General features: G+C 38.4%; 1 long non-coding RNA gene and 1 other non-coding gene across 2 annotated transcripts; both read right to left on the bottom strand.

Annotated features, from left to right (window-relative positions):
* Positions 1-40,243: 40,243 nt before the first annotated feature.
* On the bottom strand, positions 40,244-40,349 carry LOC145577188 (small nucleolar RNA R71). The gene has a single exon (XR_014098663.1). It is a non-coding gene; the product is annotated as a small nucleolar RNA R71 (small nucleolar RNA).
* A 27,933-nt stretch (positions 40,350-68,282) lies between these two features.
* Positions 68,283-69,910, bottom strand: LOC145576594 (uncharacterized). The gene is made up of 2 exons (XR_014098473.1): positions 69,051-69,910; positions 68,283-68,629 (listed from the first exon to the last, which is right to left on the bottom strand). It is a non-coding gene; the product is annotated as an uncharacterized LOC145576594 (long non-coding RNA).
* Positions 69,911-72,089: the final 2,179 nt, after the last annotated feature.

Raw genomic sequence — 72,089 nt, 5'->3', positions numbered from 1 at the left:
GGACAGGTTCAATCTCTTTTAGGTTGGATTTGTACCTTCATCCCCGAACTTCCAGTCATGGTTCCAGACCTATTGGAGTTAACGATCTCCTGGATCGTTAAGGGTGTAACCTTCACCCTATGAACGGTTTACAAGTTCCTAAAACTTTTTGGTGACTATTTTGCTCTAGCTTCCTTCCCTTTGGACGCCACCATGCTTAAGTGTATGATCAAAGTGGGGCTCAAGTGTGGGATGCTTGAAATATTCCCTATAGTTTTTTGGCGACTCCATTGGGGAGGATTTCTATTTTAATTCCTAAAATTTATTTTGGCAATGATTTAGAATGAGTGGATGAGACTCAAAAAGTTCTAAGTATTTCATGTGCAAATGCGTCAAAAACATAGGATTTTAACACGTAGGAAATTAGGGAAATATCTTTCACAACTAAAGTCGAAATAACGCTACGAAAAAACTGGAAAATTCAAGAACAGAAAGCTGCCGAGGCATGTAGGAATTAGCGCCGAGAAAACAGCGTCAGCGCGAAACGATGGCGCTGTCGCCTGGGGATAGTTTTGTCGTCTGGCGACAGACGCTATTTTCTCATGCCGAATTCTTCCAATACCGAGCCTGAAATCTACCTTCTTGTTTTAACTAGTTTTCTAGTACTATTTGCTCAGTTTTACTTCCTGATTGAGTTTTTCCCTTTTTTCTGAAACCCATATGTGTTCTACATATGGCCATAACCCTCTGGGTATTCACGCTCCATCTACCCAATCGAACGCTCCTGGCAACGAAGGGTACATCCGAGTTTGTTGAATTCACCAAACCGTGGAAGCGAGTTTAACTCCCGGGGTCCCATCCACTCGCGCCAACCCTTCCAATAGTAAGGCTTCTGCGCGGTGCATCTGGACTCATAACCATGGACCCTTTTTGACTAACACATATCCTGAACTTTAGAGAACTAGAGCCATGGTTAGGTTTCAAACTCGTTGCATCATATCGTGACTATATGACTACTTGTGCATTATTTGTTGTACATATCTCATATGTGTTTTCCCCTAACCGTTTGTTTAACTTGTGAATGAGTTAAATAAATTAGTTAATGACTAAAGGACTTTGCTAATTTTATTAATTAATCAACAAACGATTAAAGTCTAATTAAATTGATCAAACTTGACTTAGTATGGCTTTTAGGCTTGTCCCTTTAGAGTAAAATACTGGAAACAGTCTTAGATCGATGTTCCAATAATAGCGCAGAGAACTGGAATGTGGCGCCATGCGCTAGTGATTAGCGCTAGGCGACAATATTGTCGCCTAGCGCTAACCTTTAGCGTGTGGTGCTAGTCCTATCGTCTGACGATAGCCCGTATTTTTCTCGAGTCTTCGTGACGAGTCTGACTAATTAATTTGCTAAAAAAGTTTAATCGGTTTATTAATGACAGTAATCATGTTCAGTCCTTAATTGAAACAAGGCACATAGTCTCATGGCCTCACACAAGAGTCAAAGTATGTCCCTCACATTCACTAGTAAAGCACACTTAATATGTCACATTTTGACCATGTATAGAGAATCTTGTATGTGCGTATTTTCCGTCATTTTTTTTTGGGGGTAAGTCGGATATTAATCCTCCAATTAAACCATACATGTTTAAACCCTTACTTGATCCTCAAAAATACAACCTACTTTTGCTTTTTTGTTTTTTAAAATCAATAAAGTCAAAGTCAAATTTGAGTCAAGTTATTAAAATAAATAAATGGTTTAATTTACAGCGCTTGGTTAAGAAAGGAAGGGCGGTTAATCAAAGACGATACAACTGTTTAAATACTTCTTTGGACAAACCCATCAGTCAGAAAAGAAAAGCCAAGAAGATAATGGCGTCTCAAGAAGAAGTTAATGAACTCAAGAAGGACGTGGCCAACCTAACTGAATTGATGAAGAGTATTGCTCTTCAAGTCAATGACCCTGTGAGGCAACAACAAATAGAGCTCATGCAAGAAAGCTTGAGCAAAATATCCAATGACTATAGATTCCAGGGCATTAGCTCATAAGGGGTCTCAATGGACAAGGAACTTTTTCCGCAGAAGTTCAATGCCAATGACATCTCTAGGTTCAAGGCAATAGATAATCCTTACTTCCACTTAAGAGCGTTCGAGACAATAGTGAACATTAAGGGGATAGATAGGAAAATTTTTCATACACTGTTTTCTTTATCACTCGAAACCGTTTGTCAACAATGGTTCTTTTCCCTTGACAAAGAGAAAACCTCTACTTGAGATGCTATTGTAAATGCTTTTATTGATAGGTACAAGTGTAATATTCAAGTTGAAACTGATCATAGGGAACTTGAGATACTTAAACAAAAAGAGAATGAAGGTTTTACTTCTTTCTTTAATAAGTGAAGGGAAACCTCTGCTTAGATGATTGAAGTACCTACTGAAAAGGAATCTGTGAGATTGTTCATAAAGAATCTCCAGGAAAAATATTCTAAACATCTCAAGTATCAAAGCAACTTGAATACTTTCAAGGTCGTCTATGACATTGGAATTAATATTGAAGACGACCTTGCGAAGCAAAAAGCTGCTAACACTAACTCCAACAGTGGCTGGAAAGGAAAGAAGAACGACAATCCTTCTTCTTCCAAAACCACCCACTCAAATAATTTTAGCACCTTTAATCTGAATGAAGTCCTCGCCATGAGTAGTCAAGGACAAAAGAAATCATTTAGGAGAAACTTTACTCCTATTGGTATGAGTTATGACACCGCATTTAACCGTCTTTATGCAAAAGGTCTTATAACTCCTATTGGACCATTCGGGGATCCACCGGTCGAAAAGAGAACATCTAATTGGAACCCCAATGCACACTGCAAGTACCATCAAGGTAGGGGCCATCTTAGTGAGAATTGCTGGAAGTTAAAGGAAGCTATCCAGGAATTGATTGACAATAATAAACTCCCAGTGCCTCCTGCAAGCAAGAAGCCAAGCATCAGCAGTGCACCACTTTCTGTCTCCTTAGCCATTTCCGATGAGGAAAGTTGTGTTGATCCCTCATCTTTAATCAAACAAGTCGAAGAAACTCATGCCCTTGAATAAGAAGATAAAGTATTCTTTGACGCCATGAGTGAATTGTCCCCAATGCAATGATCGCCCACTAAAGAAGATATGTTGCTCCTCGTATATTCGGTAGAGAGAATGATAGGCATGTGTAGAAGAGTTCTAGAACGCACAGATTAAGAACAAAATAAACATGTCAATAAAGAAGTAACACCTATAAAGACTACTATGAAGAAACCATTCTCTCTTCAAGTAGTCAAAACACCCAAAAGAAGCCATAAGTCCTATACTCCAATTGGGACCACCTATGCGAATATGTTCAAAATTCTCTCCGAGAGTGGCAAGATTAAACCTCTCAAACCGAGACCATTTGAATCACTAAAAAGGATGGATAGGTTCTACTGTCCATATCATCACTCATGAGGACATACAATAGAACATTGTTTTAAATTTAAGGATTTAATTCAGAAACTAATTGATGATAAAAAGATAGTCCAAATTCAACAAGAGAAAGATGCTACTATTAATGGAGTTTGGGACAATGACAATGAGGATGTCTACCTTAAGGATATGGAAGAGACCCCACTCTCCACAATATATCCAGTGGAAGACATTTGGGATGAAGAAGATTCGCCCATAGATGTCCTCACAAGATCCGGGAGAATGCAACCTCCCATTACTGTGCAACAACCTATTCCTACCACTCATCAAGTTCCAATACCCATAATAGAAGACAACGATGTTGTCAAGAAATTAAATAAGACTAAATTTGATATGAACGTATGGAAACTCTTAGCAACATCCCATCAACATAGATTGGCAGTGATGAATGCTTTGGACAAAATAGGAATAAATTATGAAACCACTCTTGAGGGGTGGGCTAACTTTCTCATAAGTGATCTTCCTAGTCCCATCAATTTGATCACCTTTTCTGACAAGGACCTACCTCCAGAGGGTGATAAACATAACAAAGAATTAAACCTCACAGTAATCTACAAGAGGATGAATGTCCCAATGACTCTTGTAGATAATGGATCAGCAATTAACGTCTGTCCACTCCGAACTGCAAGAATGTTAGGGATAAAAGATGAAGATTTGTCTCCATCTACACAAGGAATAAGAGCCCATGACAATACTCGCCGCCATGCTCTTGGAACTATCACCATGAATGTAACGGCAGGATTCATAGAACATGCTACTACTTTTTGAGTGATAAACATTAAAGCATCTTTCAACCTATTTTTGGGACGCCCTTGGCTTCACGACCTAAAGGCCGTCCCTTCATCCCTTCATCAGCAAGTGAAGGCTATAGTTGGAGGAATCCCTATCACAATGATGGTTCACCAATGACAATCAAGGCTATCGAGAATCCCATCGTAAATGTGGAGCACGATGAAGATGACGAAGACTTGTGGGGCTTTAACGAAGAGGTCTCCTTAATTGAGGAGGATGAAAGGACCCCTCTTCACTACGACCTCCACTCTAACATGACGGTAAATGCTATCCTCAAGAAAATGGGACACTTTCCTGGAATGACCCTCGGAAAGAAGAAAGGGATAGCAAAGCAAATGGGACTACCTAGCCTCCCTAAATTAGACACTTTTAGACTTGGTTTTGAACCGAATCCGGAAGATCTTAAGCGAGCCCGGGAAAAAGCAAATGCGCGTAGGAATGCTCGTACCCAAAAGAAAGCAATCCCAATGGATCATTATCTTCTTAACCTAAATGGACAATTCATAAAAGAGGGAGAGGATTATCCATGCTATGAATTTCCTGAACCCTTTTTCAAGAATGGGATAAGACAACTAGGGTTTGAAATATTTTTGGATTGCAACATTCTAGATGATGTCCCAACTCCTATCCATAAGGAGAAAGCACCCCCATGCTTTGACTTCAATGTCATGGGACTTCTCTTTAGGTATGAAAAGAATGAGCCAACTTATATTGAGGACAATTCTTTTCTCATTCAAACAGTACTATAGAGTGATAACTTTGATCCTTCCAAACTTATCACTCCAGAAGAGTGTCTAGTTCAAGGATAGCAAAAGACCGTGAAGGTGACTCCTCCAAGTGGAAGAAAGATCTCCATAACAACTGGACAAGGACCAATGTTTGAAGAATCTTCTGAGTCAGAGTCCTTAGTTATAGCACCTTCTCCTAGTTCTACTATTTTAGCACCTTCTCCTAGAAATAGTTAGTAATCAAGTCCTAACGGACATAGCTTTATTTGATGTAATGGTTTCTGAGTTTAATAATATGTCTTCATTTGCTTACTCCTCGTGTCATTCTTTAACCCAATTAAGATGATGAGCATTGCTTGACTAACAATGAAAGTGACAAAGAAATAATTAAAGCAATGGAAACACTTGAAAACAAAACACCCGTAATTGAAGATACTAAAATGGTTGATATTTCAAAAGATCCAACCATTAAAAGAGAAGTAAAAAATCGGACTAACACTTAATAAAGATGAAAGAACCGATTTAATTAATCTATTAAAAGAATTTATCGATGTATTTTCTTGGTCATATGAAGATATGCTAGGTATTAATAGAGAAATAGCTCAACACACAACTCCACTAATTCCAGGAATGAAACCTGTAAAACAAAAGTTGCGTCGAATGAAACCCGACGTAGCCCTTAAAATAAAAGAAGAAGTACAAAAACAGATAACAGCAGGTTTTATCAGGGTTTCTAAATACCCCGAATGGGTCGCAAATGTAGTCCTAGTTCCGAAGAAGGATGGAAGGGTACGAATGTGTGTCGACTATCGAGATCTAAATAAGGTAAGTCCAAAGGACGACTTCCCTTTACCACACATCGATATTCTAGAAGATAATACAACAAACCACGCACTTCTCTCATTTATGGATGCGCAGGGTATAATCAGATTTTCATGGCAGAAGAAGACATGGAGAAAACAACATTCATCACACCTTGGGGCACTTGCTGTTACACGGTGATGTCATTCGGGTTGAAAAACGCGGGTGCCACTTACCAACGAGCAATAACCGCTTTACTCCATGACATGATGCAGAAGGAAGTCGAAGTCTATGTAGATGACATGATTATGAAATCAAAGGATCGCCCAGGGCATTTGGTAGCCCTAAGAAAATTCTTTGAAAGGTTAAGAAAATACAACATGAGGTTCAACCCATCCAAGTGTGCTTTTGTAGTCACCTCAGGAAAACTTTTGGGATATGTCATTAGCTCTAGAGGAAAAGAGATAGACCCAACCAAGATCAAAGCAATCATATCAATGCCACCGCCCAAAATCGAAAAGCGAATTCGGGGATTCATTGGCGGGTTGCAATACATAAGTAGGTTCATATCTAAATTGACAACAATATGTGAACCAATATTCAAGAAGCTTAAAAAGAGCGTACTAGTAATATGGGACGATGAGTGTCAAAAAGCCTTTGAGAAGATCAAAGCCTACATCGCTAATCCTCCCGTATTAGCACCAGCACTCCTAGGAATCCCTCTTAGTTGTACTTAACAATCACCAAAGAGACAATGGGGGCTATGCTCGCACAAGAAGTAGAAGGAAAGGAGAACGCCATCTACTATCTAAGTAAAAATATTCTTGAGTATGAAATACGCTATACACCATTTGAGAAATTGTGCCTCGCATTAGTGTGGCCCACAACCAAGCTGAGACATTACATGCTCGTTCATACGGTCTTTGTAGTATCTCGAATGGATCCACTGAAGCATCTTTTTGAGAAATCTACACTAAATGGGCGAATATCAAGATGGATAGTCAACTTAGCCCAATTCGATGTAAGATTCATGCCCCAAAAGGCTATTAAAGGATCCGTGGTTTTAGATTTCTTAGCAGATTTCCCAATAGAAGATTCCACGCCTATACACGAGAATGATTTTCCAGACGAAGACTTGATGGTCACAGAAGATGATACTTGGACTCTCTACTTCGATGAAGCCTCAAACCAAAAGGGATGTGGTGTAGGAGTACTATTGGTATCACTTAAAGAAGAACATGTTCCAATCTCCACAAAGCTAGATTTCGACGTTACCAACAACGCTGCAGAATATGAAGCATGCGTGGTAGTCCTCGAAACAGCATTAGCGTTGGGAGTAAAGAGACTTCGAATTTTCGGGGATTCTTCGTTGATCATCAATCAAATTTCCAAGGGATGGAAATTAAGGAGTGAAAGCTTGGCCCCTTACCAAATCTACCTGGAAACCCTCACAAATTAACTGGAAAAGGTAGAATACACATATCTACCTAGAGAGGAAAATCAATTTGTTGATGCCTTGGCAAGACTAGCCTCAATGGTTAGGATTCCTACGAAAATTGAGCAAATGCCTTTAATAATAGAAAAAAGGCATAAACCAGCTTATATCCAAGCAATAGAGGATGATGAAGTAACCCAAGAAGAAGAAGAATAGGAAGAACCTTGGTATACATACATCCTCAACTATGTCACAAAGGGAGAATATCCACCCCATGCTGACAAAACAGCAAAACGAGCTTTAAGACTTTTGGCTTCCGATTATGTGCTCATCAACGACGAGTTACACAAAAGGGTACCTAAAGGTCGATCTCTTCTATGCGTAGGCAAAAAGGAAGCCCAAAGGGCTATGAGAATAGTCCATGAAGGAGTATGTGGAACACATGTAAATGGCAAAATGCTAGTCCAAAAGATAATGCGCGAAGGATATTATTGGAATACCATGAATAGGGACTGTCATCAATATGTCAAAAGATGCCCTAGATGCCAAATATACGCTAACTTACAACATGTTCCTTCATCTCTCCTCTACACCTATACATCAACATGGCCATTCTCAACATGGGGAATAGATATTATTAGCAAAATCACTCCTCCAAGAACAGGAGGCCATGAATACGTTTTAGTAGCAATTGATTACTTCACTAAATGGGTCGAAGCAGTATCATATGCAATACTCACTGCAAAACATGTAGCATTCTTTATCAAAAGAAACATTATTTGTCGATTTGGAGTCCCACATGAAATGATAAGTGACAATGAAACTCACTTTCAAGCAGAATGTGAAGAATTGTTACAAAAGTATGGCATTCAACACCATCACTCTTCACCATATAGACCTCAGGAAAATGGTGTAGTTGAGGCAGCTAATAAAAATTTAAAGACGATCATCGAGAAGATGACAGAAAATTACAAAGATTGGCCTGAAAAAATCCACTTCTCTTTGTGGGGTTATCGCACGTCAATCCGCTCATCAACAGGAAATACGCCATTTTCCTTAGTCTGTGGAATGGATGCCATACAACCTGTAGAGCTAGAAATACCTTCCTTACGCATTGCATTGGAAAGTAAACTCGATGAATTAGAATGGACTAGAGCAAGATATGAAGAGCTAATCCTACTTGATGAAAAGCGACTAGAGGCTCTACATCATACTCAATGTTATTAAACTCGCATGGCAAGACACTTCAACAAGAAAGTCAAGACAAGAAATATTAAAGTACGAGACTTGGTGTTAAAAGTATTAAGGAAAATTGTTTTGGATCCAAAAGGCAAGTTTAGACCTAATTGGTCTGGACCATATATTGTCAAAACTATCCTATCAGGAGGTGCTACAAAACTAACTGATATGGATGGCAATGAATTCTCAAACATGACAAATCTTGACTAGCTTAAGAAGTACTACCCATAATTACTTGATTAAGATAACTCAAGAGAGCTACGTTTGGCCTGTTTCCTTAGGAAAGGATACGTAGGCAACCTTTATAGGGTGCGGCCACTTTAATTTTTACAAGTCTCGCATCCCAGCGTCTATAAATCAACTCAGAGCAATTGGTGCGAAAATTTTCAAACGCATCCCAGAAAAGTTGTCGCCTGACGACAGACGTCAGCGTCGGCCGACAGCAACAACTTCTGGCGACAAGGACAGCACCATACGACGAACATCAGCGTCTGGCGACATACCTAAATTGCCACGCCAATTTTTCCGCAAATTTCGGTTTATTTCGGAAATTTTAGACTTCTGTACTCGAATATTTTTTCAGAAAAAATAATTAAGTGTTTTCATTGCTTTAATGGAAATTATAATGTAAATGTTGATTTAATTTAGAAAGCTGAAAATTGCATTAATAAAATAAAGTAAAATTACATTATTGATGGAATTTAAATGAAAGCTTAAAAACAAAATTAACTTAAAAATTAAAATTATCTAATAAATTGAAAGTAAAGCAATGCTCTAATCTTTCTTCTCTTGCTTTGCTCTGTTCCAATTTTTGTCAGCTTCTTCTTCTTCATCCATTACTTTTGCTAGCAAGCATTCTTTAGAGGATCTGCATTCAATTCTGGTCTCAATAGTTTCTCCTTTATCCATTACACCATGTTTCTTCTCTACCCATACTTTCTTTTCTGTAGAGTCAGCTTTTCTTTTTTCTTTGCCTTTAGTAGTGCTCTTCTTCTTAGGCATCATAGGAGTTTTAGATTCAACTTTTTCACCTAGGCATTCCTTAACAGGAGCTTTCTTGTCTCCAAGACGATTCTTCACATTGGTCTTACTTTGAACTTTATTCTGGTTCTTTTTAGATCTACCAAGTATCCATTGCTTCACATTTTTAGACAAAGAAGGAGGAACCTTTAGGGTAATGACTTCCCATAAAGGCCTAGCTCTCCAATAATTATCAAACCTCTCCATGTCTTGTGAAACAGGATATTCATAAGGGCGATGAAGATCACCAGAAGGAATGGTTTGAGCAAGGCCATACTGTCTTTAAACCCTACAGGGGTAATAAAAGGTCAACTTTGATAAGATAGGAAGACGATAGAAGGGTTCCTTGTTGACACCAACCATCTTCTCAATTTTCCACCATGGGATGATCCATTTGATAGCAAAATCACAAGAAGCGGATATTTTACTCCACTCCCGGCGGCCCATCTTTACAGAAAAACGTTTCTTTCGCCTAACAAAGCAGTTTGGTGTATATTTTTCAATGTTGTCAGGAGGACTAATTAATTCTAGCCTCTCCATTAGCCACATCTGCAAAAAAAAATTCAATGCAAATAATTAGTATTACTAATTAAAAATATATGTTTTTGATTTCGGTATTTAAAAATATTATTTTTCTACCTGTAATAAAATTGGAGAGCCTCGAAAAGGTGCTTTTGGATTTTTCTTTAATTCATCCAAACTAAGCATAGTTTCTCCAACAATTAATGGCATTGGATTCCTCCCTGATTCAATTTGTTCCATGACAAACACTAAAATTGCTTGACCCTCACGATTATTTCCACTAGTGAGGAGATATTCGCTAAACATACAAAAGAGGAAAGCTCTCCTCCTATAAACATGAAAAGACACGAAATATGGTCTATCGAAATAATGGCGTGCAAATTCTTTCGGATTAACTACATTTCCTTCTAGAATAGTTGTTAGATCCCTGTCTTTAAGATTAAAGAAACGCTCAAAGTCTTTATAATAATATTCACTCACATTAGGAATTACCGCAAGATCTAAAGAGGGGAAGCCTAGAATGGCACCAAATTCTTCCGGTAAAGGACTAATTTCATCATAGACTAATTTCTAAGGCGGTATGAATAAAATCTATATCTATGTCTAGCCCCTTAATACCATAAATACCTCCCAAGTAAAAAAGTCAAGCTCTTTTCTCTCCTTAACAGTCAAAGACCGGCACCACTCACGAGTAAAATCGCTAAAACTCTTAGACATGATTGCTTGATAAGAATAAAACTATAACTTTTTGATCTGTTCTTAATATACAAAATCGGCAGATTTGGGAGCTATTTGGACAAAATTGCTACAATTCGAATCCCGAAAGAATTCGGAAAAAAAGAGATTAGCGCCAAGCGACAGGTGCATCGCCTAGCGACAAGGTCTGTCTCCTGGCGACAAAGGTCAGCGCCTGGCGAGAGAAAGCCGACACAACGCCAGCTTACCAAGCTATGTAAATCATGTTTTTTCCGACTATGACTCGATTTTTTACGTTGACTTTATGGTTTTTTGACCTCTTGTCTCAAAGCCTTATCCAACATTATCTCAAACACTCTTTTCGATTAAATTGAGCTTAATTAACTTTAGGCTTATTTTAGTCAAAGCTTATTTTATTTTTCATTTTTTCTTTTAGGGGAGAAATTCGGATACCCTCCATTGATAATAAGAATGAGGGAAATTTTTGCACAAAATCGTCAAAATTAGTCACAATTTTTCACACAGTCACATGCACATAAAATGAAAAATAAAAATGCAAAGATAAAATAAACATAATAAGTTTGTATATACAATGTGTCTAACATAGAAGTCGTATAATACAAGTTAGCAAAGTCCTACAAGTCAAATAAAATAAATATAGGTACAGCTACGGTGCCGGAGGATGCAAATGAGGAGGAACTCCTAAAGCATCAAAGAACAATGTAGATCGCGGGGTATGCTCCTTACTACCTCCAAGATCACCCTGATGCTAAATAGCTAATGACTCAGGCTACCGTGGCTGCTGCGACGACGTGCCAACCTCATACGTCCCACCACCCCCTATAGGAGCCGATGTCACGCCTCCTTGGCCTGTCGGCCTAACATGTGCACCCTCAGACGAAGAGCCCGAACCCTCCGATCTCTTAGTAGGAGCCGTCACCGACCGGCCACCCTCGCCCGTGGAAGAGGTACGACGACGTCTCGAGCCTGACCCAGATCTCTCTCTACTAGCCTCGGGTCTCGTTCGAGTATGAGGCGGAGGAATAGGCTGCCCCTGCAAAAGTAAATCAAGAAAACATGTGATAAGGATAAGAGAAATACCTCTGTAGCAGTGTCGTCACGACAAAAGGAGGCTCGGTCCCTCAATCTCACCAGATGGTAGCGAAAGGCATCCATATCCTTTGCCATCCTCGTTACCACCTCGCGAGTAAACTATCAAGAGACAAAGTCAGTGACAATCAAAGATATATAAGTACACAATGAACAAATGACTCACCCAAGTCTGATGCCGAGGTATAGACTGCTCGATGAAACGATGTTCTGGAGGAGCCAGTGGAATCATCTCCTCGACTGGACCATACATCACCTGATAGGTAATGGATACCGGTGGAGGAACGAACTCTACACGCGTATCCTGGCAAAACAAATCCAAATTATTAGTATGTACTTGGGGGCTATCTAAAGGAAAAACACGGGAAACGAGGAATACCTCACCTCCCTCTGGAAAAATAGGTGGTGGAGCCAGAAGTGGCAACATCATCTCCCCAAAACCCTGCTCCACTCGGGCGTGAGCTCGCCACGGAGTACCCGCTGGTAACCTACACGCCAAAGTCCTCAATCTAGTCTGGTTAAACTTGTGCCGAGGAAGGCGAGCATGAACGACGAAAACCTCTAAGGAGTGCTGAATAGCCACTCTCTCACCTGAGTACACTACCGCATCGTAAGTCCCTGAAAGTACCGACGCTGAGCAGTGTACTGCGCAGCAAGCGCAGGAATCTCCAGATTGGCCCACGGTCGAAACTCTACAGCAGGCTCCTACAAAACGCATATTCATAAGATGAAATCCTACTAAAAGGTACTAAGAGACAAGTATTCAAGGAACATAACGAGAGGATCAACTCTCGAACACGAGCGGTAGTAGCCTGGTCATTGAGATGACCTCCCCAACAGGCAGCAACGGGAAGCTCACGAGGCGTAGGTCTCGCCGGCACAAGAGACGGAAAGTACTCGTAGAACCAGATCTACGGGGATAAAGAAGTGTCAATAAATGCTAATGCAAATCTAGAGATAACTTTAATAAAATAAAGTATACCTCTACGAGTCTCCAAAAGCTGGAGAGCGCGATATCTCCCTCGAAGGAATCATGACGACTGGAAACTCGCAATCCGACTAGAAAGTCCGCATAGGCCAAGCTGGCCCAATCATACGACCCGACCATGGGAAGGTCGCGAAGAGCAGGCAGGAAGTAGAGTAGCACTCGACTACCTCTATTAGGCGAAAAGGTCCCTGACAACAAGATAAGAGTGAATATGCGCACCCGCTGCTCATGGGTGGTCTCCACGAGCGTGGACCGGCGGATATATCGAGAGCTGAGATGCATCGGCTCAACCTCACTACGAGCCCGAATGGTGATAGGGCCCAACAGCTCCACCACCTCTGGAGAAAAGACAGAGATCTCGCTATTAAAAGGGAACGCGACTGAAGTAAACTTCAATCCCGTGATGAGACTGAAGTCAGTAGGGGTAACGGTCATCTCACCCCAAGGAAAATGGAAGGTGTTGGTGGTGTCCCAGAAGAACTCCACCAAAGCTCAAACCACGTAACGGATCGATCCGAAAGAATACAAAACCCGAGTGGCTCAGAGCAGAGAAGTCAAGTCACAAGACTCCCACAGGCGACGCAAACCGTCATGGTCGCGAAAGTAAGTATCGTACAAAAAACCAATAGCGTCATTGCCAGAACCATGGCTACGAACTCTCCCACTGTGAATCCCACGCCGAACGTGCTCCGAGATATGGAACTCGAGCGCAAAGTACAGAGTGTACTCGTCCCACTCTGGGAAATCCCCTAGAGAAGAAGAGGTCCCTACGCCGGCATCGTGATGTGTGCCATTTATGGCACTCTCAGGCTAGGTTTTCTTCTTATTTTTATACTCATTTTTTGTCTTTTATGTCGTGTTTTTAGGGAATAATTCTTGATTTGCGTGTTTGTGTGTTAGTTTAGAGAAATGTGTGCTTTTAATGGTTTTCTTATTATTTTATTCATTTCTCGGCTATTTCTCTCGCTTCTCCGTTTCTTTTACTAGTTTTGTAGGTGTGCCGAGTTTTCCCGGGATTTAATTATTGAGGAGGAGGCTCAAGTGCATTCAATGAAGTCAATGGAGCTAAGTTCGAGAATCCAAGCATGCAACTCAAGCAAACCAAGCTAGCTCCGCAAGCACAAGAACCTTGGAAGCAATGTTTTGGTTCGTAGTGTGCAAGTGCTTGAAGAATAAAAGGCTACCCTCCTCGCGGGCATCGCCTCGAGTGCACCAATGATAGGGATGCTCGGAAGCACAGAGATTGATCGAGCAAGCAAAGGAAGCAAGTCCACGAACACCAAGTAGGGGTGCGCGCGCGCGGATGGTGGTGCGCGCGCGTAGACCTAGCTGTGTGCGCGCGCAGCATAATGGTGCATGCGCGCAGACCCAGCTGTGCGTGCGCGCGAAATGGTGCGTGCGCGCAGACCCTGCTGTGCGCGCGCGCGGCCTGGGTGGTGTGAGCGCACAGATCTTCTGTGACCTGCTGTGCGTGCGCACGGAAAGGTGGTGCGTGCGCACGGTCCGCCCTGTTTCCCCTCGCTCGTGTTATTATAAATTAGCCTTGTCATTTCTAATTTGCAGGACGATTTTTAAATTAGCCTTAGCTTAGGTTAAGAGCTTCTCTCTCTAGTTTTAGGGATAGTTTATGAGTAGTTTTAGAGAGAGAAAGTAAGGGATTTCAATGGTGGTTTGAGAGATTGAAGATTCAATGGTGACAATTGTATTGAAGATCTTCTTAATCAATCAATGAGCATTTCTCACTCTATCTCATCTTATTGATTTGTTTAATTTCATGATTGTTTGGTTTAATTTTGATGTTTGATTCTTGATAATGGAATTATTCTATTTATTTTGTGGATTCTTGATTTCTTAGTTGTTTGTTGATAGATAATGATTCTTAAGTAGTCGTTTGGCTAGGATTTGGGTGAAACTTGTATGATTGATTGATTGTGATTAAATCGGTAATTATGTTGATTGATTTTTGAGATTAAAGTGATTAATGAAGGTTTGCATGTGTGTAATTCGATTAGGCCTTGAGAATTATGCTAGATTGCATTATAATTGCTAATGACAAGAATAATTGATTTAGGAATTGCAATTATCGATTGGTTTGGATTGTGAATCTCTTAGTTTGTTATTCATAGTGAACCCTAGCTTAACAATTAGGAGATAGTTCTTTGATTCCAATTGATAGTGCTTATCATTAGTCTTCACAACCTTTGATTGGCATGATCTTCCCAAGTTGTTGCAATTGTCATGATTACTTGTTGATCCCCATTCCTAGTGTTTCATTCGTTTGGTTGTTTGTTTTGTTAGTTGTTAGTTTTACCTCTTACCTTCGATTTTGACCTAGCTTAGGCGCATAATTGAGAGTGCTTGAACAATACCGTTCCTTTGGGTTCGACCCTTGACTTACCTCTATACTCGTATTTAGGTTTGTTAAGTGTTTATAAACTTGTTTGGCTCTAGAGAAGATTAGATAACGACCTACTTTTCCCTACGTCACATCGACGGGATCGTCCTCCCGATGAGCCTCCCTAGAACGAGAACTGGAACCTCATCGTCTAGCCATGCTATGTTATGCAAAATAACAAAAAATTAAGGTTCTATAGTATCTAAGGTTCACCTAGCCGCATGATACTGTGTTCGCAAAAAAAAAAAAAAAAAAAAAAATAAATAAAAAAAAAAACAGAGTACGTACTACTAAAACAGAGCATGATTTCAACTCAAGAATAAATGGCAATTTTCAACAATCAAACAATTTCTTGCAATATTATGACAAATATTGTGACAAGAATGGCTAGCAAAAACATGAGAAACAAGTCACATTGTTCTCACGAACTTAAGGGGTTCAACATTGGCAATTTGCTTATTTCTTCCCCAAATTGAGTCAAACAAGTCTCAAAATGCTCTAAAGATAATATATAAACATGATCAAGCAATTTCAAGGCATAGGACTCAACAAACGAAACGAATTAAGCACAATTGGGTTCGAATTAATTTGAAAACCCGCGCATGAATATCTTCGAATTCAGCAAAAACCGAAGTGAGTTTGAAGAAAACTTACATGGATCGAAAAACTAGATGAAATAAGCTTTGATTTGCAACAAATTTGAGCGAATCTGGTTGAGAAACGGAGGAGAACGAGCAAGTTGAACTTCTGAGCGAAATCGCAAGCAAACAGCAACAACAACGGCAAAATGAAGAAGAAAGGGGTTTTATTCGAAAAACCCGACGTCAGCGCCAGACGACAATCTTGTCGCCAGGCGCTAATGCTTGTTGCCTCGCGACAGAGCTGAATCCTAGCGACAGCAAGTAGCAGGGTGCGCTGGTGCGGCGAAAGGATGTGTGGCCCCCATAAATGATTATGCGGACCTTATACAACAATTTCGGGTTCCTTGGTACGCCAGTTAGAGCCTATAAGTAATTTGACATGATTAAGTAATCGGCTCGATTACAATCACAGTAAGTGATTGACCTGATAAAAGATCGTCTCACTTAGATTAAAGCGCCTAAACATTGGCTCATCGCAAGCACCGACGTAATGGTTCACAAGTAGCAAAGTGCCCCGATGTACTGGCACCACGATAATTTCAGCAAATATCACAGTAGCAAAGTTCAAGCAAGCTTTGAGGATCAACAAGCGTTGGTCTTCGGTAATTTTCTTCGGAATATCATCACAATAACTAAGGATGACTTCAAGCAGAGTTATCTTCGACGGCGTTCCCTAGGATGAGGAAGGTTGTCAGACAAGTGAGGATGGCTTCAAGAAAAGTTATCTTCGACGGTGTTCCCTAGGATGAGGAAGATTGTCAGAAAACTGGAGGTGACTTCAAGCGAAGTTATCTTCGATCGTGTGGAAGATGGTCATAAAACAGCTGAAATTGAAGCCAGCTGCAAGAGTAGCAGTCTTCAGGCGATATCCCCTACCTTGAGGAAGATCGTCAAACAAAATCGATTACTCCAGAGACGTGTGCTCGATGGTGCAAGATACGCGTTTCTTAACTCTTTTATCTGTTTAACTAAGGCTAGTTTGCAGTTATGGGCGTTATAAGAATGATTTAGGATCGTAGAACATTCTGAATCATTCTTCGTCCCTATCGCTACTTTGACTTTCGTTTTCAAAACTTGCGTTTCTCAAAACTCAGTCAAAGTGGGGGCTTATGTAGACACGAAATGTGTCTCCCCAAAACTAAAACCAGTGATGAATAATTTTCACGTCATTAGATTATCGAACCAAGTGAAAGTGTGAAAAGTCTAGTGATGTGGTTGTTTTTATTAAAATATCTCTCTTTCTGTTTTTCAAAACATTTCTTCTCTTACTCTATTTATGAAATAGCCAATACAATTTTGTTTGGCCCATGATAAGGGTCTTATAATAGTGTAGTTGGTTTAAGCTTTCCACCGATATATTATAAGCCCAATTCCGATGAATAATGAGGAAGTTATGGATTAAATTAATTAGGCCCAATGATTTAGAGGAGGGCCTATTAATTATTATTCCTAAAGTTATTAGGATTGATTTTAATCTACTAGAATATTTAGAAGGTTCTTTTTTAATTCTAATGAGATTAGGATTGATAATTATATTTTAAAGAGTTTTATTTTGAATAAAATATGTGATTTGGCACAAATATGATTTTAATCTGCTTAACGCGGAATTAGCTGCTTAATTATATTAAGAAGATGATTCCGCGTACAAAGCGCGTTTTAATTTTGACTTAGCGCGAGACGACAAGTTTGTCGCCTGGCGCTAATAGTTGTTGCCTGGCGCTGACAGCTATCGCCTGGCGCTGCTCTTATCGCCCAGCGCTAACTCCTGTCATTGGCGACATGAGGTATTTTATTCCAAATGGGACTAGATTTGATTCCGAGCTATTTTTTCTATAAATAGGGGTCGTATCTCCTTTGTTTTTCTATCATTCACAATCATTAACATTAATCATCTCTCTCTATTCTCTCTCTAAAAGTTAGAAGCTTTCCTTCTCTATCTATTCTTTTTCTAAACCTTCCCTCTCACAAAATTCCACATTCACAAGTTCTAGACACACCTAGCTAAGTTCGAAGTTGCCTTCGCCCTAAACGTGAATGGTTTAATACTTCTGAGGGTTTGGTCCCAAATCCTATTTCAATTCTTTGATTAGATTTACTGTTTTATTACTTTTCCATGAAGTTAATAACGTGTGTATTTTGTTATTAGAAAGAGGTACGAGGCATCGAAGTAAGTAATTTAATTTCTTTATTGCTCTTTTGATATAGAAATAATGCTTAGAGTATTTTGTTGGTTCCTAGTATCATGTTAGGATGTTATATTGCTTCCTAGTATCATGTTTAGGGGTAACTAATATTTCTGATATTATTATGATTCTTCCTATTTCTTTCCTAATATCATTTAAGTATCATGTTACGAATAAAGCTTTGATCTTTATTGTTTAGTGACATACTAGGGTTTGTTATTAATCTTGTTAGTATCATGCCTAGGATCTTGCTATTATTATTAAGCTTTGATTATGATGATGATTGTGATTATTTTATGTTGCTTGATATATATATTATTATTGTTATTACTTGATCACGCCTTTTATGCAGGATTAAAGGGAATTTGTACTTGTAATCACGCTTAATAAGATAATTAATAATCTTGTTTAGACTAATATGATTGTAATTCAAGTGATCGCCAAATAATAGTTTTGTTTGTGCATTAAATTCAACCAACATAGATAAACAGGTTTAGGGTAAACCTATTGATTGCATGTTAGTCAGAAATCGCACATGAATACGAGAAGAATAAAGTAGAGTCCTATTTAGGGCAGGTTCAATCTCTTTTAGGTTGGATTTGTAACTTTATCCCTGAACTTCCAGTCATGGTTCAAGAGCTATTGGAGTTAACGATCTCCTGGATCGTTAAGGGGTGTAACCTTCACCCTGTGAACGGTTTACAAGTTCCTAAAACTTGTTGGCTACTCTTTTACTCTAGCTTCCTTCCCTTTGGACGCGCCACCATGCTTAAGTGTATGATCACAGTGGGGCTCAAGTGTAGGATGTTTGAAATATTTCCTATAGTTATAATGCTAGAACTACTAGCAGCGTGGCACGCAGGGGCCTCGGCCACCAATGTGTGGCATGCTGGGCCGAGGCAGCAGCACTGCCGCACAAAGCAGCAGGCCCTGCCACGGTTACCAAGCGCCAGCAAGGCTACTTGGGTGCCAAGGCTTGGCTTGCCACGTGGAAACAGCTCATTGGAGCTAAGGGTGATGGGAGTCGATTTGGGGAAGCCTTGGGGATCAAGTATTGGTCCACCCTTTTCCCTTGTGGTCCTTACCTAACCTCTCCTCTTAAAATGCCACTTGTTGATTAATTAGTTGTTTGCTATTTTCTTTTATTTTTGATTTAAAAATAAAAAGGGAAAATTGATTTTACCAACTCTCCCACATTGATGGGAGAGTGGATTTCTCACTTGAGTTTCCCCATAAATATCCCACTTGGGAATTGGGAAAACTCACTTAAGTAAGAGCTAAAAAAGTCCTCTCCACTTGAGAGAAAACCTTTAAGCTCATTAATTACTCGAGTAATGTTTTGGTCCGACTTGGCTAACCTCCATGTAAGAAATCCATCGCAGTCATATTGTGGGTGGATATCATCGGAGGTCGTTGCGCTTGTGAGGCTTAGCTTTCTCAAGTAAGAGCTCCATTGGTCGAGCGAAGCGTGCTACAAGGGTAATTTAGTCTTTTCTCTAATCTTGTTATTTATGCATTTTGTTTATATTAATTGTGAGTTTTTCCTTGGGCTCAGGTTTTATTTTTGCGGTGAGTTAGACTCATCGACACCAACAGTTTGAAGGTGATAAGTAATGTGGAGATGGCAAAGTTTTCTTTGAACGCCTCTTAGACCTAAGATGTTGTTACGGTAATGACTCTAATCGTATTAATCTACCCCTGCTCCTTGACTAAGTACTGTGAAATAAAATAAATTCACTTAATGGTTTGACTCATTGCTCAAGATAGGAAAGGGAGGGGAAAAAATAAACATTTGAAATCATGTAAGAAAAAACTCCAATCATTTTTTATTATGACGAAAAAAGGGGTGCATGAACCTAGTATACGATCATAAACGACATGGTGCACGACTCGAATCGAAAAATAGAGGAAGTATGTGGACTATACTTGACTCGTCAGTGATTAAGTCATGTTATAAGACTCGTGGTATGATCATATGGCTAGACATGTGAACAGTAACCAAAATAACTGACGCGAGGACCGAATTAGCACGGAAGACTAAAAAAAAACCTTACTGGAATTATTCCTTAGGCACTGTGAAACGGAAAACTGTACCGTGTCGCGGTACAAGCTGTCGTGACATGGTACTGATTGCCATAACTCGCCATTTCTGTTGTGGCGTGGTGATCAGTTCCAGGTGTTTTTACGTGTTTTTTCCTGTTTTTTATTTTATTTTAATGTTTGCGCTAATTACTAAGTGAGTACGGTCCATTGGCATTAGTAAGTCATAAAATAAACCACCATAGAAAAAGAAAACTCGTTAAGGTTAAGATAAAAACGATCACACATAGGGCACGTAAGCACAATGATGCAAAGAAGAGTTCGCAACCTAAGGTCAAGTTCTATGTTCCACTATGGTAAAGTTTATTTGGTGTCAAAATGGTACCATGGTTAAGAGTTTGAACACGTTACCAAGGCAGCCTCCATTGAGGGTGTATGCCAACGGGCGGCCCGCAAGTTGGTGATTAAATTAAAGTCGACTCCATGATTTGGGTGAATTTAATAACTCGGATGAACCCTTATTGTCGTGAGCGTTTTTGGGTCGATAGAGCTTAAATTCCCCGAGGCTAAGACGTATGTAGAACACACACGTCTTTTTCAGAAAAATCGAAGGACGTTTACTATGATAAAAAAATAAAGCCAGTGAAAAGATTTCAGGACTGTCGCGACACGGCAGGAAGCACCGTGTCATGGTACAGAACGCTGCGTCACTGCATTTTGCACCGTGACACGGCATTCATGTTTTGACGCGGCAGTCAGGAAATCTGGCTGGTGCCTCTGTTTTCTTCGTTCGCAATCAAGTTATTCAATGTTTCCTACGGGCGAACTTAAAAACGACGTTAAAATATCTATGAAAATGCAAAAATGCAAATTTAATAACAGGAATACGATTCAAGAATCTTTCAAGTCTCATCCACTCATCTTAATTAAATACCGATCACTCAAATCATTAAATAACCAAGAATCCTCCCCGGTGGAGTAGCCAAATTGTAGGCGTCGTGTGAAGTGCGCCTACAGTAGCATGCTGTGAATATGCTTGCCACTCTTAGGAAGTGGGAATTGACATATACGATTAGGGACAAGGAAAGTAGGCAGCCAACAAGTTTTTAAGGAACTTGTAAACCGTTCACAGATCATTTAAGACAATCACGATAAGGGACAATGAAAGGCAACAACGATTGACCCGTGAAGGTTACACCCCATTCATAATCCATGAGATTACTAACTCCATATGGATCGGAACCACGAAAGGAGGATCGGGGATGATGGTACGAAGTGAGTCATGGAGTCATATTCGCCCGTATTGGCCTCTACTCGATTCTTATAGTGAAAAGTGATTCCTGCAATCTCAAAGGCATACAAATAAAATATTCAATTTGCTCCAGACTATTATTAAGCTAAATTGGTTGAATATTAATGCAACATATAATTCTAGAATATATGTGATCACTTCAATTAACAACAAGATTAAAAAGGAACCTAAACCGGTCGTCCAAATTATCTTAATAGGCGTGATTTTCAATTACATATTCCCTTTCAACATGCAATATGGTGATCAATAATAATAACAGAATAAACGTTAATGTTGGAAGCAATTTAACCACAATAACGTTAGTCAAATCAAATAATAATAAACCTAATCATGATATTAGCAATAATAAAATAAATAATTAATTTAATTACTCACATTCCGCACGCTCCTTTAAATTGTTACATCATGAATAAATTGTTAGTAACTTCAATAAAAATATAAATCAAATTGAAATAATTAAATAAAAGTAGAGTTGATTTGGTCCAAACCCTCAGTAAATTCTACCTTTCACGCCTTGGTTTAAGGATGGAACCTCGGGTGTTGTATGGACTCCTTGGAGTGATTAAGGAAGGAATGATGTAATTAGGAATATATATTTAAGGCTTAGAATATGAGACTAAGAGAAAAGAATGATTTTTGGTGTAGAAGAGAGGAAGAGAGAATGATTTGGTGCCCCGAATTGCAGATAGGAGGCTCGTATTTATACAGGAAATGAGTACAGGAATAACATGGAACCCTAAAAATGATCCGTAGCACGGAATAATATATATAATATATCATTGAAAATATTATCAAGTCTACTTTCCAACCCAATTAGAATCAGGTCAAAATCATTTGTAGATTTTAAGATATGGCCGTTTTAGTGAAAGAGTGTCGGTTTTGGGCCGAGTTTAGTATTTTGCTCATATCTTCTTTGTTGTAAATCGGAATTGGACTTATGATATATCGTTGGAAAGCCTATTAAAAGGCCTATCCAATTAAATAATAATTGGATTAAAATTATAGGGCCACAAAATCAGTTTCTCTCGGTTTTGTGATGTGGACACGAAAAGTGGAAAGTAAGTTATGGTTTAGGGAAATGAGCTAGGAATTGGATTGGTTTATGAAATTTATTGGGAATGAATATTAATTTAAGCACTCCAAAGATTAAATACTCAACCCGACTAATAATGGCGGTGAAAGGTTGTTCATCATCGGGTTTGGTTTTGGGGAGACAATTTTAGGTGTCTACACATGTACACCTTGTAAAAAAAGTTTAATTTGTTCCAACCCTTCCTAAAATTTAATGCAGCAATAAGAATCCATGACTCGAGCTCACAATGTGAATCCATAAAAACTCCATGCAAAATCGATAATGATTGTTGGGATCCATGTGGAGGAAAAAGATATCCTTCTGTCATTTATAGATGTGTTCTTTATGGTGATAAGCTACAATGTTGCTGTTTAGCGACAATCAATTAGTGACAATTAGTACAAATTAAAATCATTTTATAAAATAATGCATTATTACACCTAATAAAATTGTAATTCTCCCATTTTTACTATTGTTCAGGTTATAATGATGAATATGATAATTGATTATTATAATCACGATTATCATATATCTTTAGCTCACTATCATCTTGTAATATTTTGTATACCCTTTTTAATTCCTTCGCATGGCTATTTATAGGTAAACTTAGTAAACTAATAGTTATGATTTTCCACATCAATCGCATAATAGTTAAGTTGAGCAAATATGTTTCTCAAATCAACACTGAAATGAAAAATGGCTCTTTTAGAAAAAATGAAATTAAAAAAAAAATGTCAAACCATATTGTTTACTCAAATAATTAAACAAACTCATATACATACAAAAATGTAGTATACATAAACAAGAGTAACTAATAAATTCCATTCCACCCACAACATATCATTAGTGTCGCTTGCCACTTAACGCTATTGATACATTAACTAGTAAGTAGGATATTATTTAGGGGTTTTTGGTTGCGTTCTACAGCAGAGTTACAACTCCAAGACTAATCTATCGCACGCCCGGTACCTGCACAAACAGAAGCTCTGATTGTCCAGAGGTTAAGTTAGTACTGGATAAAAGAGAAGGCTGAAAGTGAAAGTGATGTTCTCGGATCCCGAGATAAGAGCAGTAAATACTTTTGTAATAATTGATAAATAGTGAAATCTGATTCTGCTCCCATTGTATGTAATAAATGTCACTATTTATAGGTGTGTGGGAGTGCGTGCCCTCCTTAGGTCATTGGACCTAGGTAGATGGTCGCGCCGTTTTTACGGCACCTCGAGAGTTGGTCCTGAAAGTCGCCATTTTCCTCATGATGGGGCCGCTAGTTGTCTTATCCTGGTTGGCTTAGTGAGCGTTTCCTAGGGTAACACGTGCCACGTTCTAATCGGTCCACGTGTCTGATGAGTGTCATTTATGGCACTCATTTAGCATCTTTTAGGATGAATTTTAATCACTTTTATAACTCTTTATCCCTTTTCTTTAGTTTTATATGAATTTTCTCTAGTTTATGCTTTCTAAATTGTTTTTCCCGTTTTCTTGCATTTCATAGGTTTATTTCGCTTTTTCTCTTTTATTTGTTTGCTTTTCTTTGATTTTAGGAGATTGGTTATGTTCAAGGAGTTCAATGGCTTTTTCTTGGGATTTGTAAGGCTCAAGATGCAAGCTGGTCTCTCACTTTGACGCTCAAATGTTAAGGGGTGCAAAGTCCTAGTCTTCTAGGCCGCGTTCTCAAGCTGCGTGGGCATCAAAAATGGTGTTGAACCTACCGTGGAGGCCCTTGGAAACTGCCACCCACAATGTTCATCAAGTGGAGCGCACGGAGGCATCAATAGACGCACGAGGGGAGTTGCTATGCTCCCAGGTCTGGACGCGCGCGATTATGGCGCGGGCAAGCAGAGTAGGGGCGTGGCCGCGCAAGTGTTAGTGTGGTCACGTAGCTTCGCCTTCCCTGTTCCATACCCATTTCTCCGCGACCGCGCATATTGAGGAGAGGGCGCGCCAATATGGGTTCTTTTTGGACGTCTAACTAACTTCTCCTTTGTTAGTTTTACTATATATAGTTTTTCTTCCTTTTAGAGAGAGAATTAGACTAGAAATTATTTTAGATTGGATTTTTAGAGAGAGAAGCTCAAATTGGGGAAACTTTTGTTCTTAGATTCTAGAGAGAGAAACTTGGTGATTTGATGATTGCTACTTCTAATCTTCTTTCTCTTTGATATTAATCAAAGTTTTGTAAGAATTCCTTTCTTTTTAATGCAATTTTAGTTTCTTCATATTTGGTTGAATTCCTAGTTGAATGTTTGATTTGATTTTTGATAATTTGAATACAATGTTGATGATGAAATTGGTAATTAGTTTAGTTTTTCTATTCAATTTTGCAATGTGTAGTAAGTAGATTGCTTGCTAGATGTGGTGAAGCATGTATGAGTGATAATTTATAGCTAAGTTGGGGATTTTGATTGATTGATATTGTGATTAAATTGGTTGGTATAATTTGTGCATGTGTTTGATGTCTTAAGGAGTGATCAACCATAACTATCAAGCTAGATTGCATTATAGTTTTCATTAATACGACACATTGATTTGGAAGCTACTCTTATCGATTGAACTTGTCTTGTGATTTTCCTTTGATAGTCACTCATAGAGACCACTAGTTTGACCCTAGGAAATAGCTTTACAAGTGATTTTGATTGCATTTTCTACCTTCCCTTGCATTATTCGATTGATTGATTTCCTATCCAATTAGCATGATTTTCGTGAATGCATCTGGATCCTAATTCCCTAGTACCCTTGATATAGTTCTTCATTTTCAATTAGTCGCGTTGATTAGCTTGTTTAGACCAAACTGTTTAACTAGACTTCAGAATAGCTTAACTTGAGACCATGGCTTATACCTCATTCCCTTGGGTTCAACCTAAACTTACCCCTATACTAGGGTTGGGTTTGGTTATAAATTTGGTTTGATCGGGGGGAGTTTTAGAACTCAACGACTTAGGATTTCCTCCCGTCAGTGTCTAGGGTAATTTTTATCCTAAACATTTGCCCCTCATAGGGGTGACGTGGCATGCTACGTGGCGCCTGCAACACATGTTAGACGTGTGGTGGGTGACGGTTATTTTAATAGTTCACCTTCCTCTTGAATTTACAGGGATACCTCTAGTTTTATCCCTTTATAAATAAGGATTTATCCCTCTTATTTTTAACGTTACTGAAAAATTCTTGAGAGAGAAAGTTGAGAGATTTAAGAGAGAGAATTAACTATGCAACCGTCTGATATTGCTGTTTGTTTACAGCCAGTTGTAGACACCAAATTTTGTCTCCCCAAAACCAAACCCTATGATGAATATCTTTCACGTCATTGATTATTTAACAAAGTGAAATGTGAAAGAGTCTCGTGATCCTCCTGTTTTTAATGAAAATATTTCTTTCTGTTTTCGAAAATATTTCTTTTCGTGCTCTATTTATGAATAATGTCCAGTCCATTTTAGTTTTATCAATGATATCGGTCCAATAATAGGGTAGTTGGATGGGGCTCTAAAAGAGTTTTCCAACGATATATTATAAGCCTAATTCCGATGAATAATGAGGAAGTTCTGGCCCAAATAATAAATTGGATATTAAATGAGTTTTATGGGTGACCCAATGATTAAGTGGAGGGTCTATTAAATATCATTCCTAAAGTCATTAGAAATTACTCTAATTTTCTAGAATAATCTAGAAGGTTATTTTAAGTTCTAAAGAGATTAGGATTAATAATTATATTTTAAGAAAAGATAAAGAATTTTAGTTGAAATAAAACAAGTGTTTTAAAGGGATTTAATCTGTTTTTAATGATAAAGTATGGACTCTAATTATATTGGAAAAAGGATTCCGTATAACAAAAATTATCCCGCAGCACCATCACGCTGCGATAGGTCCATCGCGCCGCGACAGCGCCATCACGTCGTGATGGCCTTGTCGCGTCGCGATGGGAGCAGTTTTACTTCGATTGGAATTCGATCTTCTCTGATCGTTTCCAGATGTTTTTCTCTATAAATAGGGTCGTACTTCCCCGTTTTCAAATCATCAACAATCATCTATTCTATTCTGTTCTCTCAAAAAGCGATAAGCTTATTCTTTCCCCCACTTTATAAGCCTTCCCTTTTCAATTTCCTTAGACTCGACGTGAAAAGTTTATAGTTTTGAGGGTTTGGACCCAAATCTTATTTCAATTCTTTGATTATATCTACTGTTTAATACTTTTATTGAAGCTACAAACGTGGGTATTGTTTTGATAGAAAGAGATATGAGGCAACAAAGTGAGTAGTTTTATTGCTTTATTTGTTTAAGAACCATGCTTAGATTATTTTAATTCCTAGTATCATGTTAGGATGCTTTTATTGCTTTCTAGTATTATTCTTAGGTTGCTTCTTATTTCTTCTATCATGTTAGTACCATGTTAGGTTAAAGCTTTGATCTTTATCGTTTAGTGACATGCTAGGATTTGTTATTAATTTTTTTAGTATCATGCCTAGGATCTTGCTAATATTAAGCTTTGATGAGAATATTTTTATGATGATATTGATTTATTGTATCAATATTATATGTTGCTTGATATTTATTGTTATTGCTTGATCACGCCCTCTCTTGCAGGTTTAAAGGGAATTTATACTTGAAATCATGCTTAATAAGATAATTAATAATTTTATTTAGGCTAATATGATTTTAATTTAAGTGATCGCCAATAATAGTTTTATTTGTACATTAATATTCAACTAACACAGATTAAATAGGTTTAGGAGTAATATATTGATTGTATGGTAGTCAGAAAGCGCACATGAATATTAGAAGAATAAAGTAGAGGCCTTTTTTTAGGGCAGGTTCAATCTCTTTTAGGTTGGATTTGTACCTTCATCCCCAAATATCCAGTCATGGTTCAGCACCACTATGGAGTTAGCGATCTTTTGGATCGTGAAGGGTGTAACCTTCACCCTGTAAAGGGTTACAAGTTCCTAAAACTTGTTGGCGACTCTTTCGCTCTAGCTTCCTTCCCTTTGGATGTCACCATGCTTAAGTGTATGATCAAAGTGGGGCTCAAGTGTGGTATGATTGAAATATTCTATATAGTTTTTGGCGACTCCACTGGGGATTGCTACTTTAATTCCTAAAATTTATTTTGGCAATAATTTAGAATGAGTGGATGAGACTGTAAAAGTTCTAAGTATTCATGTGCGTAATTTTGATCGACATTAAGGGCATATGCATAAAAAGGTCCGCATTGGAAAGACCATCCGTAATGCGTCAAAAACATAAGCTTTTTACACGTATTAAATTTGGTAAATATCTTTCACAACTAAAATTGAAAAAACGCTGCGAAAATCGGAAAATTTTAAGAACACAAAAAACTGCTGAGGTATGTAGGAACTGTCGCTGAGAGAATAGAGCCCATCGCAGTGCGTTGGCTCTGTCGCGACGTGATGGCAACATTGCGATGCGACAGGGCCATCTCCTCGCGACGGTCCCTGTTTTCTCGTGCCATGTTCTTCCAATACCGAGCCAGACGTCTGCCTTGCATTGATTAGTTCTAGTATTTTTGGCTGATTTTACTTCCTAATTGAGTTTTTTCCTTTTTTCTGAAACCCATATGTGTTTTACATATTGCCATAACCCTTTGGGAATTCACGCTCCATCTACCCAATTGAACACTCATTGCAACGAAGGGTACATCCGAGTTTGGGAATTAACCAAACCATGGAAACAAGTTTAAATTGTAAGGTCCCATCCATACGCGCCAACCCTTCCAAAGGTAAGTCTTTCGCGCGATGCATCCGGACTCATAACCTTGGACCCTCTTTGGACTACCTTTATCCTTGAACTTTAGAGAGCTAGAGCCATGGTTAGGTTGTAAACTCATTGCATCATATTGTGCTTACTTGACTACTTTTGCATCTTTTGCTTGTGCATAGCTTGTATGTGTTTACGCTAACCGTTTGTTTGACTTGTGTATGAGTCTAAATAAACTGATTAATGACTATATAGGACTTTTTTAAATTTATTAATTAATTAATTAATGATTAAAGTGTAATAAAAATGAATAAACACGGCTTAGCATGACCATAGACTTGTCCCTTTTAAAGCAGAATTCTGGAAATAGGTGCAGATTGACATTTCAGTAATGATGCAGAAGTCTGGCCTGTGGCGCGACACGCAAGTGTCCATCGCGACGCGATAGCAATATTGCGCCGCGATGGCTCTAGTGCGACGCGACGGTGCTATTGTTTGCGCGATGGTCTAGTTTGCTACTTGTGTCTTCGCGCCAAGTCTGTTTAATTAATTTATTAATAATCGAACTCTCATTCAGTCCTTAATCGAGTCTAGACACATAGTCCCATGGTCTTACACAAGTGTCAAGCATGCCACTTTCACTCATTATTTTAAAGCACACTTTATGTATGTTTCACTACGGACCATGTATAGAGAGTCTTGTGTGTGCGTGTTTTTCGTCATTTTTTTAAAGGGGGTAAGACGGATATTAATCCTCCCAACATAACCATGTTGTTTAAATCATAAATCTTGATTCCTAAAAATGCACCCCGTTTTTTGCTTTTTTGCCTTATAAACCAATAAAATTCAAAATCAATTTGAGTTGAGTCATTAAAAATAAATGGTTTAATATTACAGCGCTTGGTCAAGAAGAGAAGGACGGTTAATCAAGGACAACACTTTCGTCCAAGTTCTACTCTTCGATAAGCCCATCAGACCCAGAAAAAAGTTCGTAGTAATGGCTACCCAACAGGAAGTCAAGGAGATAAGGCAAAACATGATGTTGACTGAGATGTTGAAGACTATTGCTCTTCAAGTCAACGATCCTGTCAAGAAAAAACAACTTGAGCGTATGGAGGAAAGCCTTACCAAAATCTCCAACGACTACATGTTTCAGAGAATTACCTCCCAGGGGGTCTTAGTGGACACGGAACTTCTTCCGCGGAAATTCAATGCCAATGAAATCCCTAAGTTCAAGCCTACCGACAATCCTTACTTTCAATTAAGAGCTTTTGAGACTATAATGAGCATTAAGGCTATTGACAAGAAGGTCTTCCCTTCAAAATTCTCACTACCTCTTGAAACCGTTTGTTAACAATGGTTTTTCTCCCTAGAAAAGGAGAAGACCTCCTCCTGGGAATCTATCACAAATGCTTTTATTGATAGATACAAGTGTAACATCCAAGTTAAGCCTGACCATAAGGAGCTTGAGATGTTAAAGCAAAAGGAAAACGAAGGATTTACTTCCTTCTTCAACAAGTGGATGGAAACTTCTGCTAAGATGGTAGAATTTCCTACTGAAAAGGAATCTGTGAGGATGTTCTTCAAGAACCTCCAAGAAAAGTATTCAAAACATTTAAAGTACCAAAGTAATTTGAATACTTTCAAGGCCGTCTACGATATAGGTATTGACATTGAAGATGACCTTGCAAAACAAAAAGCTGCTAACAACGGAAACAGTGGCTAGAAAGGTAAGAAGAACGACAATCCTTCTTCTTCCAAAACCACCCATTCAAATAATGTTAGCACCTTTAACTTGAATGAGGTCCTTGCTATGAACAATCAAGGACAAAAGAAGCCATTTAGGAGAAATTTCACACCTATTGGCATGAGTTATGATATAGCGTTTGATCGACTTCATGCAAAAGGACTCATAACTCCTATTGGACCGTTTGGAGATCCACCAGTCGAAAGGAGGACGGCTAGTTGAACGCCAACTCAAATTGGAAGTACCACCAAGGTAGGGGCCATCTCACTGAGAATTGCTGGAAGTTGAAAGAAGCCATTCAAGACTTAATTGATAGCAATTAACTTCCATTGCCTCCTGCTAGTAAGAAGCCAAGTATCAATAGTGCTCCACTTTCAGATGCCTTGGCTATTTTTGATGAGGAAAGTCACGTCGACCCATCACTGCTCATTAAACCAATTGAAGAAACTCATGCTGGTGAAGAGGAGGAGGAAACCTTTTGCGATGCCATAAGTGATTTTCCTCTAACTGAAAACCTGCCTCCAAAGAATACGTATGGGTTCTCATAAACATAATGAGGGCAGTGATGACCCAACTTCACTATTCTATCTAGGAAGCAAAGAAGATAGAGAAAGACGCATCGCTGAAAAGATGACGCCCACTAAGACTACTGAAAGAAAACCTTTCTCTCTCAAAGTAGTCAAACCACCTAAGAAGAATAATAAGGCATATACACCTATTGGGACTTCTTATTCAAACATGTTCAAAATGCTCTTCGAGAATGGGAAGATCAAACCTCTTAAGCCAAGACCATTTGAATCGCTGAAAGGACAGATAGGTTCTACAGTCCATAACATCAATCAGGAGGACATACCATAGAACACTGTTTCAAATTCAAGGATTTAGTCCAAGGATTGATTGACAATAAAAAATTGGTTCAAATTCGACCAGAAAAGGATGTTAGCATCAATGGAGTTTGGGAAAGCGATGATGAGGATGTCTACCTCAAAGACATGGAAGAAACTCCACTTTCCACAATCTATCTAGTCGATGATATTTGGGATGAAGAAGATTCCTCTATGGACGTCTTCACAAGATCAGGGAGAATGCAAACTCCCTTCACAAATCAACCCATTCCTACCACTCAACAAGTCCCTATTGCAATTATAGAAGACAACGATGTTGTCAAACAATTAAAAAAGACTAAGGTAGAAATGAATGTGTGGAAGCTCCTAGCCACATCCCACGAGCATAGGCTCACAGTAATGGATGCCTTGGAAAAAGTAAGGATAGACTCAGAAACCTAACCTAAAGGTTTCGCTAACTTCCTAGTCCTATCAACTTGATCACCTTTTCTGACAATGATTTACCTCCCGAAGGTGATAAGCATAATAAAGCCTTGAACCTCAGAGTAGTTTGGAAAAGGATTAACGTTCTAATGACTCTTTTAGATAATGGATCGACAATTAATGTTTGCCCACTCCGAACCGCGAGAATGTTAGGAATAAGATATGAAGATTTGTCCCCATCAACATAAGGCATAAGAACTTATGATAACACTCATCGTCAAGCTCTTGGGACTAGTACCATGAATGTCACGACAGGAGTTATTGAGCATGCTACTACTTTTCAAGTAGTAGATATTAAGTCCTCTTTCAACCTATTGTTAGGCCTCCCTTGGCTTCACGACCTTAAGGCCGTCCCTTCATCATTTTATCAACAGGTCAAGGCTATAGTTGGAGGAGTTCCGATCACAAATGATCCTTCCCCTATGAGGATCAAATCAATTGATAAACCAATCATAAATATGGAGCACGGTGAGAATGATGAAGAATTATGGGGCTTTAATGCCGAAGAGGTCTATTTTATTGAGGAAGAATAAAAGACCCCTCTTCGCTATGATCGCCATTTAAACATGATAATCAATGGTATTCTCAAAAAACAAGGACACTTTCCCGGAATGACTCCAGGAAAGAAGAAAGGAATAGAGAAGCAAATGGGACTACCTGGCCTCCCTAAATTAGATACTTTTGGACTTGGTTTTGAACCAACTCCAGAAGACTATAAGCGAGCCCGGGAAAAATTCAACGCACAGAGAAATACTCTTACCAAGAAAAAGGCTATTCCAATGGATCATTATCCTCTCTCTCTAAAAGAGGGTGAAGATTATCCATGCCACGAATTCCCCAAACGGTTCGTTAAAGATGGGATAAGACAACTAGGGTTCGAGATATTCTTGGACTGTAATTTCTTAGACGAGATCCTAACTCCCATCTACAAGGAGCAAGCACCCCCATCCTTCGACTTCAATGTTATGGGTCTCCTCTTTGGGTACGAGAAAAATGAGCCTAAGCGTGTCGACCACGATTCTGCTCTTATCCAAACGGTATTACAAAGTGAAAACTTTGATCCTACAAATCTTATTTCTCCGGTAGAAGGATTAGTTTAGGGATGGCGAAAGACTGTGAAGGTGACTATGCTAAGTGGAAGAAGAATCTACATCACCACAGGACAAGGACCAATGTTCGATGAGTCTGATTCGTCTAAGTCTGAATTCAAGTCTTCTGTAGTCTAGTCTTCCAAGCCTTCTATAGTCGTGTCTCCTTCTATTCCTTCTAGTTTAGAACCTACTCCTAGGATAGTGAGTAGTCAAGTCCCAACGGACGTATCTTTTCGATGTAATGATTTCCGAATTTAATAACATGTCTTTTTTCGCTTACTTCTCGTGTCATTCTCTCACCCAATATGATGAGCATTACTTTGCTAACAATGAAAACGATAAAGAAATAATTAAAGCAGTGGAAACACTTGAAAATAAAACACTAATAATTGAAGACACAGAAACAGTTAATATTTCAAAATATCCAACTATTAAAAGAGAAGTTAAAATTGGTTTAACCCTTAATCAAGAGGAAAGAACTGATTTAATAGATGTACTAAAAGAATTTATCGATGTTTTTGCTTGGTCATATGAAGATATGCCAGGAATAAATAGAGAAAAAACTTAATACACTATACCACTAATCCAAGGAATGAAACCTGTAAAACAAAAGTTACGCCGAATGAAACCCGACATGGCTCTTAAAATAAAAGAAGAAGTGCAAAAACAAATAACTGCAGGTTTTATCAAGGTATTCAAATACCCTGAATGGGTCGCAAGTGTGGTATTGGTTCCTAAGAAGGATGGTAGGGTAAGAATGTGTGTCGACTATAGAGATCAAAATAAGGCAAGTCCAAAGGACGACTTCCCTTTACCGCACATCAACATTCTAGTAGATAATACAGCGAATCACGCGCTTCTCTTGTTTATGGATGGATACATAGGATATAACCAGATTCTTATGGCTAAAGAAGACATGGAATAGACTACCTTTATAACACCTTGGGGCAGTTACTCTCACACGGTGATGCCATTCGGGTTAAAAAACGCTAGTGCCACTTGAAGGAATTATGTCTTCGATAAATGCAATTACTAGATATATCAAGGATCACTATTATGGAGATAATAAGTTCGTTCTTTTAGGCTAGTTAAATAGTCCAAAGCCCACTAGAATGGATCCTATGAGGTCACACACAAGGGTATTGGGTTAAGAAAGTTATAGGCCCATTTATGGGCCTCATGAACAAGTAACTAATCATGAATTGGATTGGGCTAGCATAGTTAGATTAGAGTTAGGATTTGGGCTTTGTCATGGACTCTTATTTAGAGATGAGATCTATTATTATGATCCATGCCTAGGCTTGTATGACATAATAATTGACAGAACAATTAATAGTTGATTATGAATCAAGCAACCAGAAATCCCAAAACCCTCACACTCTCTCTCTAACCCACGGCTCTCTCTCTCCTCCCCCTTGGACTCACGGCCGGCCACCCCTAGTGGCACGTGTGGTGGTTCGTGGTTGGTTCGTTGCTCGTTCTTCTCCTTAGAAGGTCAATTGAAGGGTTCAATTGCAACTAACTAGCATCAGTGGAGGTCTTAATCCGTGCCCGTGGACCAAGTAGAGGAATCACGTTTGAGGTTCTTTGTCTACCTTGTTCTTGTTCGATCACACGTGGAATCACGCTACAAAGGTATTAATTCTAATTCTTTATGTGTTATGCATGATCTTGGGATTAGGTGCTATATGAATATGATTCATGTTTTCCGCATTCGTACCTATAAAATCCCACAGTGGTATCAGTTAGCCTATGCATGTACATGTATTGAATATTAATTCTTTGTGTCCACAATTTTAATTCAATTAGGAGGAAGAATAATTTAATTATGGGTCAATTATTATTTTAAATGTGATTTAACAATATAGAATCATTAAAATTTGTTTAATTTGCTCCAAATTACCCATCAAAGATCCGAATTTTGCCCCTTAATCACTCGAAAATTCGAACCTCCCACCCTAATTTTTCGAAAATTCAAAACCCTAAACCCAAATTTATGAAATTTGTGTTTTGTTTTAGATTTAATTCAATTGTTATGTGTTTATAGAATTTAATCTATTTGATTTCATGTTAAATTATGAATTTTTAATGACCAAATTATTTAATTTAAGAGTTAAATTAAATTGGGGATTAATTTCATAAAGAACCCTAATTTCAAGATTGAATATGATTTAATTTTGAAATTAATTAAACCACATTAAGATTAATTTAATTTTTTTACAAAATTGTTTTGTTTTTATTTAAATTAAAATCAAAAAAATCAAAAAGAAAAAAAAAGGTTTTAAAGTAGCGGCAACCGCGGCTTGGTGGCACATCCACGGCGGCTGCCACTGCAGGTGGTCCGGAGGGAGGGCGGGGAGGGGCAGCAGGCGGGTCAGGGAGGGGCATCGACAGCAGCACCGTGCAAGGGCTGCGTCGCACTGCTGCTGTTGCTGTGCGTCGCTGCAAGTACTGTACACCTCACAGTGTACGACCACCGTGGCCGGCTTCGGCTAGCCACACCATGGTGGCTGGTGCACGGTTTTCAAAAAAAATAAATTATTTTAAATAAAAATCAGATTTTAAAATTAAAATTAAAAAGATAAGTTTTGATTTTGAAAAGATAATTAACAAAACTAAAGTTGTTATTTTTGTTAAGTTTTGATAATTATGGAGCGAAAGATTCTATTTGGATAATGATTGATTTAATGAGATTATCCCATAATTATTTTGGATAAAATTGATTTAAAATTATGTGATTGGCTAGCAATTAGGATAGAATCTCCTAAATTAGTTAGGATAACCATGGAAAATAAATATGATTTATCTTCCATAATTAAAATATGATTTGATTCTATCTCTTACCTTAAATAAAATATATGATATTTTATGATTGGTTAGAAATAATATATGATATTATCTAATTGTAGTAATTAATTAATTTAAAATATGAGATATTTTGTGCTATGTTTCCTTAATTATGATCATTCGATGTTGTAGTTTAGGAAAGCATGATGAGTGATTTATTATGTGGCGCTTTATAATATATGATATTATTTATCGCTATATATGGACTAGTATGGCCCATAGATTCTAAATACGATCTGCGCATCGTTTCGTATTTTTGTAATCTAAATACGGTCTGCGTACCGTTAAGTATTTTTGTAATTTTATTTTATTTTATTAGATAGAATAGAATAGTATTCTAGGTTGCAGTTGATCCAAGAAGCCACTGGAGTGGAGGCCCAAAGGAATAAGATGGATGAGATCCATGAAGATTCAAGTGAGAGCATTTTTCTGCTTTATTAGTTTTCTTATGCATTAGTAGATTATGCATGTTAGATTTCTTTTATGTTGATTGATGATGCGTTAGAGTTCACTAAATAATCACAACATAATAAATCTAGGTCCCGGTAATATTGAGGTTGCTTTTCCAATTGAAAACCCGATGAAACCTTTGATATTTATGATGGGTCATGCCAAAGCTGGGTGTCATATTATATCTTGGGAAAGTTGGGGTAAAACAAGTTTTATATTTTAATTGGTTATACTCAACAAGGTTACCTAAAGAGTTTAGAACCTTGAAGCAAGGATAATAATTAAACATGTGATGAGTAATTATTCAACCAAGAATTACAAGAGTTGTAATCAGTAAAGAGTTTACTCACCTTGAAAATGTAATGGTTGATGGTAGGGCCAAAGTCCGGTCAATTATTACACAAATAAAGGGTCTTGGACTCATTTAATTCAATAGGAATCATTTTAATATTGAATAAATGCTTTAAAGTTACCAATTTAAATCATTTATGGTACTTTAAAATTATTAAACATAATTAATGAACTTTACCTCGTTTTGTTTTTGTTTGTAGATAAATAACTATAATGACAACACTATTTTGCCAACGAAACTAAATTTAAGGCTGAATCTCTGAAACTTCAGGGAATGGGAGAACGAGTTGAGAAATGTTCTCATAAGCTAAAAGCTTGAATCTCGTTTATATATACCCGTTGAGGGCAAGTATAATAAAGGTTATGATCCTGAAAGGCATGCGAAAATTGTTTCGGATGCAGAGAAAGTCAGGAATCTCATTTTAGAATCTATTCCAAATTGTTGGAAAAGAAGGTTCAGGCAATATGAGTTAACAAACTTGTGTGAATGTCTTCGTGCCATCTGTCGAGGTGGCATTGGGGCATTAGGAAGTGGAGGTGGAAACATCAACGACCACAATGTAAGAGAGGTCGTTAATTCGATCCCTCAGATTTACTATTCCTGGACTGACAGCATAAGGTATGAGGCTTACAATGTTCATTGTAAGATAATGGCTAAGAAACTCATGCCTGGTCAGTAAGTAAGGACCCATGTCACTGAAATGATTGATTTATTCAATCAAATGGACGTCCTTGGGAAACCGTTTGATGATGACTCCGCGCATGACATAATCTTGTTCTCACTCCACGATGGATTTGATATAGTCAGGCTCACTCATAATGATGAGGGCTCGACTGTGACATTAGTCAACCTTTTACTCAACCATGATGAGGAGTACCTGAAAAGGAGACAAAGCGAATGCTTCTATTGTGGTGATTGGCTTCGCCATACACCAGGGTGTCCCCATTATACATCGGTGAAAACAGAAGGTAAGGAGTTACTTGATGTTTTTGTTGTAGAAATTAATCTTACTTCTTCTTCAACTTGGGTATTCGATACCGATTGTGGTGCTCACATTGTTAATAACATGCATGGCCTTAGAGGGAGTAAGACGTTAGAAAAAGTGGAAGTTACACTTCGAGTAGGAAATGGAGCAAAAGTTGATGCACTTGCTATTGGAAACTATCATTTGAGACTTCCATCTGGTCTTATTTTGGTGCTTAATAAATGTTATTATGTTCCAACTATTACCAAAAACATTATTTCAGTTCCTATTTTAGATACTAAAGGTTTTTCTTTTAAAATAAGAGACAAATGTTGTTTTATTTCTAAAGAGAATATGTTATATGCTAACGCTAAATTAATTAATGGTTTGTATGTCTTAGATTATACAACTCATGTCTACAACATAGATCATAAAAAGCAAAGAACAGATGGATCAAACCCAACTTACCTATGGCATTGTAGGCTTGGACATATTAACCAAAAGCGCATCCCGAAATTATATAAGGATGGACTCCTTTCAACATTTAATTATGAATCATTTGAAAATTGTGAGTCATGCTTGCTTGGTAAAATGACTAAGTCACCCTTTACGGATGTAGGTGAAAGAGCAAGTGACCTTTTAGGTCTCATACATACAGATGTGTGTGGACCAATGAGTTCAAAACCTAGGGGTCAATATAGATACTTCATTACTTTTACTGATGATTTAAGTAGATTTGGTTATGCTTACTTAATGAAGCAGAAGTTGGAAGCCTTTGAAAAGTTCAAAGGATTCCAGAATGAGGTATAAAACCAACTTGGGAAAACAATTAAAGCATTACGATCTGATCCTGGTGGTGAATATTTGACTCAAGAATTTGATGAACATCTGAAAAATTTTGGAATTCTTTCACAGTTAACTCCTCCAAGGACACCACAGTTGAATGGTGTGTCAGAAAGGAGGAATAGGACCTTACTAGATATGGTTCGGTCCATGATGAGCTTTACTGATCTTCTCATATCATACTGGGGATATACATTAGGAGCAACTGCGAACATACTAAAAAGAAGCCCATCCAAAGTAGTTGAGAAGACACCATATGAATTATGGACTGGAAAAGTTCCAAAGTTGTCTCATCTCAAGGTTTGGGGTTGTGAAGTCTATGTAAAACGTTTACAAAGTGATGAGCGTCGTTTATTGCGCTCAAAAGAATAAGATTTAGGTTCATTTTCTTTATTTTCTTTCATCATTTTCATATAATTCTCTTAGTTTTATTTGATTTTCCATTTTTATAATTCACTTTGGTCCTCGATTGGTTTTTACGAGTTTTTCATATTTTTAGTTGATAATTCATAGTTTTAGTTTTAGTTTTAATTTGCTATGCTTTCTCTCTTTATTTTATTTGTGTTTTGTAGGTGAATAATCAAGTCAATTTGCTCATTTTGGGACTGCCTTGTTCACGGGCATCATCTCGAGTGCACTGATGATGGAGATGCTCGGGAGCGCGGAGTTTGATCAAGCAAGAGAAGGAGCCAAGCCTCGTGCACCACACAGGGGTGCGCGCACGCGGCACAGGGGTGCGTGCGCGCAAAACCAGCTGTTCGCGCGCGCGGTTGGTCTGTGCGTGCGCACGGCCTGTGTTGCCCCCTTTGCTAGATTTTCCTATTTATAGCTTTTGACTTTTCTTTTTTAGAACGACTTAACTTTATACTAGAGAGAATTTTTCCAGAAATAGTAGAGAGAGAAGCTTAAGATTTACTTTGTTTGTACTTGAATTTGATCTTAGATTTCAATTTGATCTTGAAATTCCTTCTTCACATCAATGAATATTTGTAAGATTTCTTTCCCTGATTTATTTTTAATGCAATTCTTTCTAGTTTCTTGAATTTTGATTGAGATTACATTCCTTGCTCTAGAATTTGTTGATTGATTGATTTTCTTTTGATTAAGCTTTAAATGAATATGAATTTGATTGAATTTGTTTTGTTTCTTAATTTTACCATGTTTAGTGAGTAGATTAGTTGCTAGGGAGAAGGGGAAGCATGCTTGATTGATGATTTTTGCTAGTTGATGATGCTAAACTGATTTGAATGTTGCAATTAAATTGGTTGACATAGTTGTGCATGTGATTAATTAGATTAAGAGTGATCAACCTATAAGATTAATCTAGATTGCATTGCAAATTTCAATGACATGAATCCTTGATTTGAGAATTGCTTTAATTGATTGAATTTGATTATGATTTTCCTAGTTAGATATTCATAGTGAACCCCAGCTTGGCTTATAGGAGATAGCTCTTGAATTCTTTTGGTTACAACTATTGTTTGTCCTTTGTAATGTTTGAATTGATTGGGTGATCCTTCAATTAGCATAATCATTGAGCTTGCATGTGGAACCTATATCCCTAGTGTTTAACATATTGAATTCTTTGATTTGTTAGCTTTTTGACATTTTAGTTACCAACCACTACCATTTATATTCTTCGATTTAGCTTGACATAAACTATAGCATCGTTCCTACTCATTCCTTTAGGTTCGACCCTTGACTTACCATATACTTGTATTAGGGTTGGTTGAGTGTTTACAAATTAAGTTTGGCTCTAGGGAGAGGTAGATAACGACCTACATTTTCCTCTTGTCAAAATTGGCGCCGTTGCCAAGGATTGATATTGGTGCTTTGTTATACTTGTTGAGTCTATTTCATCTTCAATTGAAAATACAAAAAGATTTTCTTTTAGGCTACATTTGTAGCCGTGCTACTAACCATTTCTTTTGAGATTTTATGCGTAGAGCATGTGATCATTCACTAGTGCCATTTGATCCGGAAATTGAGAGAACTATTGCAAGGTTGAGGGGTGCTAGACGATCTTTGAGCCCTAGCATTTCAAGTGAAGAAGAACCACAACAAGAAGAACAAGCAAGAATGGGAGAAAATCCGAGAGTGGAATTGAAAGAATTGGTGATTCCCGGTGCATATAGATTTAAGAGTGGGATTGCTCCACCTACAACACCGGCAAATGATTTTGAAATAAGACCGGCAATGATCAATTTAATAGAGAGGCGACAATTTAGTGGGGCCAAGTATGAAAGCCCACTAAACCATCTCAAGGAGTTCGAGAAATATTGCAATACTATCAAGGTGAACGGAATCTCCCAAGAATTCATTCGCCTCAAGCTCTTTCCCTTTTCTCTCATAGGGCGTGCTTTGGAATGGCTAGACAAGGAGGTTAAGCCAAATTCTCTAAGGACATGGGACGAGGTTACCAAGGAATTTCTATCCCGTTTCTATCCTCAAAAGAAAACGGCGGAGGCTAGAGCTTTGATTCAAGGTTTCAAGCAAAAGCCAAGTGAGAGCCTCTATGAAGCATGGGAGAGATACAAAGAGTATCAAAGAGAATGTCCTCATCATGGAATTCCAACCTATCAAATCATTCAAATCTTCTATGGAGGCCTTAGCCCTCAAGGAAAATCATGTTTAGATGGAGGAGCCGGAGGTCCTATCATGAACAAAACGGAAGAGGAAGTGGTGGACATAATTGAAGACGTAGTGAGGTATTATAGATATTGGCAAGATGGAGAAAGAGAGTCAACTAGCAAGAGTAGCTCTTCGGTGTACTTGGTTGATCATCTTAATGAAATCAACAATCTATCCTCACAAATGACAAACTTGGAGAAGGAGATGTCCGCTATCAAGGCGATGTTGGAAAGCGCTACCTACCAAGTTTCAAGTCTTCCCTCCCAATCTAAGGGGAGAGGTATGTCTTCTAATTCTCAACCCCTTCCTTCTTCTACTAACATGCTTAGTTGATGCTTGTTTTGTGATGATTGTGGATCGTATGATCATGATGTTTCTAGTTGCCCTCATGCGTGTATGGATGTTTGTGATGATCGAGATGGAAATGTGAATGAGCATGTGAACTATGTGTCAAATAATCATGATTCTAGGTTTAAGAATCAAAGAGGTCAATGGAATAGAATTACAACAATCATGGCAATTTTGACAACTATAACCAAGGTGGTGGTTATAGGAACCAAGGTTCTCGAGGTAACTATAACAATCAAGGTTATAGTAGCCAAAATCAAAACCAAAATTATGGTAATCAAAACCAAGGTTATGGGAATCATAATCAAGGTAGTGGTAACCATAAACAAGGTTATGGTCAAAATCAAAATAGGGGTAATTGGAACAATCAAGGTAAAGGCAATTTTCAAAACAATGCTCAAAGAGGACCTCCACCCGGATTTGCTCCAAAAACCCAAAATGATAATTCCTATGTTCAATCCTCTTCTTCTTCATATAGAACAAATTTGGAAGAAATCATTAAAAATCAAACAAAGTTGTTGAACACTTACATGACCGTAAGTGATAAGAAATTTAATGAAATGATGACTCATAATAAGATGCTTGAAAACAAAATTTCTCAACTTTCTAATGCTTTGAAAGACCATGCTAGTCCTTCTTCTTTACCTTCCCAAGGCCTAGATCCAAAGAGATCGGTTAATGCTATTGTCACAAGGAGTGGTAAGATTCTTGAGGAGAGTTTGCCTAGGAGGAGTGAGACCAAAGAGGGCACAAAAGAGGTTTTGGTTGAAGATGAGAGAGATGGTGCATCTTTGAGTGAGGTTGAGATTGAGAAGCCTAGTGAGGTGAGATTGGAAAAAGAGACTGTGAAATCCAAGCTTCCTTATCCGCAAAAATTCATGAGACACAAGTTAGATGAACAATTTGGAAGATTCATTGACATGCTTAAGAAACTTCACTTTTCTCTACCATTTACCGAAGTTGTCACCCAAATGCCCAACTACGAAAAATTCCTCAAAGACATTTTGAGTGGTAGGAGGACATGTGATGGTGTAGATATGGTGACCTTGACCGAGAATTGTAGTTCTATCATAATGAACAAGATGCCACCTAAGCTAAAAGACCCCGGAAACTTTTCCATCCCTTGTGTCATTTATAAAATGCAAATTGAGAATGCCTTGTATGACCTAGGAGCTAGTGTTAGCCTCATGCCATACTCGGTGTACCTAAGACTTGAGCTAGGGGAACTCTTACCTACTAACATCACTTTGCAATTGGCCGATAGGTCAATTAAGTTTCCTAAGGGTAAGGTAGAGGATGTTCCTTTGAGGGTTGGGAAATTTGTTATTCCGATGGATTTTGTTGTGCTTGAGATGGATGAAGATGCTAATATTCCCACCATTCTAGGGAGACCATTCCTTGCTACTTCGGGTGCTTTGATAGATGTGAAAAGTGCTAAAATTTCACTCAAAGTAAGGGATGAAGTGATAGAATTTGATTTGAATGATAGCATGAAGTATCCAAGTTCTTCTTTATAAAATTGTATGTTAATTGATTCTCTCGATCATGTTGTGTCTTCTGTGCATGAGCAATTGCTCACTTCTAACGATGCTCTTGAGAATTTTTTGTTGAATAAGGAAAAGATAGGTACTCCTAACAAGGAGATGGGTTTGTATGAAGATTTGCTCAATGGAAGCTTTGAGGATGTTAAAGAGCAAATGTGTTTGAGCATTTCTAGCCAAGAAGCGTTGCAAGTGGCAACATCGAAGGAAGGTAAAGGTTCTCCAATGGTTGAGCTCAAACCTCTTCCATCACACCTTAGGTATGAATTTTTGGGACCCAACTCCACTTTTCCCGTGATTATTAGCTCTTCTTTGAGTGAGCATCAAGCTCAAAAGTTGTGTGGTGTTTTGAAAAAGCACTGAAGTGCTTTGGGTTATACCATTGATGACCTCAAAGGTATAAGCCCCGCTTTATGTACACATCACATAACTCTTGAGGAGGGTGCTTTACCTTCTATTGAGAGGCAACGAAAGCTACACCCCCAAATGGGAGAGGTACTGAAAAAGTAGATCACCAAACTTTTGGATGCGGGAATCATATTCCCCATTTCTAGTTCTAGGTGGGTCTCTCACGTTCACGTTGTCCCAAAAAAGGGAGGCATGACCGTCGTTGAGAATGAGAAAGGTGAGCTCATTTCGACGAGGACGGTCACGGGATGGAGGATGTGTATAGACTATAGACGTCTAAACACATCTACAAAGAAAGATCATTTCCCCCTTCCTTTTATTGATCAAATGCTTGAAAGACTAACAAGGCATAAGTTCTATTACTTTCTTGATGGTTATTCGGGATTTTTCCAAATCCCTATCCACCCGGATGACCAAGAGAAAACAACCTTCACTTGTCCATATGGTACATTTCCTTATAGGAGAATGTTGTTCGGCCTTTGCAATGCTCCCGCGACATTTCAAAGATGCATGATGAGTATATTTAGAAATATGTTTGAAGAGGAGATGGAGGTTTTAATGGACGACTTCTCCGTAGGAGGTGTTTCATTTGAGGCATGCCTTGAAAACCTTGAAAAATGTCTTGCAAGGTGTGAAAAGGTGAACTTAGTCTTGAATTGGGATAAATGTCACTTCATGGTGGAGGAAGGCATAGTCCTTGGCCACAAGATCTCTCACAAGGGGATAGAGGTGGATAAAGCTAAAATTGAAGTCATTGAAAAGCTTCCACCTCCGGTGAAAGTAAAGGGAGTGAGATCTTTCTTAGGGCATGCCGGGTTTTATAGAAGATTCATCAAGGATTTCTCGCTCATTGCAAAGCCCCTCAATGATATTCTTCAAAAAGAGGCCGAGTTTGTGCTTGATAATAAGTGTTTGGAGGCATTCAATAAGTTGAAGAAAGATCTAATATCTACCCCTATTGTTCAAGCTCCAAGATGGGATTTACCATTTGAGTTGATGTGTGATGCAAGTGATTCGGCAATAGGGGGTGTCTTGGGTTAACGAGTGGACAAGAAGCTTCATGTGATCTATTATATGTCCAAGACTCTAAATGGAGCTCAACGGAATTACACTACAACGGAGAAGGAATTCTTGGCTATAGTTCATGCTTTTGAGAAGTTCCGTTGTTATCTATTGGGTTCCAAAACCATTGTCTTCACGGATCATGCGGCGCTCAAATATCTTTTTGCCAAGAAAGAGTCCAAGCCAAGGTTGATTCTGTGGGTTCTTGAGCTTCAAACCTTTGACATTGAGATTAGGGATAAAAGAGGAGCAGAAAATGTTGTGGCGGATCATCCTTCTCGTTTAGAAGATTCTCAAACTCATGATGATGGTTCTCCAATTGAGGATAGGATGCTTGATGATTTCTTGTATGCTATTGAAGCAAAGGACCTCCCATGGTTTGCCGATTTAGTGAACTTTCTTGCATGTGGGGAGTTTCCTCCTTCCTTTTCTAAGAACCAAAGAAAGAAGCTCAAGAGAGAGGCAAGGCATTATGTGTTGGATGATCCCATCTTATACAAGCGAGGGGTTGATGGCTTACTTAGACGTTGTGTGCCGAACGAAGAGGTGCCTAATGTTTTGAAAATGTGCCATTCGGATCCAAGCGGGGGCCATATGGGTGTCTCTAAGACTGCCACTAAGGTCCTTCAATGCGGTTTATGGTGGCCACATCTCTTTAAGGACTCATGGAGTTTTGTCAAGACATGTGACCGATGTCAAAGAGTTAGGAACATCTCCAAGAGAAATGAAATGCCTCAACAACCCATACTTGAGTTAGAATTGTTTGATGTGTGGGGTATTGATTTTATGGGGCCATTTCCCTCATCTTTCGGAAATCAATATATTCTTGTGGCAGTCGATTACGTGTCTAAGTGGGTTGAGGCCATTGCCTCCCCAACTAATGACCACAAGGTGGTTATGAAGTTATTTAAGAAGATAATCTGTCCAAGATTTGGGGTACCAAAGGCGGTGATAAGCGACAACGGTTCTCATTTTATTCACCTTGCCTTCCAAAAGATGTTGAGGAAGCATGGAGTCCATCAAAGATTCAGGCTCCCATATCATCCCCAATCGAGCGGTCAAGTGGAAGTCTCTAATCGTCAAATCAAACTTATTCTTGAAAAGACGGTTGTGAGAAATAAAAAGGATTGGTTGGATAAGTTGGATGATGCTCTTTGGGCCTATAGAACGGCTTTCAAGACCCCCATAGGTACCACTCCATACCTCCTAGTCTACGGCAAGTCATGCCATCTCCCGGTTGAAATTGAACATCGTGCTTTGTGGGCAATCAAGAAGATAAATTTTGACTTGGCAAGTGCGGGGGAAAAAAGGTGGTTAGATCTTCATGAGCTAGAGGAGCTTTGGTTTGATGCTTATGATTGTGCTAGTGTGTACAAAGCTCGTTCCAAGGAAACACATGACAAGCTTATTGAGAAGAAAGATTTTTGTGTTGGCGATAAGGTTCTTCTCTACAATTCAAAAATGAAGTTGTTTCCTAGAAAGCTCATGTCAAGATGGAGCGGTCCCTATTTGGTCAAGAATGTTTTTCCAAGTGGTGTTGTAGAGATCTCAATGATGGATTCTTCTTCTCCGTTTAAGGTCAATGGCCATCATCTCAAGAAGTATTTCGATGGTGCTTTTGTTGGCCTTGTTCACTCATTGCTTTTCTGACAACCACCTTAATTGGTGGAGGACGTCGAGCTATGACGTTAAACAAGCGCTACCCGGGAGGCAACCCGGTTTTCTAACCTTTTTCATTCGATTTTACGATTTTCTATATTTCTTTTATCCTTGAGATTTTTCTTATTCCTCTTTATTTTTGTTTATTTTCTTTATTTTAGGTACCATGAGATTGGAAATTTTTCATGGCTGAAACACTCTTGCTTAGTGCACGAGCACCAAAGGGGTCAGAAATTTTTCGCTAACTTTCACAAAAATTGACGGTTTTTGAACCATCCCCGTACCCCCTTGGTGCGCACGCACCCCATCCTTGCGCGTGCGCACCACAGGGGTCAGAGTTTGGCCTGACTTTTTGAACAAAACCAGCCCCTACCTGGTACGCACGCACCTCCTGGCTGCGCACACGCACCAGGTAGGCAAGGATTTTTGGCCAATCGTCGCAGCCCAAAGCAAGAACAGCCCCCCCTGTTGTCGCTAGTGCGCACGCACCAGCCGCAACAGCCAGGCGTGCACCACGCCCCCTTATAACCCCAAAGCGCACCACCTTATTTCTCCTTTCTCTCTCCCCGACTTTTGCCCAATTTTCCCAACTTCATTCTCTCATCAAACCCTATTATTTTTCTTGCAAAATCATATCAATTTCACCTCTTTTATTTTCATTTTAACATCAAGTTACATTAAACTCATCTCATTTTCGAATTTTACCAAAAAAATTCCAGATTTTCGAACCCAAATTTCGAAATTTTGGGGTTTTTTTTTCGAAATTTTGTGAATTTGTGTTGAGGTTTGGAACTTGTCTTTGGGTGTTCTATTTGTTCTTAAATCTTCATTTTGGGAAATTTGCAAGTAATTCAAGGCTTCATTGATGTATAATTTCTTATTTTCTAGTCATCTTCTTCCTCATTGTTCAAGCTTGAAACTTTGTTTTTGCTTTCAGGGTAGAACTCCATTGATGGTTCTTTTAACTTGTAATTTGTGTTGAATGATATCATTGAGTGTTAAATTGAAGCTTTTTCATGATGAATTTGTATAATTTGCTTGTTTCCTTGATTCACCGATGTTGGTCATTTTCTCTCTCTATGGGTATTCTTTATAATGGTTTTATTTCTTTGATAATTCAATGTTTGAGATTATTTTGTTCAATTTGATTCATGATTTGATCTCTTTTGTTCATTTTTACCTTTAATCCATGCTTACTTGCTTCAAATTCATTATTCTATATTAATGGCATTGTTCATATGTAGCCATCTCTTGTTTCTATTTTGAGATAATTGCATTTATGCTTGATTCTTGAGCAATTACTTATGCTTATTATTGAAATATGACAAATGTAAGATTTGCTCATGAGTTGTTTTCCTTCTTGTAGATGGCTCCAATCTTCCATAAGAAGCAGGCAAGATCAAGTTCAAGCAAACCTAGGCATGTTGTTCCACCTCCACTAGAGGTAGAAGAGACATACGACATTGAATTTTCTAAAGAATCGCATTGGGATCGTTTCAAGCATCTATCCAAGAGAAAGCTAAGACCAACAAGATTCTACGATCAAGCAACAACCAAGATTCTTGGCATAGATGAAGACGTTCGGCTTCTTGCAAAGGGCCTTGGTCTTTTAGAGTTCTTGGATTTGAGCGCCCCTACTTATGCTAGGGTGACCTATGAATTTCTTTCTTTTCTTGAAGTAGTCCGAGAATCGAGTGACGATTCCTCAAGGATTTTGACTTTTCAATCATGATCACTCATTGACGGATTCTCAACTATTTTTATACTTTAAGTTTCCATGGGCCGCGGACGCGGAACATTGTATCTATCCGGCGCATGGTAGAATGGCACATGACCATAGATATAATGAGCAACGTTGGTGGAGAAGTATCTAGGAGGAAGGGAAGTATGAGCCTCAAAATTCCAAGACCGCCTCCATGATTCATCCGGCTATGCGGTATTTCAACCGTCTTCTCACTTACGCTCTTTGCTCCAAGGACTCTTTGGGAGCTAACTCTCGAGAGCAGTTTTGTTGGTTGTGGATAGCCCACCAAAATGACTTTGAGATTGAGCTCGTGGATTTCACAGAGCACTTGATCAATCGATTCTTGGATATCCGTGATGGAGTTAGCCTATCGGGGAGCATCCAATTGGGAGGGATGATTTCTATCCTAGCTCTTTGCATCAATGACGACTATAAGACTTTGTTAAATGAGCTTCCCCCAATTATTGATCCTCGAGAAAAATCTTCTTCTCATTTCCTCAACATCTCCGCCCTTATGAACCAAAAGTTCCTCGATCGTACTAGAAAAGATGATGTCTTCATTTGGAAAGTTTCCCGGGTTAAAGAATGGTTCTTAAACCCATGCAAAGAGGCAACTACCCGACCATGAGAGAAAGATTCCTTATCTTGGAGGCCTCCGATGCGAGATATTGATCTTTCTATTCGACGTAGGACTCGACCAATGCTTTCTCATCGAATGTTCAAACTATTCCCACGGTTGAACCGGAAGGTACACCTATTCCTTCCCCTTCTCCTACTCCTTCTACTTTTGATTTGTCAACCATTCATGATAGGCTTGATTCTATTGCTAATGTGTTATATTCTATGCCTTCTATGCAAACCCCTAATCTTGGTTATGACTATCATACAAATCAATTCTACGATTTGCATGTTCGGAGGGGGGAGATCGAGCCCTATGTGAATTACCCGTATCTCCCGATACAACAAGGACCTATTCCTCAATGGGAGCCTTTTGATCCTACCATTGGTCCTCGGCCTTGCTACCCTTATTGGGAGGGCCATCATGTTCACCCTAGTTCTATCATAGGCACCACCCCGGTCACCTACGACTATCGGCGGCCCAGTGGTTGTGATATACATATGATCCGGCTAATCCTTCGCCCTTTCCGGACCCTGAGACTTTTGGAAGGTGGGGTAGGTCGGGTGAGCCGGTCTTAGATGATTGGTCTCATTATTTTGAGATTGATAGAGCTAGGAGGGACGGTAGGTTAAGGGGTAAGGCTCCCATGGACGTGAGCGAGATGGCTAGCTCTAGTCATGTGATGGAGACCGGTGAGGGGAGTTCTCATTCTACCCCTTACCATAGTGCGGAGTGATACTACCATGCCTACCCCCCTTCTTATGTGCTTTATATGATGTTTCTCGGTTGCCTATATGTCTTTAGGTTTAGAGTTAGGAGGGTAGTCCAGTTTAAGCTTGGGGGTGCTTTCTGCATTTGTTTCTGTGCTTCACCATATCCCCCCTGCTTTTGTAGTTCATTCCTGGTCTCATATGCTTCTGGTATTGATCTCTGTGTCGTTTGGTTTTATGATGACGCTACTGTATTTTTGCTGATTTCTCTGCCCGGTTATTGGTTTGTTGATTGTTTCGCTGATCGTTGTCCGCTGAGTTTCTCTGTGTCTCTGTTATGATGATGCCTATCTGATTTCTTGTCTCCTGATACTATTTTAGTCTGATGATTCTAACCCTTGCTGCTACTATTACTTGCTTTTTCTTTATTTTCCTACATTTTGTTTTCTATTTTCTTCTTTCCTTTTGTATTGAAGTTACTAACAATTTTCTTTGTATATAGTTTTTTTTATTATTATTTTCTCACCTTTCTCTATTGCTTATGCTTTGGATTTCGACGATTCATAAAGGTGCTCTTTCGCCTTGTTTAATGTGCAATAGCTTTAGCGCCCGGTGAGATCTTTCTATTTCTTTTCTTTTTCTTTTCTTGGTTGCTTAGTCTAGGATTAGTTCTAGGAGAAGTTGAATGGTTCGAGGTTGTTTGATTTTTAACACCCTAGTGTGTTTGGGAACATTGGCGTTGTGGCCGAATGTTCACTTGTTTGTTGATTAGGATTTATGTGTGTTAGCATTACTTCCTTATTGCTTTCTACTTCTCCTTTACTTTTCTATTTTTCATTTCATTTTCCTTTTCTTCTTTTTCTCTTTCTTTTTCTTTTGTTTTCTTCTTCCTTCATGTTTTCCTTTTCTCTTTTTCTTATTCTTTTCTTTTCTTTTTATCCCTTTTTTATCTTAATTTTGTTTTTTTTTAGTCCTTTTCTTTTCTTCAATTCAAAAAAATAAAAAATAAAAAAAAAAAGAAAAAACTTATTTTTGTGAATATGAATAAAATGTTTTTGAGGCATTGCTTTTCTTTCTTCATCTTTTTGCTTTTACTTTGGACTTAGTACCACTTGAACATGCACTTTGGCTATTTTTCTTCCTAAATACAATGGTTTGCACGGTTTGAGAGTATCTTTGGTTGACTCTAGGATAGGGTATGCTAAGGTAGCGGTTTAGACCTTTTGGGGCCTTGAAGCCGGATTCTTTTGGTTTGTGGTAAGACGGAGTTGCTTCCTTTGGTGAATTTGACAACTTTAGTTAGTTTTTGCTACAACCGTGTGAGGATTTTTTTTTCAAGCCTTCATCATTTTTGATTGTGCAGCGTGGATCCTTCACCTTTGCATTCCTAATCTTGAATCTTGACTCATGATTCTCAAACACGAGACCGAACCAACTAGGAAGGACAAAGGCCATTTTTCGGGGTGGTAATTTTTCATTTCTAGGATTTTCTTCTTTATTTTTAGTTCATTGGGTTTACATTTGCCGTCTTGCTAACCATTTGAGCCTTTCCCCTTCTTTTCAAGCCACATATTTAGAACTTTGAGCCTTTTGTTTCTTTTTGTTCCATTATTGGTTTTTGTGAAGCAAATGGTCATGCTTTTGGAGTTTGTGGTCTATTAAGTTGGAAATTGGTTTTATTTGTAAGCAAACTCGTCTTTTGTATATATTGTGAATAATGGAAAAAGAATAAATGTAAAAGCCGTCCAAAGTTAAAAGAGGGGAGGACAATTGCTTTGATAAAATGATAACTACATAAAAAAGTGTGAAAATGAGAAAATTCACAAAAAAAAAAAAAAAAGAAAAAGAAACGGTTTGATGTGATTCTTTTCCCTTTTCAAGCATTGAGGACAATACTTCCTTTTAGCTTGGGGGATAAGCGTTTACGCTTTTTGTATATATGCTTGTGGATATAGCTTTGAATAAGCTTGGGGGTATTAGTGTGTTTTTGTTTGGTGACTTCTTGGTTTGGGTGTCGAGGTGTGGCCAACCTTTGCTTCATAACCTAGGTGTACCACCAAATTCTAAATTTTAAGCCTACCCCTAACCTTTTACCCTTACGTTACAACCTTTGGGAAAGTCCTTTCGACCTAGTGGTTGAGTCATATACCGAGGGAGGGCATTATGAGTTAAAGCCTAAGGAAAAGGAATGCAAGGTCAAGATGTCGAGAACCCTCAAATTCTATTCTTTTCCGGTTCCTTCGTGGAACCATAGAAACGCTTACTAAGGGAAGATTTGAAGCCATTAGGGAGAACGCGGTTATATTGGTTGGGATGAAACTGGATTGCGCCTCAATAGTTCTCTACGCTTAGCATACCCTATGTTTCAATCAACCCTCGATATCTTAGAACGTGCTTACCATTGTTGTTTTAGAAAGTTTGATATCCTTCGTGCCTTGATCATGTGCAAAAGTCCATTATATGAGCATTTCTTTTCTTTTCGAGGTTTTAAACTTTTTCTTTTCTTTTTGCTTTGCCTCCTTTTTAATAAAAAGAGTTATAGGTTAACCTCTTTAGAAACCTTTACGAGAGCATGTCCTCTAGAGCGATCTAGGGGGTTAAATGGCTTGTCTTTAGTTGCTAAAATTGACTGTGATTCCTACGAAAGTGAGTTAGTGTATATTCTCATCTTCTCTAATTTTCTTGTTTCTTTCTTTGCTTGAGTAGTGTCATCATTTTTCCCTTGGGTTTGATTTTATTTTGCTCGAGGACGAGCAAAAGTTTAACTTGGGGGAATTTGATGAGCGTCGTTTATTGTGCTCAAAAGAATAAGATTTAGGTTCATTTTCTTTATTTTCTTTCATCATTTTCATATAATTCTCTTAGTTTTATTTGATTTTCCATTTTTATAATTCACTTTGGTTCTCAATTGGTTTTTACGAGTTTTTCATATATTCAGTTGATAACTCATAGTTTTAGTTTTAGTTTTACTTTGTTATGCTTTCTCTCTTTGTTTTATTTGTGTTTTGTAGGTGAATAATCAAGTCAATTTGCTCATTTTGGGACTGCCTTGTTCGCGGGCATCATCTCAAGTGCACTGATGATGGGGATGCTCGGGAGTGCGAAGTTTGATCAAGCAAGCGAAGGAGCCAAGGCCTCGTGCACCACACAAGGGTGCGCGCATGGCACAGGGGTGCGTGCGCGCAGACCCAGCTGTGCGAGCGCGCGGCTGGTCTGTGCGTGCGCACGGCCTATGCGGCCCCCTTTGCTAGATTTTCCTATTTACGGATTTTGACTTTTCTTTTTTAGAAAGACTTAACATTGTACAAGAGAGAGAATTTTTCCAGAAATAGTAGAGAGAGAAGCTTATGATTTACTTGTTTGTACTTGAATTTGATCTTAGATTTCAATTTGATCTTGAAATTCCTTCTTCAATTCAATGAATGTGTGTAAGATTTCTTTCCTTGATTTATTTTTAAGGCAATTCTTTCTAGTTTCTTGAATTTTGATTGAGATTACATTCCTTGCTCTAGAATTTGTTGATTGATTGATTTTCTTTTGATTAAGCTTTAAATAAATATGAATTTGATTGAATTTGTTTTGTTTCTTAATTTCACCATGTTTAGTGAGTAGATTAGTTGCTAGGGAGAAGGGGAAGCATGCTTGATTGATAATTTTTGCTAGTTGATGATGCTAAACTGATTTGAATGTTGCAATTAAATTGGTTGACATAGTTGTGCGTGTGATTAATTAGACTAGGAGTGATCAACCTATAAGATTAATCTAGATTGCATTGCAAATTTCAATGACATAAGCCCTTGATTTGAGAATTGCTTTAATTGATTGAATTTGATTGTGATTTTCCTAGTTAACCATTCATAGTGAACCCCAGCTTGGCTTATAGGAGATAGCTCTTGAATTCCTTTAGTTACAACTATTGTTTGTCCTTTGTAATGTTTGAATTGATTGGGTGATCCTTCAATTAGCATAATCATTAAGCTTGCATGTGGAACCTATATCCCTAGTGTTTAGCATATTGAATTATTTGATTTGTTAGCTTTTTGACATTTTAGTTACCAACCACTACCATTTATATTCTTCGATTTAGCTTGACATAAGCTAAAGCATCATTCCTACTCATTCCTTTGGGTTCGACCCTTGACTTACCATATACTTGTATTAGGGTTGGTCGAGTGTTTATAAATTAAGTTTGGCTCTAGGGAGAAGTAGATAACGACCTACATTTTCCTCTTGTCACAAAGTGACAAACCCGGCCCTAAATCAGACAAATGTTTCTTTGTGGGTTATCCCAAAGAAACAAAAGGGTATTACTTCTACAATCGCGATGATGACAAAGTGTTTGTTGCTCGCGATGGTGTCTTTCTAGAAAATGAATTCCTCTCTATAAAGCTATGTGGGAGTAAAGTAGTTCTCGAATAAATTCAAGACGAGCAACAAATGGATGTGGATAACACCACATCAGAGGCGAGGGCGCATAATCATGCGTCGGAGCAAGCTATATCAACTAGCGAGACTCCTATCGTCCCACTTGAATCTAATTCTTGCGAAAATCTTCAAACTGTTGAAGAGAACATTTCTATTGTTGTTCTTACCCCACGTAGGTCTGCTAGAATCAGAAACAAACAATTTGTTGAAGTTCCGGTAACTGAGGATTCTGAAATCTTCTTATTGGAGAATGAGGAACCTACAACCTACAAGCAAGCTTTGATGAGCCCCAACTCAAAAGAATGGCTTGAGGCCATGAAATCCGAAATGGAATCGATGTTTGAAAATGCTGTGTGGACCCTGGTGGACTTGCCTAATGGGGTAAAGCCTATTGGTTACAAGTGGGTTTACAAGATTAAAACAGACAAGGATGGAAATACGTACATCTATAAAGCAAGACTGGTTGCGAAAGGGTACAGACAGATTCATGGTATTGACTATGATGAAACCTTTTCCCCAATAGAAATGCTTAAGTCCATTCGGATTCTTCTAGCGATTGCTGCATTTTTCGATTACGAAATTTGGCAGATGGATGTCAAACGCATTCTTGAATGGGTTCTTGATGGAGGAAGTGTATATGACACAACCCGAGGTTTTGAAGATCCAAAAAATCCTGGAAAGGTATGCAAACTTAAAAAATCCATTTATGGATTGAAGCAAGCATCAAGGAGTTGGAACCTTCGTTTTGATGAAGCAATCAAACAGTTTGGTTTTGTCAAAAGCAAAGAGGAACCTTGTGTATACAAGAAGTCCAGTGGGAGCAGCATAGTTTTCTTAGTCTTGTATGTAGATGACATACTACTCATGGGGAACGACATACTAATGCTTGAGTCAGTCAAGGAGTAGTTGAAGAGTTGTTTCTCCATGAAAAACTTGGGTGACGCCGAGTACATGTTGGAAATCAAGATCCATCGGGACAAGTCTCGATGGATGATTGGACTGAGTCAAGAGACTTATATTGATAAGATTCTTGATAGGTTCAAGATGGAAAAATCCAAGAGAGGATTTCTCCCCATGTCTCATGGCATTACGCTCAGTAAATCTCAATGTCCGGTTATGCCAAACGAGATGAGACGTATGGAGATTATACCTTATGCTTCGGCAGTAGGGTCAATAATGTATGCTATGATTTGTACAAGGCCGTATGTTTCATATGCTTTAAGCATGTGTAGTAGATTTCAGGCAAATCAAGGTGAAGCACACTGGACAGCTGCCAAGAACATCCTTAAGTACTTGAGAAGGACTAAAGGAATGTTTCTAGTATATGGCGGCGAAGATGAGTTGGTTATCAAAGGTTACACGGATGCGAGTTTCCAAATAGATAGAGATGATTTTAAATCCCAGTCTAGATACATCTTCTGTCTGAATGGAGGAGCAGTGAGCTGGAAGAGTTCGAAGCAAAGCACTGTCGCAGACTCTACAACAGAATCAGAGTATTTAGCTGCTGTTGAAGCAGCTAAGGAAGCAGTTTGGATTAAGAAATTCCTTATTGAGATGGATATTGTAACAAGTGCTCAAAAAGGGATTGAATTGTATTGTGATAACAATGGCACCATTGCTCAATCAAACGAGCCAAGGTCACACTTCAAATCCAAACATGTTGAGAGGAAGTATCATCTCATTCGAGAAATCGTTGGCAGAGGAGATGTCAAGATGTGCAAAGTTCATACGGATGAGAATATCGCTGATCCACTTACTAAACCCCTTCCATAGCCTAAGCATGAGAAACATGCTAATGCAACTGGATTGAGGCTAATGATGTAATTTAAGTTGTATTTGTTTATGAGAAATACTTATTACATATGTAATACATTCATTGGCAGAATTATGTTTAATTAGAAGTTTATCATTTCTCTTATTTAATCGTGGTTTCAATATTAAATAAAATGTCCAAAATAATTATGGATTAATGGGCTCATCAGGTTGATTTTTTAATGACCTGGTGAATGAAACCCCACAGGTGAACTAAATTCATACATTATTCAAGTTCCCAATTTGAAATCATTAAATTGGACATAAATGATTTCAATAAATGGACTAGCATGTAAGATTGATTGGATAGCGCAGTTTCATGGGTTGTAGGAGCGTAGTGAACCTCGGTCAATCACATGGATATGCATGAATGATGCATGATCAAACTATAGACCTACTTTGAAGCTCAAGTATAGAGCTTCCTTTGACATGAGTGGAACATTGATTTCATTCAATGATTGATGTAACTGTGTACATTCAAACGTCTTCCCGTAACTGGAGATTATAAAGGGTGTTTCCTAGTTACCTCATGATTGAGTGGGAGCCTTGGTTACCACAAGAATGGATTAAGTCTACCTATTTAATTAGGAATGTGTCTTAGCCCCTTAAAGAGGGAGAATTCAGAAAATGCATGGCCATGCTCAAATGGATTACATGGTAATAATTTGTTTTGTAATTCTAACTCAGTTTTCAAGAAAAGATTTGTAGGTTAATATGATCACGACATGAGATGCAATCATATTATCAAATCGACACACATTGACTTGAATTTGAATATTACGCACTTGTCTCAGACAAGTGGGAGATTGAAGGAATTATGTCTTCGATAAGTGCAATTACTAGATATATCAATGATCACTATTATGGAGATAATACGTTCGTTCTTTTGGGTCGTCATTATCTGTTGCTAGACTATGATCAATGATCTTTGGGCTAGTAAAATAGTCCAAAGCCCACTAGAATGGATCCTATGAGGTCACACACAAGGGTATTGGGTTAAGCAAGTTAGAGGCCCATTTATGGGCCTCATGAACAAGTAACTAATCATGAATTAGATTGGGCTAGCATAGTTAGATTAGAGTTAGGATTTGGGCTTTGTCATGGACTCTTATTTAGAGATGAGATCTATAAATAAGATCCATGCCTAGGGTTGTATGACATAACAATTGACAGAACAATTAACAGTTGATTGTGAATCAAGCAACCAGAAATCCAAAAACCCTCACACCCTCTCTCTAACCCACGGCTCTCTATCTCCTCCCCCTTGGACTCACGGCCGGCCGCCCCTAGTGGCACGTGTGGTGGTTCGTGGTTGGTTCGTTGCTCGTTCTTCTCCTTAGAAAGTCTATTGAAGGGTTCAATTGCAACTAACTAGCATTATTGGAGGTCTTAATCCGTGCCCGTGGACCAAGTAGAGGAATCACTTTTGAGGTTCTTTGTCTCCCTTGTTCTTGTTTGATTACACGTGGAATCACGCTACAAAGGTATTAATTCTAATTCTTTATGTGTTATGCATGAGCTTGGGATTAGGTGCTATATGAATATGATTCATGTTTTCCGCATTCGTACCTATAAACTCCTACACCACTTACCAAAGAGCAGCGACTGCTTTACTTTATGATATGATGCATAAAGAGGTTGAAGTATATATGGACGATATGATTGTAAAATCAAAGGATCGTCCAGGACACCAAATAGCCTTAAGGAAATTCTTTGAGAGATTAAGAAAATATAACATGAGGCTAAACCCAGCCAAGTGTGCATTTGGATTCACCTTAGGGAAACTCTTAGGCTATGTCATTAGCTCTAGAAGTATAGAGACAAATCCTACCAAGATCAAGGCAATCATGTCAATGCCGCCGCCCAAAACCGAGAAACAAATTCGAGGATTTATTGGCCGGTTGCAATGCATAAGTAGGTTCATATCTAAACTCACTACCATATGCGAACCAATATTCAAGAAGCTCAAAAAGATTGTACCATTAATATGGGATGACGGGTGTCGAAAGCCTTTGATAAAATCAAAGCCTATCTCGCTAATCCTCCTGTATTAGCACCTGCATTTCCAGGAATCCCTCTTCGATTATACCAAATGGTTATCAAAGAAACAATAGAAGCTATGCTAGCACAAGAAGTAGAGAATAAAGAAAACTCCATCTACTACATAAGCAAAAAGATGCTCGAGTATGAAGTTCGCTGCACACCACTTGAAAAATTGTGCCTCGCACTAGTGTGGACCATAACCAAACTTAGACATTATATGCTTGTCCATACAGTATATGTAGTATCTCGAATGGATCCTCTTAAATACCTTTTTGTGAAATCTACACTCAACGGGCGAATATCTAGATGGATAGTGAACTTAGCCCAATTTGATGTAAGATTTATGCCTCAAAAGGCTATCAAAGGATCAGTGGTTTTGGGCTTTTAAGCGGATTTCCCAATTGAAGATTCAACACCATTACATGGAAACGACTTTCCAAACAAAGACTTAATGGTCACGGAAGATGATACTTGGACATTATACTTCGATGAAGCCTCAAACCAGAAAGGATGTAGCATAGGAGTATTATTAGTATCACCAAAAGAAGAACATGTCCCAATCTCAATAAAGTTAGATTTCGACGTTACCAACAATGCTGCGGAATAAGAAGCATGTGTGGTAGGCCTTGAAACCGCTTTGGCATTGGGAGTAAGGAAACTACGCATATTCGGAAACTCGTCCTTCATCATCAACCAACACAGATTAAACAGGTTTAGGATTAATATATTGATTGTATGTTAGTCAGAAAGCGCACATGAATATGAGAAGAATAAAGTAAAGGCCTATTTTTCGGGCAGGTTCAATCTCTTTTAAGTTGGACTTGTACCTTCATCACCGAATATCCAATCATGGTTTAGGACCACTATGGAGTTAGCGATCTCTTGGATCGTGAAAGGGGTGTAACCTTCACCCTGTGAACAGTTTACTAGTTCCTTAAACTTATTGGCGACTCTTTTACTCTAGCTTCCTTTCCTTTGGATGCCACCATGCTTAAGTGTATGATCACAGTGGGGCTCAAGTGTGGGATACATGAAATATTCCCTATAGTTTTTTGCGAATCCACTGAACATACATGGAAACCCTTACTGACCAACTCGAGAAGGTAGAATATACATATCTACCGAGAGAGGAAAATCAATTTGCCGATGTCTTGGAAAGACTAACCTCAATGGTTAGAATTCATAAGGAAATTCAGCAAATGCCTTTAACAATAGAAAAAAGGCATAAGCCAACTTATATTCAAGCCATAGAAGATGATGAAACCATTCAAGAAGAAGAAGAGGAAGAGGAACCCTGGTACACTGACATCCTTAACTATGTCACCAAAGGAGAATATCCACTTTATGCAGACAAGAGAGAAAAACGCGCTCTAAGACTTTTGGCTTCCCAATTTTTGCTCATAAACGGTGAGCTACACAAAAGGGTACCTAAAGGAAGAGGTGTCTTATGTGTAGGCAAAAAGGAAGCTCAAAGAGTGATGAGAGTAATCCACAAAGGAGCGTTTGGAACTCAGATGAATGACAAAATTCTGGTCCAAAAGATAATGCGCCAAGGATATTATTGGACTACCATGAATAGGGATTACCATCAATATGTAAAAAGATGCCCTAAATGCCAAATATACGCAAACTTGCAACATGTTCCACCTTCGCTACTTTACACCTATAGATCTTCATGGCCATTCTCAACATGGGGGATCGATATCATTGGGAAAATCAACCCTCCTGGGACAGGAGGCCACAAATACATCTTGCTTGCGATTGATTACTTCACAAAATGGGTTGAAGCAGCATCATATGCGGAACTCACCGTAAAGCATGTAACACTCTTCATCAAAAGAAACATCATATGTCGATATGGAGTCCCGGATGAAATGATAAGTGACAATGGAACTCACTTTCAAGCGGAATGTGAAGAATTACTGCAAAAATATGGCATTCAACATCATCACTCTCTCCATACAAGCCTCAAGCAAATGACGCAGTGGAAGCAGCCAATAAATATTTAAAGACTATCATCGAAAAGATGATAGAAAACTACAAGGATTGGCCTGACAAACTCCATTTTGCTCTTTGGGGTTATCGCACATCAATTCGCTCATACCCATGAAATACATCATTCTCCTTAGTATATGGAATGGATGTCGTACAACCTGTAGAATTGGAAATACCTTCCTTACGCATTGGATTAGAAAGTAAACTCGATGAGGTTGAATGGACAAGAGCAAGATATGAAGAGCTAATTTTACTCGATGAAAAGCAACTAGAAGCTTTACATCATACTCAATGCTATTAAACTCGCATGGCTAAACACTTTAATAAGAAGGTCAAGACAAGAAACATCAAAGTAGGAGACTTGGTGTTAAAAGCATTAAGGAAAAATTTTTTAGACCCAAGAGGCAAATTTAGGTCAAATTGGTCCGGACCATACATCGTGAAAACCATTCTATCAGGAGGCGCTGCAAAACTAACCAATATGGATGGTGATAAGTTCTCAAACATGAAGAATCTTAAACAACTTAAGAATTTCTACCCATGATCGCTTGAGTTTTATACTCAATAAAGCTACGTCTGGCCTTATCCCTAAGGAAAGGATACATAGGCAACCCTTTACGGGGCGCGCCCACTTTAAATTTTACAAATATCTCATGTTTACATCAATACCTGAATCATAATTAGCATCACACAAAAATCTAAGCAATCGCGCTACGATAGACACTGTCGCGTCGCGACAAAGTTATCGCGTCGCGACAGCCGCGACAGGAACGTTGCGCTGCGATGAATTTTTATTTCCAGAGTCGCAATATTTTCGTCAATCTGGGCAAGTTTCGGTGAATTTCGGAAAATTTCGACTTCCGTACTCGAATTATTTTTTCGAAACTATTTCAAGTTGTTTTCCATTGCTTAAAATAAAATAAAATTTTTATACAAAAGTTGATTTAATTTTTAAAGCTGAAAAATTGTATTAATAATTAAAGTAAAAAAAATACATTATTGGTGGAATTAAAGAAAGCTTAAAATATATAAAATTGACTTGAAATAAAAATTATCTAATAAATTGTAAGTGAAGCACTGCTTTAATCGGCCTTCTCTTTTCTAGCTCTTTTCCAATTCTTGTTTGTTTCCTCTACATCATCCATTTCCTTAACCAATAGGGATCCCTTAGATGATCTGCATACAATTTTAGTAGAAATAGTTTCTCCTTTAGCCATTACACCAATCTTTTTCTCAACCTATGATTTCTTCTCTGTAGAGTCAGCGTTTCTTTTTTCTTTAACCTTTGCAATACTTTTCTTTTTAGGCATCGTAGGAGTCTTGAATTCAACTCTTGAACCTAGGCGATCCTTAGGAGGAATTTTCTTATCCCCTAGGCGGTCTTTAATGCTTGCTTTGTCCTTGTTCATGTTCCGAACTTTGTTCTTGGCCTTTTGAGATCTACCAAGTAACCACTGCTTCACATCTCTAGACAAAGGAGGAGGAACTCTATGGGACACAACTTCCCCTAAAGGCCTAGCGCACTAATAGTCATCAAATCTTTCCACATCCTGAGAAATAGGAAATTTATAAGGGCAGCGAAGATCTCCTGAAGGAATGGTTTAAGCAAGACCATATTGCCTCTTTACCCTAGAGGGGCAATAAGAAGTTAGCTTTGATAAAGCTTGGAATACGGCAGAAAGGTTGAGCATTGACACTAATCATCTTCTCAATTCTCCACCAAGGAACGATCAACTTGATGGAAAAGTTGCGAGTTTCAAAAATTCTACTCCACTCCCGACGCCCCATCTTTATGGAGAAGCGCCTCTTCCTTCTTACAAGACAATTGGGAGTGTATTTTTCAATATTGTCAGGAGGGCTAATTAGCTCTAGCCTTTCCATTAGCCAAATCTGCAAAAATTCAATGCAATAAATTATTATTACCATACAATGTTATATATTTTTTATTTCTATAATTAAAAATATTGATTTTCTACCTCTAATAAAATTGGAGAGCCTCAAAGAGGTGCTTTTAATTTAGTTCTCATTTTAGCTCATCTGAGCTAAGCATTGTTTCTCCAATGATTAGTGGCATGGGATTCCTCCTGGCATCCACTTGCTCCATGACACAAGCTAAAATAGCTTGACCTTTATGCATACTACCATTGGTGAGCAAATATTGGCTAAACATACAAAAAACGAAGGCTCTTCTAGCTCTTGTAAACATGAAAAGACTCTGATTTTGGTCTATTAAAATAAAAGGATGCAAACTTTTTTAAATCAACTTCAGTGCTATCAACTACGAATTTCAAATCATTACCCTTGAGGTTAAAAAATCGCTCAAAATCTTTGTAGTAATATTCATCCAACCTAGGAATTACTGCGAGATGTAGAGAAGGGAAGCCAAGAATGGCACCAAATTCTTCCGGCATAGGGGAAATTATATCATCTCCTAATCTAAAGCAATGGGTATTGGAATCACAATATTCTAAGGCGGTATGACTAAAATCTATGTCAAGATCTACCCCCTTAATACCATATAAACCTCCTGAATGGAAAAAGTCAAGTTATTTTCTCTCTTTAGCGGTCAAAGAACGACACCACTCACGAGTTGTATCACAAAAATTCCTAGCCATAACTACTTGATTGGGAATTAAAAGGCTAAAATTTTGTTGGTTCGAATTGTGCTGGAATCGCCAGAATTGGGGGCTATTTTATAAACAGAAATCGACGCAAATCGAATTCCGGTCGAATTCGGAAAAACTAAAATCATCGCGCCGCGACGGCCTTCACCCTCTATGACAGAACAACGCGCTATACTGAACATATTTTTTTCGACTTTGGCTCAAATTTGTACTTTGACTTTACGGTTTCCTAACCCCTCCAGCCTTATTGAATCTTATTTTTTGGCATATTGATTATTTTAAGTTTAATTAAGCTTATTTGAGTCAAACATCATTTCATTTTTTTCATTTTTTTCTTTTGGAGGAGAAAGTCGGATACCCTCCAAGATAATAAAAATAATGATGGAAATTTTTGCACAAAATTTATCATATTCTTTTCACACTCACATGCACATAAAATAACATAAAATGAAATATAACATGCAAAGGATAAAAACTACATTGTAATACTAGTATGTATATACATCGCATAAGAGTCAATAACATACAAAGTCCTATACAGTCAAAATAAATAAGCACAGGTACAACTATGGTGCCGGAGGACAAATACCAAAGGTATGATAAAATCGCAAAGTCCGCGGAGTCACCTCCTGCCCAACATTTGCCTCTCTAGCTGTAGGAATCGAAAGAGTAGGGTCAGCCCATCCTGGCTCACCTTGTTGAGGCTCCTGCCGCTGTGGCTGCTGCGACGACGAGCCAACCTCGTACGTCCCGCCGGCCGTGAAAGGAGCGAGTACCGGCGTACCCTAACAACGTGGCCTCATCGTCGTACCCTCAAAAGAAGAACTAGAGTCCTCTAAGACAACAGTGTGATCCGACCCCTCTCGATCGTCCCGGTTCTCAACTGAGGTACGACGACGCCGCGATCCGGATCTCTCTCTCCTACTCTCTGGCCTCAAACGAGTACAAGACGGAGGAACAGGCTGAAATCAAATAGTAAGCCAAGTCAAATAAAAGAAACAAAAAAGACAAACACAATACAAGACAAAAGACATACCTCTGTCACACCACCATCTCGACGACATGATGCCTGATGGCTTAACCTCACTAGCTGATAACGAAAGGCGTCCATAGCTCTCGCCATCCTCGTCATCACCTCGCGAGTAAACTGCAAAGGAAAAGATTAGAAAAAATCAAAATATACATACAGGTGGAAATAAGAGATAAACCTACCCAAGTCTGACGTTGAGGGATCGATCTCTCCACTAGACACCACTCCTCAGGAGCCGGGGGTATCATCTCCTCAACCAGCCCATAAGACCCCTGGTAGGTGACGGACAGGGTTGGACGTACAAACTCCGCAACCTCAGCATCATCCTGCGGAAATAAAAATTCCATCAATTAAGCACCGTTGGGGGCTATCAAAGTGAAAATCAAAAGATACAAAAACATACTTTCGCTTCTTCCGATATCGAAGGTAATGGAGCCAAACGCGGCAAAAGCCTCTCAACGTAGTACTGGTTCGGGTGGCTGAACCTCTGCCAATCAACGCCGGCTGGCGACAAGTCCATAAAAGTCCTAAGACTCGCCTAGTCCATCATGTGCTGTGGAGGACGAGTCAGAACGATGAAGAACGCAGAGGAGTGCTGAATCGCAACTCTCTCTCCCAAATACACCACAGCGTCGTATGTCCCCTGAAATTAACACCGCTGAGCTGTATACTAAATAGACCGCACGGGAACGTCCTATTCGACCCATGGAGGAAAACAGGCTCAGGATCCTGAAAAAGGAGATATCCATAAGGCAATGTCCTATAATGAAGAATAAGGGGAAATAATGGTAGTAATACATACCACTAGAATCGACTCTCACACGAGTCCGGTAGCAATCGTGCCAGCATAACGGCCTTCCCAACTAGCAGCAATGGGGAGCCCTCGAGGCAAAGACCTAGCTAGAGACAAGGTCAGAAAGTACTCGTAGAACCAAACCTGTAGTAAACAGGGAAGGATTAGCAAAAGCTAGCTAGCATGGAATAGTAATTCTATTAGAGGAAAATAAGAGTATACCTCCACGATCCTCCAGAAGCTAGAGAGGGTGACCTCCTCATTGTAACTCCGATGGCGACAGGCGAGTCGCAATCCAAGCAGTAAGTCAGCATAGGCCAAGCTGGCCCAATCAAAGGTCCCGACTTGTCTAAGGTCACGAAGAGCAGGGAGGTAGTAAAGTAACGCTCAGCTACCCTTGTTAGGAGAAAAACTCCACGACAAAGAATTAGAATAAAGATGCGCACCCGCTGCTCCAGGGTAGTCGCATCATATCTGAAACCTCCATTAGCAGAGACCGGCGGATGGATCTCCCGCTCAGCTGTCCCGCCCTAGACTCAGCACGAGCTCGGACGACGATGGGACCTAGCAACTAATCCACCTCTCATGAGGAAAGAGTAAGGTCCCTAACAAGAGGAACAATAGTCGACCGGAACTCCAATCCGGTGTTAATAGAGAAGTCGAGGGGAGTGACAATCATCTCGCCCCAAGGAAAATGGAACGTGTTGGTGGTGTCCCAATAGAACTCCACCAGAGCCCGAACCAAGAAACGACTCGACTGCAAAGAGTAAAGCGCCTGCGTAGTCCAGAGTAGAGGAGTTAAGCCGCATGACTCCCAAAGCGTGAGCAGCTCCATGTTGTTGTGAAAGTAGGTGTCGTACATATGCCCAATATCACTGTTGCCTGAGCCATGGAAACAAACTCGATCATCGATAATGCCACGACGAACGCGCTCCGAAATGTGAAAGGTGGGCGCAAAGTACAGAGTATGCCCGTCCCATTCAGGGAACTCCCCGAGATTAGTGGACGTACCCTCGCCTGCGTCGACAGGCTCGTCCTCTTGGTGAGCCCCACGAGAGCGTGAGCCGGAAGCATGACGTCGAGCCATACTAATTACATTCCAAACATAAAGGAAGTAAATTAAAAGGTTCTATAGTATCTAAGGTTCGCGTAGACGCATGAAACTACGTTCGTCAAAAACAGAGTACGTAGTACTAAAACAGAGAATGTTTTTGGGTTCAAGCAATGACAACATTTTAGAGAAATTAAACCATTTCTTACAATATTATATCACGTATTGTGAAATTAAACAAAAAAAGGAAGAAAAAACATGAAGAACAAGCCACATTTTGTTCACGAACTCAAGGTGTCCAACAATGGCAAATCGTTTGTTTCTTCACCAAATTAAGCCAAACAAGTCTCAAAACACTCCTATGGTGATGTACAAACATATTCAAGCAATTTCATGGCAAGAAATTTGATAAACAAAACAAAACAAGCAAGTTCATTTTCGGATTTTTCGGAAATTCGCCATGAACATACACGAAATTCTTCCAAATTGAGAGGAGTTTGAGTAAAACTTACATAAATCGGCAAACTAGAGCTTCGATTTACAAGAAGTTTGAGCGAATTTTGTTTAGAAATGAGCAAGAAAGAACAATTTGAAGGTTTGAGCGAAAACCAAGCAAGAAACGACGAACAACCGAAGAGGATGAAGAAGGGGTTTTATTCTGGAAACCGTGACTCCATCACGCCGCGATAAAACTATCACGCCGCAATAGAGCTGTCGTGCCGCGATTAGACTGACGCGTCACGATGGCACGTGGCAGCATACATTGGCTCTCCTTTTTTCAGCAATGTAATTCCTGAGTCCCATAAGTAGTTTATGTGGACTTTAATCAGCGTTTTGGGTTCCTTGGTACGCCAATTAGCCCCTATAAGCAAATTGATGGGATTAGTAGTCAGCTCGATTACAATCGCAATAAGTGATCGGCCTGACGATGGTCATCCCACTTTACTTAGGCGCCTAAGTATTGGCTCATCACAAGCACCGAGGTATTGGTTCACAAGCGCCAAAGTACCGGCTCGTTACATCTACAAATATACGCTGAGGTACTGGCATAGCAAAGCATCAACACAGCAAGCGTTCAAGCAAAGTATTAGCAAATTAAGGATAATTAAAGCAGTGGTCTTTGACGACTTTCACTTAGGTGTAAAAGGTTTCAATCAAAATAATCAAGTCAAGGTATAGACAAGATTTTAGAGACATCTACAAGCAGCGGTCTTCTACAGCGACGAGATACTGTCGTGGCGAGGTACTGCCACGAAATTGGAATTGGAGATAGCTACAAGCTGTAATCTTCAACGATGTCCCGTGGTATAGAGGAGATTGTCTACAGCGGCGAGGTATTGTCGTGGCAAGGTGTTTCCACAACAACTGAAGATAGCTACAAGCAGCAATCTTCGACGATGTTCCCTAGCTTGTGGAGGATTGTCACAAACAAACTGAAGATGGCTACAAGCAGTCACCTTCGACGGTGTTCCCTAGCTTGAGGAAGATTGTCACAGCAAAAATTGAAGATGGCTACAAGAATTCACCTTTGACGATGGCATTCTCTAGCTTGTGGAAGGTCGTCACAACAAAATGCAGCAACAAAAAAAATCGGTTACTTCAGAGACGTGTGCTCAATGGTGCAAGATACGCATTTCTAACTCTTTTATCTGTTTAACTAACGGTATTTTGCAGGTATCAGCGTTGCAAAGAATGATTTAGGATCGCAGAACGTTCTAAATCGTTCTCCATCCCTATCGCTACTTTGACTTTTGTTTTCGAAACTTACGTTTCTCCAAACTCAGTCAAAGTGGGGGTTTTTGTAGACACCAAAATGTGTCTCCCCAAAACCAAACCCTGTGACGAATATCATTCACATCATTAATTATCGAAGAAAGTGAAATGTGAAAGAGTCTCGTGATCCCGTTGTTTTTAATAAAAAAGTTTCTTTCTGTTTTCGAAAATATTTCTTTTCATGCTCTATTTATGAAAAATGTCCAGCTCATTTTGTTTCCCCCTCTTTCTAAGCCTTCCTTTTTCAAAATACAACATTCGTCCATCACGAGACTTAAACACACATAGCCAAGCTCGAAGTTGCCTTAGACCTCGACGTGAAAGGTTGATAGTTATGAGGGTTTGGTCACAAATCTAATTTCAATTCTTTGATTAGATCTACTATTTAATACTTTTATTGAAGCTACTAACGTGTGTATTGTTTTGATAGAAAGAGATACGAGGCAATAAAGTGAATAGTTTTATTGCTTTATTTCTTTAGGAATCATGCTTAGATTATTTTAATTCCTAGTATCATGTTAGGATGCTTTTATTGCTTTCTAATATCATGCTTAGGTTGCTTCTTATTGTTCTTCTATCATGTTAGTATCCTGTTAGGGTTAAAGCTTTGATCTTTATTGTTTAATGACATGTTAGGATTTGTATTAATATTATATGTTGCTTGATTTTTATTGTTATTGCTTGATCACACCATCTCTTGTAAGTTTAAAGGGAATTTGTACTTGAAATCATGCTTAATAAGATAATTAATAATTTTATTTAGGCTAATATGATTTTGATTCAAGTGATCACCAATAATAGTTTTATTTGTGCATTAATATTCAACCAACACAGATTAAATAGGTTTAGAATTAATATATTGATTGTATGTTAGTTAGAAAACACACATGAATATGAGAAGAATAAAGTAGGGGCCTATTTTTAGGACAGGTTCAATCTCTTTTAGGTTTGATTTGTACCATCATCCTCGAATATCCAGTCATCGTTCATGACCACTATGGAGTTAACGATCTCTTGGATTGTGAAGGGGTGTAACCTTCACCTTGTGAACAGTTTACAAGTTCCTAAAACTTGTAATGCCACCATGCTTAGTGTATGATCAAGACATTAAGCATGCTTGAAATATTCTCTACACCGGTCAACACATTCACAAACTCCAAGTTATACCATCTTTCTGAGGTAACCGTCTCTCTTTCTCTACTCTCTTTTGTTATTCTTTATTTTTCATTTGTGTTGCTTGCTTTTTCATTCTTTAAAATGGTTTAACAAGCACATACGTTGCGGCATAGGATAACTGTCAGCTAGCCATCTAATACAGTTGAATCTAGGACTAGGGGTGTCGTCTCTCCCCTTTTGAATTCTCCCTCTTGCTCGTCCACGCACTACTACAAAATTGGCCAAAGAGACCATATCAAAATGGCCAAAGAGACTACCTTAGGGGTGGTTTCTAGCTCACGGGTCTCTTTGGCCTAAGAGACCATTTCATAAAAAGTAGTCTCTTATTTTAAAAAGAGAGACCACTTATTTAGAATAGATGGTCTCAGTTTTTTCAAAAACTAAGACCACCTATTTCAAATAAATGGTCTCAATTTTTCAAAATCTGAGACCACCTATTTTAAATAGATGGTCTTAGGTTTTTTAAAACTAAGACCACTTATTTCAAATATATGGTCTCTTTTTTTTTTACAAAAAAAAAAAGAAAAAAATTTATTCGTATTTTATTTAATATATATGATTTTAAATAGATAATGAACTTGTAACATTTACAACGAAATACAAGTAGATTATACGTGTAAAATTTTATACATAACTCATACTAAAAAATTATACTACGTACAAAACCCATACTACTTGCAAAATTATCAGTATACTTGCAAAAAATTATACGGAGTATTACGTACAAACTCATACTACTGTATAAGAATACTAAAAACAGGTGTTCTTAACAGATCTTGTGCAACAATCTCGCCAACCGAACCATTCAACAAGCAAAATCATCAATCTTCTTTGATTACACTTTTTACCCTCTAAATTTTTCTAGGACATCAAAAATTAGCAAACAATTATAATAATAAAGCAAATTAAAACTCTTTTGAATAAAGGCAGACATCACAGTCATGTGAATATTCCATTGGGAACTCAGCACTGCATATCAATCTAGCCCAATTTCATATTTCAACACCATTAGACGATTAAAGCCTAAAACCATAACATCAACTGAGGAAAAATATCAGATCACAAAACAAATTAGAATATTGTAAACCATACAAACTTCTAACAAAGTTAAAAACCAATCAAAATTAACTCAATTTTCTGTAAACTTACATCACACTAAAATTAACATACATATTATGTACAATGAATCAACTAACATATAATAAACAAAAAACAGATGATAAATCCACAACACAAGTAGCAAATTACAGTAACATTTAACTTATTAATTAATTGCGAGGTTCAGGTGGTGATGGTTGATGAGTTGTCTTTTCGGCCTTTGATGGTGGTGTTGACATTAGAAGTTTCCCATAATGTTGACTGGAGTTGAGCGATTTGGAGGAGAGAGAATCATCTCCGATGAAACCCTAACATACCAACTCAAAGACAATTAGAACTAAGTTTACTCTAACAAGTGATTGGATGTTACAATTACCAATTTTTTTCCCCAATTTGAAGATATGTAAAACACACCACTAACTATATTACAACCTGCAAAATCACAAGTATGTATATATAATTACCAACCCAGGCCAATAAACACTTTTAAATGACATTTTCAATGAGTCATTTCGTCGAACAGGTAATGTGCATTACCAAATTGTAATCAAATTTAAGCAGAACTCCAAGATCAAATCAAAATCATCCCAAAAAAATCCAGAAATTAAGATCAATTAAATAAGCAATCAACGAGTTAAAAAAAAAAAAAACAAAACAAAACAAAACAAAAAAAAAAAGCAATTATCGAAAACAAAATTTAAAACCTTAAGAGAGAGAAAACGTAGAAACCTTTTCCAGAGATCATGTTGAGATTTAACCGCGATAGAGCCAAAGTTGATCCATATCAGAACAAAGAGAATGGAGGTTCGAGGCGGTGAAGGCGGTGGAGGTGGATGATTCAAGGAGTTCGAGTCTTTCGAGGGACTCTTTGATCTTCAATTGTAATTTCTTCGCATTTTGGTAAACTTCTGACAACGTTGTTCCGCCGCCAGCGACAGAGGCGCTGCCCCTGCTGCCGGAACCGACAGCTACGCGGTCCATTGATGGATTGATATTGGAGATGAGAAGAGAGAATGGGTGAAGGAGTGTGAGTGCGAGTAAGGTGCCAAGAAAGAGATATAAAGTAAATCAGGGAAAACAAGAATGAGCCTAGGGTTAGGGTTAAAGGAGAAGAGATATAAAAAGATCTGGGAATGGGGGATTAGAATATTGGGCTGGCCAAGTAAAAGGGAAACTAGAAAAATGGTAAAGGAAAAAAAAAATAAAATAAGAAAAAATAATTTTTTGAAAAAAAACAAAAAGAGAGACCACCTATTTCAGATAGGTGGTCTTAGGTTTCTCCTTTAAAAAAATTAAAAGAAAAAACAAAAAGAGAGACCACCTATTTCAGATAGGTGGTGTTAGGTTTCTCCTTTAAAAAAATTAAAACAAAAAAGTAAACAAGAGACCACTTATTTTAAATAGGTGGTCTTAGGTCTCTCTTTTTAAAAATAAAAAAATTTAAAAAAAATCAAGAGAGGTCAATTATCACTAATAAAGGGTCTCAATTAAAATTTCACTCTTCTAACACAATATCAAAGAGACCATTTATTTGTAATATTGAGTTTCTTGAAACCAAGAGACCAATTATTTAAATCATGGGTCTCTTATTTGAGGTCTTTGGCCAATTTTGTAGTAGTGACGAATCCCCCTTAATTAAATTTTTAGATAAACGATTTCAAGAATGTGGGAGGTTACTTGGTTTTACCACGAAGCATTGAAGTAACAGAGAATTTTAGCCATCAAGGAGTGACGTAAGGGTGGGGTGTAGTCACTTCACTCAAATTTTCCTTCTTCATTAAGCTAAGTCTAATTCTCCCTCTTGCTTTCTCTCTCTAAAAATCAATAGTAATTACCCAAATAAAGTAATTACAATGGAAAAAAAGTTAATTCATGAGAAATGCCACATAACAATGAAGATTTACAAAATGAAGATCAAGGAGAGTAAGGTCAAGCACAAAGTGAAGCGATAACACCATGTCTAGTGTTCATACTAGAAAATAGCATTGAGTATTTGATGAAGGAATATAGCTCTTTGAAGTATCCCAACGTTTGTCCAAATCACTATTTGGCTCTCAACAGACATTTTAGGTGGATCTAAAATTATAAAAAAGAAGATAGGAGTACTCAATAGGCAAATTAACAAAATATTCGGAGAAAGGCCAACAATTCTAAAAGACCTTGCGGGACCTGTTATCACAAATGCGTTCACCGTAGGTTCATATGTTGATCTTCTTAGAAATCACATCTTACTTAAGCTTGTGGAATAAGATCATAAGGCAAATGCTACATTGGTATGCAAGGGATGGGCACGAGAACGAAGGGTCATTCATCCTTTGACTTATAGCAAGTTGCTTATGAAAAGGTTGCTCGTCCGTTGTGGCACACATTACAATGTCAAGGTCACCAAAGGACCAAAAAGGGAAGTCCATGTCCTTATCTATTGGTGTTCATGTGAGCGCTGGGATAACTCAATTGCTCATCGCAATGTAGTGGATTGAAGCCTAATGAGTCCTATTGAAGATTGGGATTTTGAAACTTATCTGAAAGACCCTATTATGAAAAGGGCGCTAGCGATGATTCAAGACATTCTGGGATATTAGAAGCATCTCAATAAGTATATCATGATACATATTTACCCTTAAGTCCCCAAAAGAGCATACACAATTCAAAACTTATATGTTTTGAAATGTGTTTCTTTTGTAATTATCTCGTCTTTTATAAATAATAAGTAATGTTTAATGTTTTGTGTTCTTTAATATTTGTAAAATGAAATATACGCAATACTTTTTATTTGTATGCTAAAAAAGGTCATAATTTGGTTAGTTTCAAACACCATCAACCACCCAAATTAGGGGGGCATTTGTTACACCCAAAAATCAGATTTTTTAGTTTTATTGACTTTCTTGACTTTGACCAAGTGAAATAGATCTTAGATTCAGTAAAAACCTTCGGGCTGAATTGGCCAAGAGATAAGAGGAATTGAGCTGATATCATTTAGAGGCCCAATGAAAAATGCCAGTTTAGGAGGAAAATATATATATTTTACTTTTAAAGAGAGTTGGCGCCAAGAAACATAACCACACAACAGTTATGGGACTCAGCCATAACCGCTCCATTTTTGCCTATAAATAGAAGCGTGAGGATCATATGAAGACATTAGCAAATCAATCAACAACAAGCATTTCATTTCTTTTAAGCTTTCTTCTAAGCTTTCATAGTTTCTCTTGGCTTAGTAGTCAAACGATAGTTTAGTTTATCTCTTAGCATGTGTAGACACCTACTTTTGGCCTCATGTCCCGACAGGAAGTGCAATGATGTCGTTACAAAAACTCGTTCTTCATGCTAGATCAAAGTTAAAGTATTTATGGACTTCAAAATTCATTATGAAGTAAGTTAAAACTCGTATTTTAGACCCAGTTATCTTAGAGCCTTGTCCGATTAATAATTAGGCCTAAAATGTGCTTATACATGTTTAATTTTGATTAACAACAGACCTAAATGCGTCATATGCAATGATCGGATCAAATGGATCTTACATTGTTGAAAATCCAGCCAATCAAATAAGCCAACCATCTAATTTTCATGCAAGGACTAATTAGCTGGATAGATCTTTCAAAGATATTTGCAACGGTATATTGCCCAATTCCGAGTTAAAAACGAAGAAATTATCATCAAAATACTAAACCAGGCCCTAAAACCGACACCCTTGTACTCAAACGACCATATCTTTTGATCCATCACAGATTTTAACCTAATTCCAATAGAATTGGAACGCGGCACTGACTG

The sequence above is a fragment of the Chenopodium album genome, chromosome 13 (assembly GCF_948465745.1).
Source record: "Chenopodium album chromosome 13, dcCheAlbu1.1, whole genome shotgun sequence".
NCBI classification, from domain to species: domain Eukaryota; kingdom Viridiplantae; phylum Streptophyta; class Magnoliopsida; order Caryophyllales; family Amaranthaceae; genus Chenopodium; species Chenopodium album.
This window is presented reverse-complemented; position numbering and strand designations above follow the sequence as displayed.